The sequence below is a fragment of the Stylophora pistillata genome, chromosome 3, assembly GCF_964205215.1.
Source record: "Stylophora pistillata chromosome 3, jaStyPist1.2, whole genome shotgun sequence".
Lineage (NCBI taxonomy): Eukaryota > Metazoa > Cnidaria > Anthozoa > Scleractinia > Pocilloporidae > Stylophora > Stylophora pistillata.
Genome location: NC_142521.1, coordinates 28,750,900 through 28,822,988, shown reverse-complemented (window position 1 = coordinate 28,822,988; position 72,089 = coordinate 28,750,900). Strand labels below are relative to the sequence as shown.

The 72,089-nt window shown below is 39.6% G+C and overlaps 3 protein-coding genes and 2 pseudogenes across 9 annotated transcripts in view; 2 read left to right on the top strand and 3 right to left on the bottom strand.

The window, feature by feature from the left end:
- The first annotated feature begins 13,208 nt into the window (after positions 1-13,208).
- Positions 13,209-59,700, top strand: LOC148735453 (uncharacterized; annotated as a pseudogene). The gene is made up of 16 exons (XR_015999248.1): positions 13,209-13,409; positions 15,707-15,794; positions 16,395-16,481; positions 16,849-16,921; positions 17,254-17,307; positions 24,409-25,104; positions 25,884-26,069; positions 27,660-27,725; positions 28,258-28,329; positions 31,943-32,196; positions 32,971-33,238; positions 35,534-35,614; positions 36,082-36,357; positions 37,291-37,338; positions 39,826-42,212; positions 57,935-59,700. The product of XR_015999248.1 is annotated as an uncharacterized LOC148735453 (transcript).
- Positions 17,866-19,795, bottom strand: LOC148735456 (uncharacterized). The gene has a single exon (XM_088754971.1). It carries the CDS (start codon positions 19,440-19,442, stop codon positions 18,474-18,476), a length of 969 nt encoding a protein of 322 aa, XP_088611097.1. The 5' UTR covers positions 19,443-19,795; the 3' UTR covers positions 17,866-18,473.
- LOC148735455 (uncharacterized) lies at positions 21,195-22,654 on the bottom strand. The gene has a single exon (XM_088754970.1). The coding sequence runs from the start codon at positions 22,431-22,433 to the stop codon at positions 21,225-21,227; it is 1,209 nt and encodes a 402-aa protein (XP_088611096.1). The 5' UTR covers positions 22,434-22,654; the 3' UTR covers positions 21,195-21,224.
- Positions 49,066-51,017, bottom strand: LOC148735454 (uncharacterized; annotated as a pseudogene).
- Positions 59,701-68,848: 9,148 nt separating the features above from the next.
- LOC111346462 (uncharacterized) overlaps positions 68,849-72,089 on the top strand; it is a 59,843-nt gene continuing 56,602 nt past the window's right edge. For all 6 annotated transcript variants that reach the window (XM_088754960.1, XM_088754958.1, XM_088754959.1 and 3 more), the window contains exons 1-2: positions 68,849-69,072; positions 71,586-71,673. The gene's annotated coding sequence lies outside the window, so the exon portion shown is untranslated. The remainder of the gene's footprint in view (positions 69,073-71,585; positions 71,674-72,089) is intronic.

Sequence of the window (72,089 nt, the reverse complement as noted above, 5' to 3'; positions counted from 1 at the left end):
ACACTTTCACGTGTGTTTCACTTGTTTTTAAATCATGGTGGACAAATTTCAGTGGAAGTCACTGGCAAACGGAAAAACGAAGGCATTGGACTGGAAATTCCTGTCACTTACACCTTTTACCACAAGAAGCCGTCAAAAATAACGAAGTTATATAGAAATAATAGAGAGACATAGAGGATAAGGCGGATCTGTAGATGTGTTCATGATAGTGTCAGTGTGGACATTGATTTCATAATGAGCGGTTAACTGTGAAGTTGCTCTTACTGTTGCAGAATCAAGGAAATTTGATTGTTGTTGGTTTGTTTCGCATATGTCTTTTGTCAGGAGTTGACATTTGTTCTTTATATCGACCGGGTATTTCTATACCTGTAGGCTTCTGGATTGTGTTCGCTCTAACGACGATTTCGTTATATCAAGGTTCGTTACATCGAGGTTCTGTCTCATACATTTTACTATAACTTTAGCTAGTTGAAAAGTATCGTTCTGTAATAAAAAAATAAAAGCATTTATTTACATACGACAAAATTACAGAGTAGCCTTTATCTTTTTGGCTTGATAGATGGAATACGAGGAAAATTTATCAGCTAATAATTTCTATTGTTACCATAGAATAAATTGGATACGTCCGGAAAAGGTGATTAATAATTTGTAATCAGAATAGACCCTATCCTGGGTGAAAATCAGAAAGTATTCAACTTTCGTTGAAATTTGTGATCTGCCTCACAAGGAACGTTTGTTAGTAGAAAAACGTTTTTCAAAATTACTTTGCCTACAAGACACAAGGCATAGCTCTTCTTACAATGAAAAGTATCTGTGGAAAACAAGTTTGATTTTTGGCATCTTCACCAGTAAGTAATGACCAGTGATTGTTGTTTGAAAAGATGATGCTTACCGTTGGTTTGTGATTTATGACAGGATCGGAAAGGGAATATCAAACCTGAAGCAGAATAGTCAACATTGGGTATCATGTGACTCAGACGACGAGCAGGAGTGTGAGTCAGTTTCTGATTGAGATGACGAGGGGAAGTAACTGACTCAGGCGACGAGCGGTAGTCAGGGTCAGTTACTGAATCAGATAAGGAATTGCTGCAGTAAATGGCTTGAGCCCGGGGGTAACATGTGAAGGTGTAGTGTGATCGTCCGGGTGAGTGTAGTCCTGAGAAGGACTGTTGTCGGTGGTAGTGACTGACGTTTCGACAACCTGTGCGGAAGTCATCATCAGAGTCAAGTGAATAGTTGTTGTCAGTAGAATGTTCTTATTTCACTTCGTGTAAAACGATTGGTCAGTTTTGCCGTGATGTCATTGGCTGCAAGACTCAAGCTGCCTAAGTTGGTCGTGATTGGTCTGTTTCGATCCGTCGGTAAAGTTAGGTCGTTCTGTTCAGTTCGCTTGTAATGTCGTGAATGAGTCGTTTGTATGGAGCCGGTAGTTTTTTACACCTGTTTAGAGGAGTCTCTTCTAAGTTAGTAAACCAGCTTTTCAGAGTCAGTCGTTGAAAGTAGTCAGTGCTGTAGGTTAGGCATTGCGGAGAGTCCCAGTCAATATTGTGGTTCGTAAGTCGATGATGTTCAGCAATGTGATTGTTGACATCACCTTTCCTCGTCGCCCGATTGTGTTCAGTCGGTCTTGTTGCGAGGTTTCTGCCAGTCTCTCCAATGTAGGAGGCTTGGCAGTCGGAGCAATTGATCTTATAAATCGCTCCCTGTCTGTTCCTGTAACTGACCAGGATTGGCTCGATAGACCTTAAACTAAGGAAGCTCACCAGTGATTGCGATTGGCTGGTCAGACCACGCCATTCTTAAGAAAGAAATCCGTCAGAACTGTAAGGTCAGAGAAGTTGCTTATTCAGCCCCTTTCTAATGGAAATGAAAAAAACAGGAAAACTATGATATGCAAAACAACCTGCTCATTTTGTGAGGATTGGTGAGACCGTTAGGTTACGATTACTGGTAAGAGCTTATCCAGCATCATTCTAATGGAAATGAAAAAAACAGGAAAACTATATGCAAAACAACCTGCTCATTTTATGAGGATTGGTGAGACCGTTAGGGTACGATTACTGGCAAGAGCCTCAGGGTTATGAACGAAACACGGAAACAAACTATGATGAAAACTGATAAGGGAATAAATTTTAAGGATTATCATGTTTAGTTTTTATCCAAAGCGCCAGTCTACTGCCCTTTCCAATGATATGGGCGACTTAGTTTTAAACGCTCAAAAAGGTTAAAAGAACATGTTAAATATTTCACTGGGCATGAATTGGGACCAGAATGAGAAATTTTGACCGTTAGCCGTAAATCGGCCAATATTTTAATTATCAAGCACTAAATATAAGGTAGAAATTGTAGTAATTCATGTAGGTTCTTCAAAAGAATTGTACTTCTTAAGTTGTGCTTTGTAAACTGATCAGCCAACAACATTTCTTTTCAACTGGTAGCTTTGGAGGCCCTGTGGTGTTGGAAGAGGTCACCATGGCATTCGGGTGTGGTCTTTGTCTTCGCAACCCAAATTAGACTTCTTTTTTTGGGTAGATATCTTAAGGTAAAGTTAGATTTTACAAGTCGAAACTGTTGAACTTAAGCTTTTGTAGTCTTATTTAGTATATGATGACTAGCTGTATCAACCTCATATGATATGTAAGGTCGCACTTGATTAATAAATTTATTTAACTAGATATCATACTCTGGTTTATTTTTCTCCTCATTTACGCTTTAGTGTCGATGAGATGAAAAACATATTTTGTTTTTGTTATGAACTCTGAAACTTTTTGACCATAAATTGAGAACTGAATAGCTTTAACTATATTTAAACAATGAATAAACTTAGAGGAAGAAGAAAATAAAATGTTCTTGTCCAAAATGGATGAGTTATTCTTGAGTCTGAAGCCCGCCGCTGATGAGTGATTAGGGACCTTAAGCAGGCAGGACGGCAACGCCAAGGAAGACTTCGATTAAAAAATGAATTTCTACTCTTAGTTAGAATTTCAAACATGGCTGCAGGAGCTTGCTGTCTCATATGGCGCCACAGCTGAACTTCAGCATGACGTATAAAAGTAGCGTTGAGTTCCAAATGAAAATTAAAATAATTTGCCGTCGCGGTTTCGGTTGGCAGACGACGCAAATTTTGGCGATTTCACGTTGTTGTTTTGCATAGGACGGCTAAGAAATGTACAAAGTTTCAAAATGCACGTGGTGAGCTATTGTTCTGCCAATTAGATCTCTTGTTTTTCCACGTCCTCGTTGCCGTCGCCGTCGTGGTTGCTTAAGGTCCCTATTGGGAAGAGTGAGGGAAAACAGCCATAATGAGATATGAAAACTCGAATCAAAACTTGATCTGGCGTACATATTTATTCAGGCCAAAGAGGAAGTGTCCCTTTAAAGGAAAAGACTCGAACTATTATGAGGAAACGTCAGCGTCGAGTTTAACGTAAGAGTGGCGCTCTTGTTCTTCGTGATCTTAGTCTGGATGACTGCCGAACTCTCTAACCTGATGCAAGATAAAGATCATGTTCGCAAGAAAGCATGCGCAGTAAAGTCCAAATCTCCAGCTCAACTGTCCGCATAGTCGCTGCATACCGTAAACTCAGGTGTAAGAAAAATGAAGCTGTGAAAAAAGACGCGTCCGTCTGCTATTAAGCAACAATAAAGGAAATAGTGCTAGTCTCTGGAATACCCTGAATGAATAATATTAACCTCTCGTGATAGCAAATCTGGTAGCGCACCCGCGTGTATCTCATTTGACGAAGGTTTGTAGAACTGACAAACCTCAACCAATTGCGAATGTCCTTAACAACTACTTTACATCGAAACTAACCAACACGTTAAAAGTAAGTGCAACTCTCTACGTGTGAACCTACGACATCATCTGTCTTCACATTTTGTGAGATAAAAAGAACACTTTTTGTAAGAAAATACCTCGAGTCGCTGAAAACTGAGAGTAATTGGACTGGACAAGATAAATTCTCGACTCATCACACCCTGCCTTTTGTTCAACAGATCACTTTTGTCAACAGTTTTTCCCGTCCATGTGGAAATGAGAAAGGTGGTTCCAATATTGAAGTCTGGCGACCGAAGTAACGCAAGTAATGACAGACCAATTACAAATCTACCAATTTTAGGCAAGATCATCGACAAAACCGTTCACACACAGCTTTATACTTTCCTCAAAGAGAACAAACTCCTTGCTCCCAAACAATTTGGTTCTCGTCCAAACCTTCCATTTGAGATGGCCCTCACTCATCTGACTGAGAACATTCTAGATAACGTGGACAACCGGCTTGTTGGTTTTCCTCGACCTCAGCAAGGCCTTCGATACTGTTCACCACCAGTTTTTGCTCAAGAAACTGAAATCTCTAGATGTGGATAACAATTGTATGGATTGGTTTAAGTCATATCTTTCTGCGCGTGAATAGGTCGTCTCTATTGGCAATTGTCTCTGGTGTCCTAAGCCTAACCCAGTTGGAGTACCCCAAGGTAGCATAGCCTAGCCACTACTGTTCATTGTTTCAGACACTGCATAATCATCCTCTAAGCTGATTACACCCTAATTTATCACTGTGTCAAAACAGCCAAGGACGTCGAGATTTATCCAGGTGACGATTTAAAAACTGTTTTGGCAGTGTAATCTGCTTACCATGAATGTCGCTAAATCATTTTGAGCCAAAATTTGTGTTATCTGAAATTACGCGTCGACGTTTGAAATTGTTTCTATCGCGATCAGTGATTTTCCTCATGATCATACTTGTAAGTTCTAAGTGCGACTTTTTTTCTTGTTGGTTTTTTTTCCTTCTTGCGTGTTTGGAGGTCATTTATTCAAGTCTTTTTCACTCTGTAAAAAACGTTTTAAAAATGCGATCAGAAGGACGGAAGATCCTTATTAATTTGAAAATCAGGCCACCGGTGGTATTACATGGGCAAATTGGATTCTCTCGACTTAGAGTACTATTTGTTCGGTGACTTAAACTGTAATTTGGCCTCTCCTACACCTGATACAAACACCCATCGTTTACTCGAGATTTCGGATTTATATGGACTGGAACAACTGATAAATTAACCAACGCGTGTTACAGGTATCTACACTAATTGATTTGATCTATACACATTATGCAGACGGGTTAGCCTGATCCAGTGTTTCCATGTTGTCATCAGCAATCACAGCCCTCATGGACACTCTTCTATCTCCCACAGAAATTTTCGACATTTTGATCGTGAAAATTTTCGAAATGAAATCTCTCAAGACTGGTCGTTCAATGAATCAGAAGATCCAAATTTAGCATGGTCTGATTGGAAAACAAAATTTTTGCGCGGTGTTAACTCACATGTTCCTCTTCGAACTAGACGTAATAAATTGAACTAAACGCCCCAGATTAATTCAGCCTAGAAGAGAGGTATGCGCTGGCGCGTTGCAGCTAAAAGAAAAGCGATAAAAACAAAGAATCCTCGAGACTGGGGCAATTACAGAAAGCTCCGAAATCAAATCAACAATGAAGAGAAAACCACTAAGGCATCCTATTATCACAGTAGTTTTTTCAATCCGAGAGAAATGCTCGAAGGACTCGGAAAACGATAGACAATCTCATGTCTCGACGTCAGAACAATCAGATAGTAAGGGATGTGAAAGTAAATCACATCTCTACCTGTAACTCTAACGAGATTTCCGACGCCTTTAACGAGCACCATTCAACTATTGGGCCTAGACTAGTTCGTGAAATACCCTTAACTTCGGACGAGGAGTATATTTATGTAAAAAATATTACTGAAAGTTACAACAAATTTTGTTTTCGTCCAAGTACTACCAGTGATGTCTTTACCCATCTAAATAGACTTTCAAAAACTAAAGGTACGGGACTAGATAATATCTCTGCTTGGTTGATTCGTGAGTGTGCTGATTTTATTTCAGGCCCGTTATACGATCTGTTTAATAAATCTCTGATGTCTGGCATAGTTCCTGGCTACTGGAAATGTGTCAGAGTGACTCCGTTGTTTGAAAAGTGCGATTCATCTGATTTAAACAACTACCGAGCTATCTCAGTCATTTCCGTAGTAGCCAAATTAGTGTTCGAGAGGAGTGTGTGCGATCAGTGATACAACTTCTTAAATAGTGAAGAAATCATCTCTAAACAACAATCTGGTTTCCGGTCTCTACACTCAACTGTTACTGCACTTCTAGAAGCCACTGACAGTTGGGCGTTTAATATCGATCCTGACTACGTCAATGCCGTAGCGTTTCTCGACTATAAAAAGGCATTCGACACTGTTGATCATGAAATATTACTATTTAAAATGAATCGGTGTGGAGTGCAAGGTAAAACTCTTGATTGATTTAAATTGTGAAAACAGGTTTTCTGCCTTCACAATTAAACGGACGGACGGGGAAGAACTCGATAAACTTTTTCTTGGAAAAAGCTTTCCCGGGGGCACCCTCTCACTGCGGGATGGTCGGGATCTATTACGGCTGTTGACTATTCTTGAGACAATGAGTAAAAACGACAAAGTTGGCTCTTACATAAATTTATTTTGTAAGCACTAATGAATGAACTGACTTGGTCCTAAATTGGCCTGACCTGGCTTGACCAAAGAAAGCTCTACAAAACAGTTCTAGTTAGGTCTAAGGTAAAAAGGATTAGGTAATGACATGAATTATCTAAAGGATCACATAATCCTTTACAACGACTGGCTAGGCCGGAATTTTACCTTTCACAAGATTAATCACTTTCGAAAAGCTGTAGTGGATAACAACTACATAAAAGGCCACTGATTACAGGCGACAGTTACGCTTTGCTGAGCTTAGCAAGATCTTGCAGTTTCTACGTTGAATTATATATATATATATATTTAGCGCTAGCATGAAAATTCGATAACTTAGAATCCTATCGTCACAAAATCGTATTTGACGAATCGTACACAACGTTACTCAGTTTACGGTTGTCTCTGACCTCACCACTCTTAAATGTGGTGTGACACAATGTGGTGTGACACAATGTGGTGTGACACAAGGAACGATCCTTGGCCGTCTTTTATTTCTAATTTATATTAACGATTTGCCAAACTGTCTTTCGTTCAGTATACCTAGAATGTATGCTGATGACACCCATATTCACGTCACATTTGCATTTAAAGGAGCTATCGCTTATATGCGATATGTGGTTAAATTAAGTTACTTACTTACTTACTTACTTAATTGTGGTGTTCGGATGGCACGAGAAACGGAGATATATTCTTGGATTTCAACACAGAACTTTTAATATTTTCTAACATGTGTCGTCGCCATTACCGGAAGTGATTATACATCGAATCATGAACGGAAGCGAGGCTGAATTAATGTAAACGTAAATCGAATACAGCACATCTCCCCCTTTAAGATAATGAAAGAGAAGCTTACTTAGACATACTTGTTTCTTATCTAGCGTGAAATTCAAAATTAAAACAACGTCAATCAAATGTCCTCAAGTAATCGTCATTTTGTTAAGAAACACATCCTGGGTAGCTATTGTCATTTGTCTCTGCACTAAGTCTCACACACACTAGAATACGCGTTCATAGTTATGACTTTCTGTCTGAGAAACCAGAGAAAATCTGGCCAGAAAGTATAACTTCACTTATGGCACATAATCCTTCAATCTAGATGAGGGCTTAGATTGACGGCCAGATCTGGTGTACAGTTTTGATGTGCCAGTTCCTTCTGCAGTGTTAGCTGTTTGGGGTGAAGGAAGTTTAGGTGATGGAGGTACTGGCACCGGTGTGGGTTTGGCTGGAGATGTAGCTGCAGCTGGGGGTGGGGGTGGTATCTTGTTGATCTGTACTCTATTCCTTCTATATGACCCAGTGTCCGTATGGATCACATAAGAACGAGGTGTGCACTTCTCCACTACTATTCCAGACTGTCCTCTGTCTTGTACCATCACTTCATCTCCCTTCTCTAAGGGAACAAGAGGCCTCGCTGAATGCCTTCTGTCGAAGTGCAGCTTCTGTTTGGTTTTGTGATTGTCTTCAAACTGACGTAGGGCATGATTCTGCACAAGGTTTGGGGACAGCTGAGACGGGGCCACCGGCACTTTGGTTTTGAGCCTCCTTGACATCATTAGCTCAGCTGGAGAATAACCATTAGCCAATGGTGTCGCTCTATACTGTAGCAAAGCAAGATAAGGATCTTGAGAGCCAGCTAGGAGACGTTTAGCTGTTTGCACTGCTCTCTCTGCTTCACCGTTGCCTGAAGCATGACCTGGGCTGCTAGTGACATGTCGAAACCCGTAATCTAAAGTGAACATCTTAAATTCCCTTGATGTATAGTAGCTGGCATTGTCAGATTTTACTTGATCTGGAATTCCGAATCTGGAAAATGCACGTTTCATCCTGTCTATGACCTCTGCTGAGGCAGTTGAACTCAGACTAGCTACCTCTATCCATCTGGAGTAGTAATCAATCATTACTAAATACAGTCTTTTATTGAGTTCATAGACATCAGTGGCTATGTATTGCCATGGTCGTTGTGGGAGCATGGTAGGAACTAGAGGTTCTGGAGGATTTTTCCTGTTAGACTGACACTTGCGACAGTTTTCAATTAACTCCTCTATATTCTTCATCATGCTTGGCCACCACACTGTGTTTCTGGCCAATGCCTTGCACTTGACAATCCCTTGGTGACCGTCGTGGATCTTATCCAGGACTTCCAATTTCATAGACGATGGTATAACGACTCGAGGTCCCATCATCAACAGCCCTTTAACCACTGTCAGCTCTGCTCTATGAGCAAAATAAGGGCTGACTAAACCCTTGACATTATGTTTTTCAGGCCAACCTTCAGCTACATAGTTCATAATTTGCCTGCATGCTTCATCCTCCTGTTGATGGATCATAATATCATCTAATTTGCTATCACTGATAGGCATTCCAGCTATGACTTGATGAGCATATAAGTTCACTTCCTCATGAAATGAATCACCTGATTTGGCTGGTGTTGGAGAACGAGATAGCGTGTCGGCAGTGTACAACAGTTTTCCTGGCACATGAACAGGTGTGAACGAGTATCTCATGAGCCTCATTCTCATTCGTTGAATACGTACGGGTAGTTGATCCAACTCCTTCGTGGATAGCAGTGGTACAAGAGGCTTATGATCAGTCTCAAGTATAATATCCTTTCCCAGAATGTAATCTGTGAATCGTTCACATGCGAAGGTACTAGCTAAGGCCTCCTTCTCAATCTGGGCGTACCTTTTCTCTACATCCAGAAGGCTTTTGGACGCATACGCCACTGGCGCCCACCTGTCACCGTGCTTTTGCAAAAGCACTCCGCCAAGTCCGTATGAAGACGCATCTGCTGACACCTTGGTCTCCAGTGAAGGATCATATATTTGCAACACTGGGCTGCTCGTCAAGCATTGTTTAATCTCTTTAAAAGCCTGTTCCTGTGCTGGACCCCAGCACCATGCACTGTGAGAGCTCAAGAGTTCACGTAGAGGTTGTGTCATAGTAGCAAGGTTGGGTACAAACTTCATGAGCTGGTTCACTGTACCCATCAGACCTCTTACCTCACTCACATTCTCTGGAGCACGCATTTTCAATATAGCCTCAACCTTCTCTGGAGAGCTTTCCACACCATTAACTCCGATCCGATGACCTAGAAAGTCAATCTGGCTTTTGCTGAATTGGCACTTATCCTTATTCAAGGTGACACCTGCTGCTTTCAGCCGTGTTAATGTCTGTACGAGTCTCTCGTCATGTTCCTCCTGGTTCTTTCCGAACACGACAATGTCATCCATGAGACATACCACACCTTGTTGACCACCTAGTATTCGGTAGATCTCACTCTGAAACTTCTCAGGGCCAGATTTGATACCGAAGGGAATTCGCTTGTATCGAAATCGACCAAATGGTGAGATGAACGTGGTCAGTTTCCTTGAATCTTCATCCAAGCAGATTTGGTGGAAGCCCGCATTGGCATCCAGTTTAGAGAAAACCTTAGCACCTCCCATCAGAGCAATTGTATAATCCACTGTGGGGAGCATGATTCTTTCTCTCTTCACTACTTCGTTAAGCTTCGTGAGATCCACACAGATCCTCACTTTGCCATTTCCTTTAGGCACCTCGACCATAGGAGAACACCATTCCGATGGTTCTGTGCACCGTTCTATAACATCTAGCTCGATAAGCTTGTCAAGTTCAGCTTTGGCTAGAGGACGTAGTGGAATAGATATCCTCCTGGGAGTCATCACACTGTATGGCTCTGCGTTTTGCTCGATCTTAATCTTATATTCTCCTTCTAGCTTTCCTAAGCCTTTGAACATTGATCCGAACTCCGCTGACTGGATAGGATCTGACGTAACTTTTCCAATGAACTTAACGACACCTAGATCTGCACAAGCGTCTCTACCTAGCAATAGAGAGCCTTTGGGGAACACATATATATTCTCTGTGATTGTCTGATCACCTTTCTTTAGTTCTGCAGTAAAGAATCCAAGAGTTGAAAGGTTGCTTTGATCTGGGCCACTAAGAGGCCTGTCAGGCTTCTGCAAAATGAAGTGTGAAAACTGTGTATCATACACAGCTTTGGGAATGACTGTCACATCTGCTCCAGTATCAACAGCAAATTTCAGGCTCTGACCTGACACCTGGACTTCCGTAAACCATGCACTCCTGCGTTTCCTGTTGTTGATACTCTCAATAGAGTAACTTTCATCACTGATGCTTCCTAAGAAGTAGTACTCATCTGAGTCAGACTGCACTTCTGCTACCTCTTGTACAGACCCTTTTCCTTTGCTACTCCTGCAGACCTTGCCCCAATGTCCTGGGCGTTTGCACTTGTTACATTTACTGTCTTTTGCAGGGCATCTTTCTCTGGGGTGCACCTCCTTTCCACACCACCGGCATGACCGGCTATTCGATGTCTGGGAGCAATTTGATGCACTTCTTTGCTGCCCGTTACTACGTGGTCCCTTGTCACGAGGGCCGCCTTTCCGCCTATGTTGAACTGCCTGCACTTTAGAAGTCTCTCCTTTTATATCCTGAGCCCACCTTCCAGAACATTCTTCTGCTCTACACTCATTTATCGCTTTTTCTAAAGTCAGTTCACCATCTCTCAACAGCCGTGCTCTGACCTTATCACTATTTATACCCAATACGATCTTATCTCTGACAAAATCGTCCTTTAGTTCACCGTAGGCACACGTAGACACGAGAGTGTTAATTTGTGATAAGAAATTATCGAAACTCTCACCTTCTGATTGCGTATACCTGTGAAACTTGTAACGTTCATAAGTAACGTTTGTTTTCGGCGTGCAGAACCTCTGGAATTTCTCCAGAATTAATTCCGGATCCAGTTTGTCCTCTGCTGGTACATGTTCCTCCCCTTCGGGGTCACCTACAGCTGGAGCCCATGTGAAGCCATTGTAGATTTTCAGCGCCTCCTCACCTGCGAGATTTAGCAGTATAGCACTTCTCCTTTCCTTACTGGCAGTAGATAATCCAATGGCGTTCACATATAATTCGTACTGCTGCTTGAACAACTTGAAATTCTCACTTGCATTTCCCGATAGACAAAGAGCTTTCGGTGGTGGAAGATTCGTAGCCATATTTCCGCGTAATTCCTGATCACTGATCGCTAAATATCCGTTCTGGACACAGTTTATATCTTCTTGTTCACTCCTGACACCATGTGGTGTTCGGATGGCACGAGAAACGGAGATATATTCTTGGATTTCAACACAGAACTTTTAATATTTTCTAACATGTGTCGTCGCCATTACCGGAAGTGATTATACATCGAATCATGAACGGAAGCGAGGCTGAATTAATGTAAACGTAAATCGAATACAGCACATTAATTACTACCAATACTACTTTTTCTGGTTCTGATTTGCATTTGATTCAGTCTAGTCTATCTCGTGACTTTGAAAAGCTAAGCAAGTGGCTTGTGTCTAGCAGAGCTTAGCAGACTTACCTTGAACGCTGCACTGAGCTGAATTTATGTTAATCGGCTCCAGGCAAAGATTAAGTACTCTATCTGATACACTCGAACTCCCATTGATAATGTTTCGATTGAACAAGTTTCCGCTGTAAGATCTCGTGGAATAAATATCGATGAAAATTCAACGTGGCATTCCCACATTGATAAACTGTGTTAAAACATCGCTTCTGCAATTGGAGCCATAAAGCGAGTTAAGCCATTTGTGCTTCAATCCACCCTACTCAATATCTGCAACTCACTAGTTCAATCTCACATTGATTACTGGAGCCTAGTCTGGGGTAATTGTGGGAAAACATTATATAACAAGCTACAAAAACTACAAAACCGTGCTGCACGAGTAAAAAATTCATCAGACTATGACGCAGTTGTCCATTCTTTGTTTCACAAACTCAGCTGGAAAGACTTGAAATCTCAACGTTAAATTCAGAACGCCCTAATGGTTTTCAAGTCTTTACACGGGCTGGTTCCGAAAATCTCTCGTCTAAATTCATAAAGCTAAATTGATCAAGCTATTCACTAAGGGACTTGGTAAACAAACTCGTTGTCCCCTTTCCAAGAACTAATTACATGAAAAATAGTTTTAGTTTCAGCGGCGCAGCCCTTTGGAACAGCTTGCCCTGTAACATTGGAGAGTCATGTTCATTAAATTAGCGCCTTCTCTATAAAAGCTTTAAACACGGTTTTTATGGAAATCAGGTTTTTTCAAGTGGCATATTGTAAGTTAATACAATGTTAGGATTAGGATTTTTAGGTTCTAGGATGTTAGTCATTGTATCAGAAGTTATTGCACCCGATGAATTTTTTTTTACCATTTGTGAATAGATAAATAAATAAATTATAAATGTGAAAAAAAACATCTATCAAAGGAAAAGTTTCCCAATTTTTGCTTTTGAAATATTGGCTCTACGATGTTTAGTAAGTTTTTTTTTCATTCGACTCCCTATCACAATTTTATTAAAATTCAGAAAGTGATCATTGGCTAAGTTTTATTTTGAATGAGAATCGTCAAGGTTTGTCCATTTTTCCTCGGATTTGATCATTACGTTCAAATCACTTAGTGGGTAATTAAACCTTGCCGTCAATTTTACTATCGAGGAGAGGTAACGCTCAGAAAAGGTTACACTCAACTGGGTCGCGTGACTTAGACGAAGATTTTTTTTTTCCCGCCAAGCACCCAAGTCACGCAAACAATGAAACTCTCCCCAGATTCCTCGAGAAAGATCCCAGTGAGTGATGGGAAGAGATGCTTGCTAAGCGTATTTCACAGCACACACGGGGAAGAGCCATGATCGTTGTTGTGTGGGGACTTTTAACGGTTGTAAGGCTTGCTTGGAATTCTGAAGATCGACCAGTGCATCATAAAAGGTGTAAGTGTAACCTTAACTCGAGTTTGGATCAGTTACAGCGACATCAACAATCTTTACTTCCTCGTCGATCGAATACCAAGGTGAGCAATGCTTTAGCTGTTTATCTTACATTTATATGTGTATTAAAAATTAAAATCTCAGTTCTTTAACTAATTTAAGTCCTGTCAGCCGTTGTAAACTCGTCGCTTTTTGATTTGATCGGAGAATTTTCCCCGTGATATCTTGAGACAAATGATGTTCCTTTTGTAACGTGGATGGCGTTTACCTTGCATTCACCTAGAGGTTCATTAAAAGCCTCTACTACTTCACACTTGATAATATTTACGATGAAACCTTCTACCAACCTTAATGTTGTACCACAAAAAAGCATTCTAACCCTTCACGTTACATACCTTTGTACCATTTCTTGTACATGAATGTTGTTTAACCGGAAAATCATCTTTTTTGCAGTAAGAAAATTAAAAAATGCATGTGTTTGCGAATTACTGTTCTCCTGAGTGTATAACGATTACCGTCGTCTTTTAGGCAAAAGTTTATTTTCCTGAGGTTATATTTAAGTCGATGTGGAGAAGTTTCATTTATCAATACAGTATTTAAGTGATTTGTGACATGTTCTTATTCAGCGATTTAAGGAAGGCTTCAGGTGGTGTAAAGTCGATTTACCATCATAATGGTCTTTTCTTTTCACTTATGGTCTCTTTTGCACATTCAGATAGAAAGTTATTAACAATCAAATAGTTAGTTTAATGAAAGATATACATGTATTAATTCAACTGTAGGTATCACTGCCCAACCTTTTCACTGGCAAGGGCGAGTGCCATTTCTAACTAATTCCTCCTTACAATATCAATACATTGCCAAACAGAACAGCTACAGAGCAATGTCTGATCAAACACTGAATTCCTGGAGCTAAGACAGTAAGAAATGTGTGGCAGATTGGAAGGAGAATTTAGATAAAATGTAAAAGTATTGAGCAGAAATTAACCCTTGAAATCCAAAAGGTTATGAACATCTAATTTTTTCTAATAACATCCATGCATTATCCAACAAACAGGTAATAAGAATACTTCAACTTAACGGGTAAAAGTTGTTATCATGATCTAATATCAAATTTTTGTAACTTATTCTCAAGCAAATGTTTAGCAGCAAATGGGGAGAATTAACAATCAGATCTCTGGAGTTACATGTTAAAGGTTAATTACAGGGAATTTAGCAATTGTTGCAAAATTTGGGGTTTTAAGACAAAAAGTGACAACTATAAATCACCAAAAAATTTAAAAAACTCACTGAATGTTTGGGATGTGTATTGTTTCCATAGCTTTTACACTTAGAAACTATTGATGATAATGATCCGGGTGTGGGTGCCTAATTATAATGTGCAATATGTATTTGGTTAAATGATCAAATTGTCTTGATTTTTACCTTTCAAATTTCTGCAGCATTTTTGACTTGCAAGACTGTGACACTTTGGAAAAAGAATTTCTGCTGTAATTTTGAAGCCAGCAAGGCACAGTATTGGGTTTTGCAAAATATACGAATAATTATCATGGGCAAATAGTATTTTATAATAACTTTGTCATCAGTTTTAGTGTCTGAATATTTTATCAAGGTTATCGTAAACATTATCATTGGTATCATCATTTTTAATATATAATTATTATTACCATAATGATGATTATTTATTTATTGTTACTTTTTGTAAATAATAAAGTACACAATCTGCTTTTAAACTTTTTGAAACATCATTCTGGAGGGTCATAATTGAGAGATTCTTTAATTTCTTTCAAAAATTATAGTCTTATTATTGAACTCTGCATTATTAAAGAATTGATGCCAATTAATTTCATGCTGTAATTTTCATTTTTCAAATATCATGCTTTGTTCAAAGAATAACTGCAGGAGATCAAGATCCTGTATACAAATGTTGTGTATTGAGTACATTATAGTATAAATAATTGTACCAAAGTTAATGAAATTACTGTTGGAGTGCGGAATGATGTAAGGTACTTAAGTCAAGTAACATGATTGTACCAGCTCATTAGATAGTTGACCTAGTAAAGACAGAATGTAGTTCTAAAGCAATGAAAGAGCAAATGTTTCCAGTAAACAAATAGACAACAACAAACTTGTACACAACTATTCATTCTTCCAGAAAAGCAATTTTAACAGGAAATGATTGTGTTTACAGTGTATGCCAGACTACATGATCTAAGCCATTAGGCCATCATGAGTCTATCCACTGATTGGCCATAATAAGCCAACCTTGATTGAAACTGACATCTTGAGTAATTATAAGAATTGAAGACAGTCTTGATTGTTTTTACAGTATACTGTATTATTTAAACACGACCCTGCTTTTTGTTCTTCTCTTTAATAGTAACAAAGTTGTCCTCCATATCACAGAGTAGTTTGGTATTGTTTTTGTCAAGAGCAGATTGACAGGATTAAAGAGAAAGTCAAAGCAGGTAAAATGAACAACTTTTGAAATTAGCTTTATATTGTCATTCCAGCTGATCAACCAAACTTGCATTTTTATGACTCCCATAGCAATCAGGTCAAAACATACCAAAGTTTCCAAAGACACAGTGCATAGATCGAAATATAAAATGAGCTCCTTGTGTTCTTGACCTTGATTATAAACTAGCTGCTATATTTGTAAACTCATTTTGTTTGGGGGATCGCATACTACAATTTGACTTTGCTAAGCCTTCTACATGTAGCTGTGATATCTCCCTTGGAGCAAACCAGAAATCTGCAACAGCAAAAGACAGTGTGGAAAGTAAAAGAAATGAGCTAACCTACTCTGTTGTTCAAAATGAACACTCAAAAGTCATTATCTTACGTTTTGAGTTTTCAAATTATAGTTTCACACCAGAGAAAGGTAAATAAGAAGTTGAAGCTTGAAATACATACAATGTACAAGATTGGCCAAACAATATCAGTCATATTTGTTTTACTATAGATAGAATTATTTACAGTGTATGATATGTAGTCAATATGTACGAAGCTCAGCTCTACAATACTCATTTCATGTGCTAGAAAATTAATTTTTTTTTTGTGAACAGAATTAAACAAGCTGACAAGGATCATAACTGTAATTGAGCTCACCTGACTGAAAGTGAACTTAGAGCAAGAAGTATGTTTACACACAGGTCAGTTTGATTTTCTGTCAGGAAATTTAAATAAATTTGAAACTTAACAAGAAATCTCCTTACTATTTTTAATATGATTTTAAACTTTCATTTTACTTTCACTTTCAAAGGATGTCAGATTCCATAAATCTTTGAATATCACTTGGGGATATACAATTTAGACCAATCATGATGTTGGAAATTACGATAATTGATGTTTAAATAAACATAAAGCACAGGTTACTAAATCTGAACCAAGACATTTTTAGTGAAAAATGTTCAAAATGCACAAATTTTGGCAAGCTCCTTTTACATGTTATCATAAGGTTTAACAGGCATGTGAGTGCAGACTGGTCTGTTAATTAATATACATGTAATTTCTTTCCAGCAGATACATGTCATTGTTTAAAGAAGGCAGGTTGATCAGATCCTGATGGTGGAAATGGATTCTGCCAGCATGGGTGAGTTTGCATATGACCATGTTAAGGTGACTACCATAATTATAAGCTCCTACTTTTGGCTATATATAATTATATTTTTTGGGAGTTTGTAATTTGCATTGTCTGGGTTAATTGCTCCAACATTAAGTTTTATCAAATGGAGTAAGAATTGTCTACAACTTGTAACTTTCAGTAATGCACCAATCAAAATTTCTTTTAGAGTGATTTTGTTTTCTCAGACATTATAAGTGAAATAGTTTGAATTTCTAATTAATACCTTAAATAAGCTATGTAGATGATATTATTCTTTTATCAAATAAATTGAATGATTATTTCTTGCTCTTATAATCTAGGGGAAGAAAACAGCAGGCAGTGATTGTTTAAGTGACAGGAAACAACTCACAGAGGTAATATGACTCATTCACCTGCACTATACTCATTAAAATCTCTTTATTTTAGTGACATATGTTTTAACTGGGGTTGCATGAAGTTAATCTGCTGCAAACTGTTGCCCATCTATTGATCATGACAAGAAATAGAATGAAAGTGTTTCTGCTGAGGTCCATCACTGCATGTAAGCACAAGAGGCGGCTCACGTTAGGATCCGCGACGATCTCAAAACGTACTGAAAACCTCGTGACCCTGCAATTGCAAAGGGGGCGCCCCGCAGCATGTCCTCCGCTGACCATCATGCCTTGATTTTAACCTTGCCTAAATTTCATTTAGCCTCATTTGATGTAGGCAAAAGAGAAGAAAACTAGGGGCCTTAATGGGTTTCATAAAAGCAGACAAATGGAAATAGCAAATTGTTAGACAGGGGCGATAGCAAAGTGAAACATATACTGTAGAGTATAGAGTAGAGTAGACATCTCTATTTATACAGGATAGCCCCTTTAGTGTAGTAAACACTGGTATCAACGGGGGTCCTGTTACCCACCCATCCTACCCCAGGGGAGGACATCCATCACACAGTAATCTCGTGCGTGGGAAATTAAACTCATCGGCACTGATGAGCTTGGAGGAAGGTGCCGTAGCACTGTGGCAGTCGCGCTGACTACCCACAGCAGGGAGGTTACCATGGCGACACAACCTCGGTCCACCCCCCTGGCACCTGTCACACTGACAGGTCAGTGGAATTGTTTTTATACTTACCTGCTCTTGGCCCGCCATAGAGGAGGGAGGGTGGGAGCACAAGAGGCGGCTCACTTTAGGATCCGCGACGATCTCAAAACGTACTGAAAACCTCGTGACCCTGCAATTGCAAAGGGGGCGCCCCGCAGCATGTCCTCCGCTGACCATCATGCCTTGATTTTAACCTTGCCTAAATTTCATTTAGCCTCATTTAAACTCATCGGCACTGATGAGCTTGGAGGAAGGTGCCGTAGCACTGTGGCAGTCGCGCTGACTACCCACAGCAGGGAGGTTACCATGGCGACACAACCTCGGTCCACCCCCACAATGGTGCTTGAAACAAGAGGGACCGGGGTTGAGCCATGGTACCTCCAACCCAAGGCTCCACCAAGCACCATTCCCCCTACCTTTGCTTATTCACTGATATGGCACATACCGGTAGTCACGACAACTGCTGTGACAAGCTAGCCAAGACATCTGCCGGTGTCCGTATGTACATCTGATATGCATTACTCGACCATCTACCAAGTGTCTGAATCAGATGGTCTGGAATCCCATTGCGAGCTGCAACCGTGGCTGCCCCAATCCTGAAGCTGTGGCTCGAAAACTTCCCGGGGATACCCGCTGTCTCCATAATGGTGCTCAACCACTTGTTGAGTAGGGTTCGAGACAATGGTTCTCCCGATTGGAGCCTGAACAGAGGGCCAGGTGCGTTTCCCCTACGGGACAAGTACGATAACACTGCCTGTAACGCGCACAAGGGCGGAGATCCCTTGCCAATGTGAAGGGTTGCCCCATTTCTGAAAGGGTCTGTTTTTGAGGCTTTGATGAAGACTTGTAGGCATGTTGGGTCTAGGGATGCGTCTACGGCCAGATCCTTCACCTGTAGGTGCACCGAGGGGGAAAACTTGGATGAGGAGGGAACTGTGAATTCCGAGGCTCTTAGGAAACCGAAGTATGCCAAGGAACAGGCCGCCCAGAACATGCAATGGTCAAAGTTGTGTAGGTCCAACGATTTGACAATCACCATCATGAGCTGGTCTGTGATTGGCAGACGTTCACGTTTGACTACGCCCTGGGATCGCTTGATCCCCCGAAGAACTCGCTGTAGGCGCAGGCAATTTAACAAAGGGTCATTGAAGCCCTGCTCGATCTGAAGGGCACGCACAGCAGACAAATAAACGGTGATTGAAGAGTACTGAATGGATCCGGCCAGGTGGGACACAAACAGACACAAGGTCCACTCTTCAACTGGGCAGGGAGACCCAGAGGGTTGGAGCTTACCCAGTTGCTGGCAGAACTCTATGAACCTTTTTTGACCAGAAGCGTAGGAACGTCGTGTGGATGGAGCTAGGCCTTCTTGGAAGAAATGCATGCACTTGGATTCTAGAGAGCTGACGTCAAGTCGCATATCACCTCTGGGGGGATTGAGGTGGGGGCTGCCAGTGCCGTTGGGGCCAGGCGTCTGAAGTCCTGCCAATGAAAACGGGAAAGGGCGTCAGCAACTGAATTACAGAGTCCGGGGATATGCAGTGCTGAGAAGGAAAACTGGAACTTTGCGGCTGAGTGCAAAAGATGCCGCACTAGGTGCATGATGGCTGGCACCTTTGACGTTCTCGAATTGAGGATGGCGACCACTGCCTCATTGTCGGATCGAAACCTTATGTGCAACCTTGGCCACCTATGGCCCCAGACTGCGGCGGCAATTGCAATGGGAAAGAGCTCTTTATAGGCAATGGACTTATCGACTTGCTGATGTAGCCACGAACCGTTAAACCACGCTGAGCCCCATATGGCCCCGAATCCTATAGCCCCTGATGCGTCAGTCAGAATTTCCAAGTCTGGGGGAGGGGACAACCCCGGGAATAGCCAGAAACCAACACCGTGCCAATGTGACAGGAACTGGTGCCACCACGCGAGGTCGAGTCTAAATTCCTGGCTCAACCAAATAGGGTGATCCTGCCTGCGGAAGCAGTTCAGGAGATCGATCATCCTCCGAATGAAGGCCCGACCTGGCCAGACGACTTTGGCTGCATGGTGAAGGTGACCTATCAGGGATTCCAGCTCTTTCTTGGTGCACCAGCGCTTCGCAGTCCATGCTGCGATTAACTCCCTAAGCGCTGCCAACTTGTCCTGCAAAAGTTCTGCTGATTGTCGAACCGAATCTAGGTGAATGCCGAGAATAGTAAGAGCAGTTGATGGGCCCACACACTTCTTAGGATGCAACGGGAGGCCTAATTGTTGGCAGACTGTGAGGGCTGTAGCTAAGTTATGATGACACACCTGGGAGCCAGGGGGAGCCACTAATATGAAATCATCGAGGTAATGAACCAGGTCTGAGATTTTATAGTTGTGTACAAGGATCCATTGAACCATATTCGCAAGTGAGTTAAAAATATAGGGGGCGGACCGCAAACCAAAGGGGAGTGCTAAGTCAACGTAGTACTGGCCTCTCCACTTAAGTCCCAGCAGGTAACGGTCCTCTGGATGCACAGGGACGTTACGATAGGCTGATTCCACATCAAACTTTGCCATCAGGGCCCCTATCCCGTGTGCGGCTATCATCCTGATAATTTCATCCAGCCGTATGTAGTGCATCGAGAATTCTTCTGGGTCTATGCCATCATTAACACTAAGCCCCTTGGGGGAGGATAAGTCTACTATAAGGCGCCATTTGCCTGTTTGACCCTTTTTTGGAATCACGCTGAAGCTGCTGATATGCAACTTGGGTAACGGGGGGGATAGGAATGGGCCCGCTACTCTCCCTAATCTGACCTCATCAGCTAGGTAGGAATCGATTACTCCTCCGTGTTTATATGCTGTAGGCTTATTTCGTTTTGCCGATTTAAGATTGCCCACAGGAGTAAAGCCGAGTCTGAAGCCAGTACGCAGTCCTTCGAGGACATACCGGACTTGCCCTCTATCTGGATGACCCCTGAGCTCATGTTCGAACCGATCTGGTTTCAGAGGAGACACTGCAGAGACTGGGGGGAGGCTGACTGTGGGTGAAAGACACAAAAATTCAGTAGGGCTAGTCACAGGATAGCCAAAACATATGCTATTTATTCGCCTTCTTCTTGAGTAACAGAGCCTGGTGACAGGAGGTAGGCGAAAGAACAATAACTAATGCTACAAATTAGAACTAACAACAAGAACAATGTCTATGGGCGATTGGGCCCGTCAAGGCCAGTGCTTAGCGTTTCTTGCTTCTCCCATTATCCCTAGAATAGCTTGGGGAGCGTGACCTTCGTCTGGAGGCTGAGCTCTGGCAGTCTGCAGCGCGATGATCTCCATTGCAGGAGCTACACTTGTGAGCGAATTTGCAGGACTTATAAGGAGATGAACACTGGCCACGATTCCAGGATCTGCAAATGATGTCAGAGGAATGCGATCCAGTCGCTTCCCCCTGGGCGATCACACGGCCAGGGTAAGAGTGGTTAGTTGTCCCTGCCGCATGGAAATTAAATAACTGCACGTTCATCGCTGACCAGTCAGTCAGTTTTGTCGCGGCGGCATGCTGCCTAAACGCTAGGTCATAGTTTAGCCACACTTGGCCACCAAATTGGCGGTACGTGCGTAGGATTAAGAGCTTATATGCCGTTAGGTCACGCCACCGATGTGGGAATGACGATGCAATGACCAGCATGAAAATTGTAAACGCTTCGACCCAACTGACGACGTCTTCGATCCGACGGCGAGGCTTTTTGCCGCTCGACGTTAGAACTACTCTTCCATCAAACAACAACTGTGGCTCGGTTTGCGCCTGGAGGAGATTTGGCGTGAGCAGCTCGCTCAGGTCGGTAAATTTGCCCGCCAGAATTTGATTGACGATCTTTGGAGGGATCGGAGAAAACCCCGGGCCAACAACGAAGTGCTGGTCGAACAAACTCGATGAAAGCGAGGGGAGACTAGTGACCGTCATTGGCGTCGCCATTCTAACCGAAGTAGAATTCGTCGTAGGCATAGAGAACGTGCTCAAAAATTCCGGTACAGAACAAGAAACAGACGTACCTGTAGCCGAGATGGGCGAAGTCGTTTCAGAGAATCCCAAGCTAGAACCTGCCGCCAGGAAACTTTCCACGTGGTTGGCCAACGATGGATTCAACACTGACGAGGGTGGAGTTGCCGTAGCGAGCGAATTCCCATTCGTCGTAGTTGCCGTGGTGCTGGATGGTAATGAACAGCCCTGTAATGAATTTACTGCCGCTAAAGCTGCTTGAGAAGCCACCAGCCTAACCATTTCAAGCATATCCGACGGCATGCTTGGCGAGTTTACGAGAGGTGGCGTGTTACATGCCGACGAAGACGGAACTACCGTGGACGCAACAGTCGATGTTGGATGGCCTTCATTGACGCTAAAGCAGGCAGCGGAAAGGCTATTTCTAGTCTGACGCCCTTCCATTACTCCAAACGGGGCGAAAGCGGAGAATACGGTAAATATTTCAGCACAAGAGGCGGCTCACGTTAGGATCCGCGACGATCTCAAAACGTACTGAAAACCTCGTGACCCTGCAATTGCAAAGGGGGCGCCCCGCAGCATGTCCTCCGCTGACCATCATGCCTTGATTTTAACCTTGCCTAAATTTCATTTAGCCTCATTTAACGTCTCCAGCCCCTAACCCTGCAGGAGACGGGACCTCCATTTATTCGTCCCTATCCAAGAAGACTAGAATATCTAACCATTTCTTGATGTTATAGAAAGGTAGCATATTCTTCTCAATTTCTTTTAAGACCCTGAGTATTGGTCCGGCAAGGGCTCAAACCCTCAACCTCCCACACAACAGTCGAGCGCTCTATTATTAAGGGGATATCTGAAAGTAAAAGAATATAAGTGGCTTATATTGGTCTTAGGCACATTTGGGTCGGTATAGCTTTTGGTTTTGCTACAACCCAAAATTCACTTTTACAGAATTTTAGGAACATGATGTTATTTAAGTTGGGAATCCAAATTGATCACAAGATGTGGTGGTCAATAATTGACAAGCCTGCCCTTTCCCTCATCATGAAAATTGTTCTAGGAATAATCAAAAATGGAATGAACCTCCTCTGATAAGCAAAATTTAAGCCATGGAGTATCAATTTGTCTTCTCCTTGAGCTTAAATGTACAGGAATCTTGATCTTATGAATCTTCAAGTAGTTCTGAAATGTACAATATGTACTTCTAATACTATTATCAAAAGTTTTATATGGAATTATGAAAACAATACTAAGAGCGAGGATGATGATAATACTTTATTTGAAGACAAATATATTTGAAAGTGAGAACCCCTGAGGTTATCCCTCAAAAAAGAGTTTCCTAACTAACTAAATTTACTACTAAAATATACTGGTATGAACATTTTGATGGTTCAAAATCAATGCATACGACTTTTATAAAAACATCTCTGCAATAGAAAAAGACAAGACAAAGTGAACTAATATTCATCCAAATGAATAAAGAAAATTTGAGTGGTGTAGCAATAAATTTGAATCATGCTTTGTTACCTGGCTGCTAAGCTGTGACATGCAGCATCTTTCAAATCTGAAACGGTGGTTAATATTTAAATATTAATTAACACCTTGTATCGGTAGAGATAGGAATATGGAGCATATTGATGATAATGACAATGATGAAGTCCTATTTGGAAAAAATAAGACTCATCAGAAATGAGTCTTTAGTCAGTCAAAATCTTGAATAATAAAGACAATTTAAAATCTACCAGAAGAAACAAAAAGAGATAAGAAGGAAGATTAAACAGAATGGAATATGATCACACAAGTATAAAGAGACATTTGTTCATAAACAAGATTTTATATCTTTCAGTTCTTATCAGGGGGAGAGGCTGGAATTTATGTCCCCTTTTCCTTAGTAGCCTTGTCCATTTTGGCGGGAACAGATCTTGAGGTTGATGGGTTTCGTGGTAGTGATCTTGTTAAACAGAAGTTAACCTTTCTGGCTCTTTAATTAAGGTCGATATCTCGAGGTCAGCCTTGGTGGTATATCCATATCGGTAGGCCTGTCGGCAGAAGTTGTCAATTCGATCTAAATCCTTCCGACAAGCTGATCCCCAGACCATACGCAAATAAGGACAAGGTAAGGGAGTCAAATAACTTGTTGAGCTGATCTTGAGAATAGCCATAAAACTTGCAAACCCTCAATATGTACAGTCGACTGTTTGCTTTAATTGTTGGTTTTCCAACCCTTACAGTCGTACATTCAATGCCAGGTGCCAGTTGTCGATTAGGCTCGGAAGTCTTGCTGTATATGAGCATTTCCCATGGTCAGACTTTGAACACCTTTCAGATATGTAACATACTTATAAGCAAACGTGTTAGAAAATAATTTATGTTGATCTTTTTTTTTAATTTGTTTCTAATTTCGTTTGTTCACTTCTAGGAAACCTTTGAACACAGATCAAGTTTGTTACGATGGCAGGACCTGGTAATGACAAGGGAAGCAGCTCAGTGGGTTGCAGTGATGACCCTCCACCTCTGAGTATTACACTGAAAGAGCTGGAAGATTTGCCAAAGAAAATGAAACGTTGGAGCACAGACCATTATCCAGTTGACATTCTGCTGTTGACTGTGGAGGATTGTGAGTTCTTGGCTTGTTATCATTACCTGAGAGATCCCTTTAAAAGCTATGAGAAATCCATTGGATGTGTGTACCTTGGAAAGATGGGTGAAGATGAAGATGAGACATTGAAAGTTGCCCTAGTGAAGTGTTCTAAAGAATCCTCAGATCTTGGAGGTTCTCAAACTGCTGCTAGGAATGCCGTCACACTCCTGAGACCCAAGGCTACCTTTTTGGTTGGTTTCTGCTACAGTCCCAGTCCTGGAAAAGCCCATTTGGGAGACGTGGTGATATCCCCAAAGCTTACGACAGATTGTCACAAAACCCCAGTGAGTAGAGATATTGGTAACCTTGTCAGAAGTGCGGCTGATGGATGGAAGGCACCATTAGAAAACCCAAAAGCGCGTAAAGTCAAAGTACATTGCGATGGAGAGATTTTGAGTTGCTCTGATCTTATTGGTGCTAGACAGCAGTGTCAGTCACATCCTGGGGCAATTGCAGTTGAAATGGAAGGAAAAGGTGAGAATCACTATCAAGGTTTCTATGGCCTGGCCTCTGCGGTCTTTGTAAACATTGCGCCTTTATGTTAGGGAGTCGCTCATACAAAGCTTACAAAGGTGATTACTTGAAATGCGCCGTGTATTCCAGCCCTGCGTTTGTCATGTTTAGTGTGCGGTAGTGTTGTCAGGGTCACTCGGGCAAAGCAGACCATCCCTATTGTATGAAAGGGTCAGTGAACGCTATCTAAATTCTTTTTCATTTTTGCTTGCTTTGAGCCCTATCAAGTAAATTTAGTTGGATCGCATCATTGATGGTTTCATAATGATCGCATAGGTTACTTTTGTTTAAGTGATCTCAGTAACAATAGTAGGTCTGTAAAGATGATTCTTTCCAAACATGCAGGTCTACTGAAAATTGTGAATCGTCCCTACAGGTATTCAGCAGTAATTTGTATCACAGTTTACCCTTCAAATTTATATTCCTAAGCCTTTCCTCCGAGCTACGGCAGGTTTGTGGTTGCTAGACTCACGAATTTCGCTTGAGGAAACTCCTCGCTAAATTCGAAATCCTGATACACTGATATACCACTTCTTACCAAAAAGTCACCCTGCCCTTTCATTACACTCTTCATGAGGACTCGTTCTCCTTTTATACCCTAACAAATCAAGAGAAAACAACATTTTCAAGAAAAACGAAGCTTGTTTGGTATACTTTTATTATGGGGAACTCCTTGTTGCATGACTGCCTTAATACGTTCCGATTCTAATAACTTTTTGTTTTACATTTGTCTACCTCAGGCCTGTTTGCAGCAGCTCATGACATGAAGATGGAGTGGCTTGTCGTTAAAGGTGTTCGTGAGTTTATACATGGCAGTGGATCTAAAAACGATTCATGGAAGAATTTTGCTTGTGTTATGGCAGCTTCTGTTGTATCCAACCTGTTGGGTAACCCTTTTGTGTTTGAAGACTGGCCTCACTATGGAGGTACGTGTACGTGCATATAACGGCATATACTTGCTTGTTTTCTTTCAGTATCATCATCTTCTAATGAGAACGTTATTTCTAACAGTTGAATTAATAATATATCTCTTCAAGTGTTTTCTACATAGTTTTAGATGAATAATACAAGAGAAAATGGAAAAAAGCATGTGCTACATTTATTTTCGCATTTCTGTGAAAAATTTAAAGTCTGAGATATGTACAAATTCAATTTGGTAGTTTTAATTCTAATTTGAAAGTCATGGATGACGCTCTAAAATTCCAAATTACAGGGGGTTAACCAGAAATTACTCACTTTCTGCATCCTCTTTGTATTTAACCTATTGACGTCCAGTGCGCCCGTATGCGCCGATGGGGACCCACACCCTTTCTACGCCTTGTGACGTCATCACTTTGAACCGTGGAGTACAAATCTGAGCACGTACTTGAACAGGTTGAAAATATCTTACAAACGATACCAGAATGAGCGCAATTGAGTGAAGGAGATTGGAGAAATAGCCAAAAAACCATGTAACTTTGACCTGAAAATCTGGCGGAAACTCTTGTTCCATTACCCACCTACCTTTCTGAGCATGTGGTTTGAAAATAATGAGTAGTTTCTGAAAAATCTCTACACCAAAATGAAGCCTACTAAGTTTCCAGCAAGTGAGGAGAAACTTCAGGCGAGGAGAGGGGAAAAAAAGGGCAGGAGAAAGAGAGAAAAGTAAAAGTCGTGGTTAGCTCTTGTACGCTCATTGGCAAACACAAAGAAATCTGGGAAAGAGAGGTGATCAATACCAAAAACTATCTTATAACATTGAACCAGAGATAGAAACTCTCTCCGCTTTTCTATTGTTTGTCATTTTAGTAAGCTACAACTGTGTTCGTAACTCATTTCGCCACGTTTCTGCCTTAAAGCTAGTCGCGAAGCCCTCTTGGTAGTTTTAATAGCCCATTTCCGAATTACCCTTGGCCTCATTTTCAAAACAAGTCTTGGTGCTCATCCTTTCATATGATTATAAGTTTTCATTCACATACAAATTAAACTCATTTTCACAAGAATGGTTGAGCACCAGGCCTCGTTTTGATATTGAGGCCAAGGGTAATTCGGAAATGGGCTATTCAATTTGTCCAGTCATGGATGACGTTCTAAAATTCTAGATCAGAGGGGGTGGATAAGATATTACTCACTTTCTGGATCATCGTCGTATTTAATTAGTCTTAAATCCTTTATCTTTCGTTTCAGTTTGTAGGTATTAAAAATCGTTGATTAAACAAGCTTATCAACAACCCCCCTTCCCCTGCCCTCCTATTTATTGTTTTCGTGTCCAGACTCTTGTGCGCAGTAAGATGAACCCAAATTTTCTTTTTTACCTTTGAATTTACCTTTTTACCTTTTACCTACTGATCGGTTTGAATTTTCAATTATCCGAATCTATCAATTTCCTTTCCATCTCATATTCCGCGAGCGGGCTCACATGAGATTATCATTTTCTCTCAGCACTTCTGTGGACTCCTGCTTGTTACCTATTTCAATAAGTTAGTGAAGTGTATTTTAATTTTCATCAGAGTTTGACTTTCTTTTCCCTTTTGCAGACATTTCAGCAGAAGAGAGTTGTAAAAGTGACGGTCCTTCAGAGAATAAACCCAGAAGGCTTGCAGGTATTATAATTAACTAGTGAAGAAACTTCGTATTAAGCTTTCGTTTCGATAACTTATACTGTTATAAAGCTGGCTGCGCCCGTGGGCAAGATGAAGGGAATCCTATGTTTTACCCGAGCAGGCAAGGTGGGTCCTTCTTGCCCACTCGAGACTGCCCACTTTGATCCCGTGCAAGAGAAAAGGTGCATGGAGTGGACATACAAAGCTCGTAAATTGTGGACAATGTCGGCGACGAAGTTGCAAAAAGCAACAGAAGATAATAGAAACAAAGAAAAGATTAAACGAGCCTTTTCGGTTCACAATGCTACAAACACAGTGGGTTTTCTATCCCGGTTCTCGAAATAAACAAGTCATCTTGATTCTTATTGGATGAAAACTTTGATGAGATTTAAATCTTGTCTCTTATTCCTTCCTAATAAATTTCAATTATCCGAGTCATTCAATTTGCTCTTCTCTCTTCTCTTGACCGGGCTCACGTGAGATTTACATTTTTCTCTAGCTCTCATGTTTTTTTTTCGTTTTTCTGTTAAAGACACTTCGGAGAATAATGAAGCTTCCACTGTTGTTCCACCAGCAGAGGATAATAAGATGCTACCTGCTGAAGGTATAAGTTTCGTAATATAGATATTTCTTCATTATTTGATATTCTTGTCTCTATCCTTGGGACTGACAGGTCTGCTTTATTAGAAGTCTCTCAAATGTTTATCTCTGTTAAGGCCGTACTGTCAGCATTTCGAACAGAAGCCCTCTGCACTTGGTCCATACAATTCACGCCTCAGGGTGTCAAATTCTTTCAGCTCAGGCTCGAGAAAGCTTGGTTATTTAGCTCTAATTTTAAAAAAAGAACAGTTTAATGGCTTGAAATTCCCTATGATTCAAAGTCTTGACGTTTTGCATGCTTTTCAAGGGATTCAAAATTCTCCTTAGGCGCCCAAACAGCTCTTGCTACGTATGTTACCCTCCTTAATGATTTCTAAAAACTGTATTGACAGTTTGAAATGATCAGTCACAAGGACTGCCATCTTGATCTTTCGGAAAACTCCTAATCTGACACTGATGAAGTATTGACAGTTTTGGCCGTGGTGGAACTGGTAATAAAGAAATCCAACGGAGTAATTCAAGCTGTTGGGCGTGCCCCGCCTCCTCCCTCTACCCAGCCCCCCCTTTAAGAATTGAATACGAAAGCGATCTTCACAGTGACTTTTTCAGGCTTATTTTGACTACTTACGTTTAAGAATTGTTTCATGCTTAGCGTGCGTCTATCGAGTTATGGATGCACGCGGAGAGTTTGGAGAGCACGACAGAAGCACAAGAGTTGCTCGAGGCGTAGCCGAGAGCAACTCTAGCTTCTTGAGTGCTCTCCAAACTTCCCAAGTGCATCCATAACTCGATAGACGCACAGCTAAAAGAATGAAACAATTCTTTTATAACATACGAAAACAATTTGGGAGCTGAATGACGTTTTTGTAATGTTTTTTGAAATGAAAGTTGCCCGAAAATGTTGGCGTCTCCGATTGTTTTGTTGATTTTGTAATTAAATGGTTTTCGGTAGAATTAACAAATGTAACCCAGAAAAAACGTCATCAACAGAGACGTTTACCTTTAAAAGTCGCCTTAGACCAATTTATAGTCTTCCTAGTTCTTGCTGAATGTCTTTCAGCTAAAATTTTCTCCAGCTCCTGTTCCGATAAATTCGGGAAACGGCCTGTTGTGTTTCGTTTTCGTAGTGCTTGTTGGCTTGATTACTTGCGGGAAGGTCGAAAGCCAGAGAAAAGTTTGGTTGGTCTTCGATTTACTATTATTGCTTTCCGAAACTTTAACTTAAGGAACTCACACGACGGAAATTTTGCAGCTATTTTGAAACTGCACACGTCATTTTATTGAGCACGGCCGTGCGTACATAAAGATTTTGTTCATGTTGACGCAATAGGAATTAGATAGGACTAGCGCTCGCGCTATGTTATAAGTGTTGTTCATCGATGGTATCTACAAGGCACGGGTCCAGTCCCTCCGTAGCCTGGAAGTTTTCTTCGGCTTCCTGAAATTGATTTGAGCTGCTATGAAATTTTCATTCAACAAAACGCCTTAGTTCATCTCGTAATGGTGTTTTTCTTGTTTTTGATTCTTTTTGTACTTTCTAGTGTTTTTACAGATTTGTTTTTGCACTTTGTTACAATAACGTTGCCCTAAAAAGCAAACAAAAAAGCAACAGGTAACAAAACAGAAAAACAAAAATGGGAGAGCGAAATAGGAACTTCAAGGCAATTTTGTTATACGTAAGAACAATGTCCAAAATCGCTGTGTTCACGTCACTTACCGCTAAGTGTAATAATCCGAAATATTGACAAAGCTTCCACAAAAACAACGTTTAGGCCAAATAAGAGTATTCGATTTCTTCGAAAAAAATCATTCTTAACATGTTTGTATTGTTTCAGGGGACGAATTTTTCCCAACCGGTACACACTAGAAAACTGCAAAAATTTGATATGTCGAGAGCAAAGGAATTTTTCAGGATGCCAAAGCTGGGAAACTTCTTCAGCTACCGAACTGACCAAAACAGCCAAAGTAGAATAAGAAGGAGCTTACCTGTAGAGAATAGAGCCTGGGGACCATTTCCTCTTCCATTTAGTGCGTGCTTCTCAGAGAGATACCTTTCACTTCAATAAAGAATAAGAAACATCTCTGCACCTTCTACTCAGAAAACACTCTTGGTAAAAGAGAACCTACATTTAGATGTCGTCAAAAAAGAATGAAATTCGCCTAAAAAAAACACAAAACAAAACTGCGCCCCTTCCATTTTGTGAACGCTTTTAAGAGCAATGTAGCCAAAATGGAACATTTTCGAAATATCGTGTCAACGGCCAACCAATTGATCCGGCTCATATTCTCGAGTTAGGTGGGTCTTACGGTGTAACAAACCACTGCAGACTTCGTTTGGCTGAATATCGATTTATTTTCGAGAAAATCGATAATAACTGAATTCCACCAATATACCGCTTCAGAAGCTTAAAATGTTTTAGTCGAATTTCAGAGCGTCGCTCCACGAATTGAAATCACTTGGACCAATGAAAAGTACCAAATCTTGAAAACAACATCAAAACATATGTTGATAGCAATTTGAGCAATTGTTGATTGTTTTGCATACACAATCTAATTGAAATTATCCGAACTCATGAAGGCTTCATCTAACGTGATTAAAAATAGGTCAAAAGTAGCCCGTTATTTAACTGTGCTAAACAAAATAATCGACTGAAAATCTGGCTTTTGGAAGGCGAAGTGTAGGTCCTTGAAAAGAGTCTTCAATCTCCGAAGGAGTATCGATATAACTCGGAAGAATAGTCAATAGCTTCTGATAACGATTGTTTACAAAGCGTATCTCGGGGTTTCAATATTCCCATTTCGTTGAAAATGAGGCTGTAATTAATTCAAGGAAGAGATCTTTGTTTAAATATGTCTTCAAACCAACCCCAAACCAAATGTAAGCGGAATGTGGCTAGTTCAGGAACATGTTTCTCATAGAGGATCGATCTAAATATGCGAAGTAAACAAATTCCTTAAACAAGAGTTTTGTGAAAAGACGGGTAATTCAATTTATGCCATTTTCGAGGACTGGCCCTGTCAAAAATGGGCTTTTGAAGCGATTTTCGCTCGGAAAAATCATTTATTTCAAAAAACCATAGTGGTTTTATTTATTTTAGACTAAGGCAGATTCATGGGAAAATTTTGAAAGAAATCGATGTTTTGAACCGAAATGCATTTTACCGCTTTGAGAGAGACTGCCTCTCAATGATGTTTAGATCAAGGGAGATGAGCTGAAATGAACACTTGAGCTGTGTTCAAACGCTAGTCGTGTATAACAAAATTTGGTTTCTATGAATTTCTGATCTGGACGAGTTACGGAGAGTTATCTAGTTATTTTAAGTAATATTTGCCATTTTGACCCCATTTTACGTGAAAACCAAGCTGAAGTACTTTAAATTAGGATGTGAAAGTTTTTCGTTTTCTTCTTAAATAAAAGGCTCAGTTGGCTGTTAAGAATTCCTTTTTACTTCCTTTTCTATAAAGTTCCTCTATATATCAAAGAAACTTATTATTAAGAACTCGTAGAAACCTACAGAAAAAGTATTTATAATGTGGTATTCTTCTGTTTTGGTCCTCCTTAAATCACGGGCATGATGGCATTTATCCTCTGTTTATTTATCCGTTTGTCCACTTAGGTTCTGTTGAGTTTATTGCTCAGCTTCAGCAGATGCAACTCGATGCAAGCAACGTCAATGAGAAGACAGACCTAAAAGCTGAGATGAAGAAAACTGCTGCAGACAAGGGCTTTAGAATTGTTGACAACGGAGGATCAGGAAATTGCATGTTCTATGCTTTGTCAGATCAACTGGAAATTGACATGAGAATAAAAATCAAGCATGACGAATTAAGACAAAGACTGGTCCAGTACCTCAGAAAATACCCGAAACTAGTAAGTTGATGTCTTACACTCTATGTTAACCACTGTTACTTTAGGAGCGCCATAAAGGTTGGATCCACATGAGGGCCAACTGGTGAACACATCACTACTTCTCCTGTAGGGGATAATGAGGATCATTAATACTCTGACATTAGCGTTTAATATAAACCACACCGTGCGCTCATTGGTAAGTGAGTAGCAAGTACCATTCACTGCCTTCTGGTATATACGTAGATAATGTTCTACCTCAGTGTCGGTGAAAGTGGTGGATAATTACTTTGCCTCTTTGCCTCGGTAAATACCCACGCCTATTCACGTTTACTTAGGAGAATAATTGTTTAATATTTCTGGATTGCTCGTAAAAAACGCGCTGTGTAGTTCAAGTGTGTTAGCAGAGACCATGTCCGGCTCACGGATGAATTCAGACTTCCTTGTGAAGATTAAAGGGCTTTGCCTTGTTGAGAAAGCGGCCAACCCAAGGTTTTGAAAAAGTACCACGCACTTGAATCTCCCTCAGACGGGACAATCCTAATTGGATAACTTTAACTCTGGATAAGGTGGACACAAGACATTCGATGTTTCAGGAGGGAAAATTTAGGAGTTGAGACTGCTGCATCCAATGTAGATCCTTGCGTTCATTACTCTGATTGGTTATTATGCTTTTTTACTGTTTAGTATCTCTTTGTTATTTACTCATTCGATGACTCCTTCCAACGTACTCTGCCTGGTCCAGTGTACCATTAACTTTGCACTAAAGTTTCGTTCTCTATTTTGCTCTTCTCACAGCCGGATGAAACAAATCTGTTTGACTTCGTCCATGGACATCAATCATGGGCTGATTACTTAACGTACATGGAGCAAGATGGCGCTTGGGGTGACCATGTTATTCTATGTGCCGCAGCAAACTGCTACAAAACTTGCATTCGTGTGGTCAGCAGTCTTTCCGCAGCTCCCGAAGTTATCGTACAGCCACAATGTCCTGTTGACAAAAGCAGGACACTTGTGTTGGGACACATCCATGAAGTACACTATGTTAGCCTTCATTCTACACAAGGTACAACTTTACATTACACTTAGAAAATAAAGTGCTAGTTCTACCTTGTCAGATAGCATTGCGCCTGCGTAGATCATTGCTTTGCGTTTCCTGCAACCACGCGGACGTCTTAAAGACAATCTGAGCGAAAATTTCCAAAATCATGTCTAAAACCTCAAAGAAGAGTTCTCTTATTCCTCTGGAACCTAAAGTGACGATAACCGATGGCCCTGGCTGGCCTATTGACGAAGAAAGTCATATTGTGTGTGCGCAGAGAGCGCTTTTTACCGTTTAAATCAGCGAATTATGTAGATCCGAAGGTATAATCTTTTCAGTTCTTCCCGTAACAGGTCGTGACACTACAAGGACTTACCGTGATACTATTAATGGAAGACAGCAAAAAGCAATAAACATCTCACAATCATTTCAGAATTGTGCGCGATTTCAAACAGAAGTTCGCCTTGTAGAAATATCTTAGTAGGTGTGATAGGTGCATCATAAAACTTACGGAGAAAACTCTTTTTTAAGAAAATTAACTGTTTTTTAGCGTATAGAGCGATGTGTTTTTCGTGTATCTCTAAGCAATCCGATTGGCGCAATTTTTGGGGTACCTGAGAGCAATCTGATTGGCGCATTTTCTATTTTGGTGTATCACAAATCAATTAGATTTTAGTATGTTGTGTGTTACACCAATTAGAGCTTTCTTGGTAATTTGTGGTTTGACAGGTCTTCAAATTTCAGCGAATCAATGCGTGACTCAGGGAGGGCGGTTCGCGAATTAAGGAAACGTATTGGTCGTGTTGGGAAAGCGGTGGAGTTGTCATCTTTGTACGACTATGGTCATCCTTCGTTCTGGAAGAGACTGAGTGAAACATGAGAAAAAGTTTAAATCAAATATTGCTTTAGATGTTGATAAAAAGATAAATTTAATATGGAAAAAGTGTGAGCAAATGGTTTTAGCCAGTCACGATTTTGGTGGAGGGATTAGGGAAAAAGGTTTTACGAAAGTGGGGTATCTGCAGAATAATTAGATCTGTGCTATACAGTCGCACCTTGATTATTCGGACCTCGATTATCCGAACTGCTTCTCTGATCCCGTTGTTTCTATTGTTGATAAATCTCATTCAAGATCCATACTAACTCTTTGCATCTGTAATAAAGCTCTCTGTCGTCTTAGTTTGTAGGTATTACAAATCGTTGACTAAACAAGCTCATCAACTACCCTCCTCTACCTGCTCTTCTATTTTTTTCTTTTCGTGTCCGGTCTCTTGTGCACAGTAAGATGACCCAAATTAGGAAATTCCTCACCGGCACTGACCGTTTTAAAAGTTTGATGAGAGTTAAATCTTACCTTCAATTCTACAAAACCAGTACTAAATGAAATCTTTCGTTTATCAAATTTCCGTTTTCAAAATTCATTCAATTTTGACGCTGCGGTTCAAATCTTTCTCTGCCTGCACGACCCAAATTCCCCTATTTTCCATTCGTTTGTCTAGTTTCGCCTCACAGTCGCTCAGTTAACATTTGCATTTGATCTCGATGATCTTTGTTTACAAGTATTACTCCCGCTTACTTGTGATATTAAACCTTTGAAGTATTTTGCCTCGGAACGATATATCACAGAAGGTATTTTATGGACCGCAAGTTTTTTTGACGGATTGAAATTAAAGATATCTGGCAGTGACTTTCACAAGTCTTCTTTAATTTGTCAGAAAAGTATAATGCTTTCGTCTGCTTTAGTAATCTATTGATGGTTCCAATTGCCAATGTTTCCATGAGATAATTGAATTAATGAATCGAATTTGGACAGTCAGGCAATGAACTTTTACTGTTCCACGGTGGTGCGTATCATTTTAAGTTTGTGCTTTAATTAAATATTTTTAAGTTCACTTGATGAATAAGTTTAAACTGTAACAAGCCTGGTTATCGTTATGCGCGGCTCAGCACTTCAAGCCTGACTGACATTCGATGCCAAAACTCAACCTCGTTCTCAGGCTATGTTTACCACATTGCTTTACGCCAATTAAAAACTGCTACATATCGCCAATTAAAATTGTGGCCTCATTTTCCCCTGAAGTACATGCAAAGTGGAATGGTGACCGCAAAACAAATTTGTACGGTTACATGTACGATTCTCTATCAACCTGGGGGCCATTGCAAAAATAAAGATAATTTCAAGAAGAAGAAAATTTACTGAAATCTACCCTTTGGCATAATTTTATCTTAAACCCTTTTGGATATCGTAAGGTATCTCTTTTTGTTCATACACAAGAGTAAAAAGGGTAAATTTAGAAAATGAAATGTCCTTTTTTTCAGGAAAAAGAAAGAGGAGAATGTCATCTGGCTACAGTAACCAAGATCCTAAAAAACCTAAAGTTACATCTGTGGACATGGCAGGTTATTGTCAGACATATTTTTCAGGAATGGGTGCAAAAGAATGAGCTACTCCTGCTCATTTGAGAAGCCTTGTGGATATTTTCCCAGTATTTTTAACTATAGTTTTGCTAAAGAGACAAGGGTGCCTTTAAAATTTTGCTAAACATTTTTAGTCTACTTTCATTGGACAAAAAGAGTTTTAACATCATTTTGTTGCATGGATCCGAAATTTGTCAATGTGAACTTGATATAAAAATGGAAGAACCGTGATGTCACTCACAAAAGAGGCTTGGGTTGAGTCTTCAGTTTATGAAGTCAGTGTGCATAAGATCTATTCTTTATCATCTTTGATTGCTTTGGTTTTAAGAGCTGATTAGCACAACTGAATGAAATAGGAATTAATGTTCATTTGCCGTGTGTGATTGGGTAATCTTGTTTGCGAAACCCGGTATTGACAAGTCGAACTCTAAACGTTATTTCTTTTTTAGTAAAACAAGGCTCACCAACAGTTGATGAATTAGAAGAATTAGGCAACGAAATTGGTGAAAAGTGGATTCAACACGGGCGTCACCTGGGGTTCAAGGAGCCAGAACTACAGGATATAGAACAAAGATACAGGCAGCTGTGTGAGAGAGGATATCACATGTTAATGGACTGGAAACAGAAGTATGGTTCTGCAGCAACTTACCAAACTTTGAATGTGGCATTACAGCATGATTTCGTGCGGCGTAAAGACTTGGCAGAAAAAATTTGTTATAGAAATGGTAAGTATTTTTTTTATCAATATTAGTTTGACTTGGTATAGTTGTGATCAAGACAGAAATAATTGTCACATTGTATAAGCTTTTGTTGACTGTGTAAGTCCTGACAATTCTACAGGTGATTTATTTACAGGATAATAGTCTGCCTCAGTCTTATGTAGTTTCACTGTACGTAGATTGAATTATCTACATTTGTTTAGCTTTTGTTTGTCTGTTTGATTGTTTTGTTTTGTTTTGTTTTTAAATACTTAACTCGGTGCTAGTGACCCGCCATCGTTGCTTAAAAATTGGTTATTTTCCATGGGTTTTGTTTTATTTTTATTTATAATTATTCATAAACTTAACATGGAAAAAGAGTGAGCAAGTAGTTTTAGCGAGTCATGATTTTAGTGGAGGGATTATGGAAAAAGGTTTTACGAAAGTGGGGTATCTGTAGAATAATTAGATCTCTGCTATACAGTCACACCTTGATTATTCGGACCTCGATCATACATCTGGACTGCCTCTCTGATCCCATTGTTTCTATTGTTAATAAATCACATTCAAGATGCATACTAACTCTTTGCACCTGTAATAAAGCTCCCTGTCGTCTTAGTTTGTAGGTATTACAAATCGTTGACTAAACACGCTCACTAACTACCCCCCTCCCCCTGCCCTCCGATTTTTTCTTTTCGTGTCCAGTCTTGTGCGCAGTAAAATAACCCAAAATACGAGATTCCTCCCAAGTACTGACCGATTTAGAAGTTTGATGAGATTTAAATCTTAGCTTATATATTTTAATTATCCAAGTCCATCAGTTTCTCTTCTCTCTTATATTCCATGAGCCGGCTCACATGTGAGTTTCATTTCCTCTCAGCACTTATTTCAACTCCTGCCTGTTACCCATTTCATAAATTCAATTTTCATCACAATTTGACGTTGTTTTCCCTTTTGCAGACAATGCAGTGGGAGAGGAGAGTTGTAAAAGTGATGATCCTTCAGAAAGTAAGCGTAGAAAGCTAGCAGGTGCTATAATTACCAAGTAAAGGAAGTTCATACTAAGCTCATGTTTTTTTTTAACTAAATTATTATACATAAGACTTACTATGAAAACTCTGATTAGTGGAGGGCATATGGTCAATAAACAATAGCGTGTGAAGTTGACATGATAACCCAATATCTACTGCAGATATTGGGTTATCAGGTCGAGTTCGAAGTCAGCCTAGTTCCTAAGCGCCTCGTCCCTGACGAACAGAAACCCGCTACACTTGGTCTATACTTTGGGTGTCCAATTCTTTCAGCTCAGGCTCAAGAAAGCTTGGTTAATTAGCTCTAATTTTAAAATAGAATACTTTAATGTCTTGAAATTGCCTATGATTCAATGTGTTCTAAACGTTTTGCATGCTTTTCAAGAGCTAGGAAATTCTCCCAAAGCACCCAAACAGCTCTTGCTACGTATGTTACCCTCCTTAATGATTTCTAAAAACTGTATTGACAGTTTGAAATGATCAGTCACAAGGACTGCCATCTTGATCTTTCGGAAAACTCCCAATGTGGTACTGAAGTGGTATTGACAGTGTTGGCTGTGGTGGGACTGGTAAGAAAGAAATCCTACAGAGTGATTCAAGTTGTTGGCCGTGCCCCGCCCTTCCCCCCTCTACCTCCACCCCCCCCCCTTACTAAATGAACCTACACAATAATTTCTAAAAGACACTAAATATATATAAAATCATACCTGCGAACTGGGGATTAAGAACTGAACATGAGAGCGATCTTCTCAGTGATTTTTTTCAGGCTTATTTTCACTACTGCCTAAGTATTGTTCATCGACGGTATCTGGGAGGCACAGGTTCGAATCCTTCTGTAGCCTGGAGTTTTTCTTCGGCTTCCTGAAATTTATTTTATTACAATTTGCTATGAAAATTTTCATTTAAAAAAAAAAAAAAAAACGCCTCAGTTCATCTCCTAATGGTATTTTTCTTGTTTTTGATCCTTTTTTTTTAAATATTTTTACAGATTTATTTAGATGTCCACCGTGTATGTATTTATGCACCTATTACAATAACGTTGCCGTAAATAGCAAACAAAAAAAATCAACAGATAAAAAAACAGAAAAACAAAAAAGGGAGAGCGAAATAGGAACTTCTTAGCAATTGCTCTCAAAATTAACAGAAAGGTTCTTTGAAACCTGTCGATAGTATCAGTTGTCAATTTAGAAATTTCCTGCGATTCCAATAAATTATGTTGGTGTTATACGTAACAGAAGTGTCCAAAATCGCTGTGTTCAGTCAGAAATATTGACATAGCTCTCACAAAAACATCGTATTAGCCAATTAAGAGTATTCTATTTCTTCTGAAAAAGTCATTCTTAAGATATTTGTATTGTTTCAGAGGATGAATTTTTCCCGGCCGATACACACTAGAAAACTTCAAAATTTGGATATGTCGAGAACAAATGATTTTTCAGTAGGACAAAATTAAGAAACTTCTTCAGCTACCTAACTGCCCAAAGCAGCCAAAGTAGAAGGACCTTACGTGTAGAGAAGAGAGCCCACTCCCTCTTCCATTTAGTGTACGCTGTTCAGAGAAATATCTTTTTCATTTCATTGAAGAATAAGAAACATCCTTGCGCCTCCTACTTAGATACAATCTCGGTAAAATTAGAACGTACGTTTAGATGTCATCAAAAACGCCCCTTTCCATTCCGTGAACACGTAAGAGAGATGTACACCTTATTTAATTGATAAACACTTAAAACACGCGGATATTTTACGAGTTGCAAGGTGTGGTTGGGAAGGCAACAACAACAATGGAGAAAACTCACTCGGTAGAGAAAACTTGGCAGCGGAAATGGAGACTCGTTACAAACTTTTCCCGTGACTAAACCACAAGGTGTTAGATGCGCTTAACATTCGTTGTTCTAAAAGGCGAGTCTAAAAAAACCGCAAAAATTAACTATATCCATCGTTCATTGACGCCATTTTGTTTCTTCTCCTGTATTTTTGCCCTGTTTTACAGTGGAATGCCGTGGCCTATTTTTGGCGTCTTGATGCCCAGTATGAAAAATTGGTGTAATAGTAGAGTAATACAGCAATTTAGAAGAAGAAGAAGAAGAAAACTTTATTTAAAGAGAGTAAAACACATTGATTACTGGTCACCCAGTAGTTTTCATAATGGCCCTCCTACAATTAAAAGTAATAAAACGTATCGATTAATTAACTCTCAGAATAATCTACCAACTAAATTTATATAATGAACAACTAAAAAAACGATATTAATTAACTACTATTAAAACTAGAAGGTTTCACAAATTACTGCCACGAAAGTAAACGCGGAGAGTTGATGAGCTCGCAATGTCTCGGCTTGGCCAACAAGAAAGCGATTTCAGATACCTCAATTTTAAAAAAGCATTTGGTATTATGATAAAAGAGTTAAAATGCACTGTAACTGTAAGTTCGTTTGGTTAACGTGTACTTTTTGTCATACTTTTAGAGTCGTCAATTGTTAAGAAGTGCCAAGAGCAGCTCAAGTCTTATTATGACACCTTCAGTAAAGTTAAAACGGTACCGTGGGACGACAGCAGGTCTGTTGATATTGAGAAGATCTACACACCTTTGTATTGGGTCCGAGATCAAAGGACGCCCAGCAGAGTCAGGCAAGAGAAACTTGGGGACTACACCAACATGTTCGAGGGAAATAAACATCATCGCAAACCAACACGAATGCTTGTTTATGGTCGGCCAGGAATTGGCAAGAGTACGTTTTGTAAAAAGGCTGCGTACGACTGGTCGAAAGCCTTTAAAAAAATCCTAACGAACTTCCACATTTTGCTTTTGATTAAGTTGCGAGATGTATGTGACAAGGAAGACATCCGTGATGTATTGCGTGCGTCGAAACTTCTGGCCAAAGATTGCCCGATCTCACTTGAAAGTCTCTATGACTACATAATTAAGAATCAAGATAAAGTGGTTCTGATTTTGGATGGTTATGATGAGTACAGCTGTGCAAAAGAACACTCACCAATCCTTGAAATTTGGAAGGGCGAGCTACTGAGGGATTGCCACGTTATTGTCACCACGCGACAAATTAAATGTGACGAGTTAAGAGGTCCCAGTCACGTTCAGTTTGAAATTCACGGTTTCAAAAGCCGGGAACAAATCGAAACCTTTGCGAGAAAGTTTTTGACAGACGGGCAAGATCTTATAGACTTTATGTCCAACCTGCGAGAGAAAGATCTCCTTGACATGGCAGAAATACCTCTCCTCTTACTGATGCTCTGTCTTGTCTGGAATGAGAAACATCATGAAGGACTGCCAACATCACGGGCCGACATTTACAACAGTTTTATTCAAACCATGCTGAATCACAGGACGGCCAAAAGAAGTGCCAAGACAGAACCAGTAGCGGAGACGTCTTTAAATGACCTTAAAACGGACCTCAGTAGCATCGGAAAGTTTGCGTTTGAATCCTTGTTAGAAGAAGTTCTTTTCATTAGATGTAGCAAACTCACAACCGAGATTTCCAGTTCACTTCAAAAATTGCTTGAAGTAGGACTTTTTCAAGTTGTCAACATTGCCAGTCTGGATCCCGAAAAAGGCATCTTCTTCATTCACAAGTCCGTACAGGAGTTCCTTGCTGCTTGGCACATGAAAGAGGAGATGTTGTCAATGAAAGATGAAAGTTCGAGAAGTCTATCCAAAGTTGACTCATTTAAAAAGTGTCTCACGATGTTGGAAGTCCTCAGATTTGCCTGCGAGCTGTCAATAGAAGCTGCTTGCGCAGTTTTCTATCATCTTGTATTTGTTGGAAGAAAGGAATCTTTGTCGGAGTTTGAATTCAGTGAGCCGCTTCAGTCGACTAAAGACCTACCTGAGAATCAACAGCAGTATCTAAAGCTCATTTCACACAGTTATTTTTGTTGCTCGGCCGAGAAACGGCGAGATCTCTTCTCCACGCTTCTCTCTCTCACTGGTGGTATCTTGCTTCTTGATTCAAACCAGCTGAACATTGTTGCAAATGAAGACTTGCTGAAACGTGCCGTGATGCCCCAGTTTATCTTTTTCTCTGACGAAGAAAGGAATTCAGAGAAAAGCCATGGAGACTTGATTACTGTAGCGGAACACATAAACGCTATTGTTTTGAGCTGTTCGGGCGAAATGAAAGTCGCTAAGTGTTTAAAAAAATGGCCACGTCGTCCTTTGAAGGAGTTATTCTTCAAGAAAGAAAGAAAATTTGTCCTTCGTGTTTGTAAAATACGTAAAGAAGATCGTGGCATTTTTCCGACTGAAATGTTACGAGAGCTCATTTCATCAACAGCAGAGTCTACTCAGGGGAAGTGCCTCGGTGATCCGTTGAATGAACATGACAACCAAACAGCTTCGTCTTCGACTGAGAACACTGGTAGCATTACTGATCGGACACCACACAGCCTTTCCTGTGTGAGGGACATTATTGTTAATAACATAGAAAGGCAAGAGATGGAGACGCTTGCCGAGTTATTACCAATTTGCATATCTCTGGGGGAGGTAGGTGTTATGGGTAAACGCTTTGAAACCTATGATGCTCTGTTGACAAAGACCCTGGTGTCTGGTATCATCTTCACCAACAGACTTCATTATTTAGTACTTACTTATATCAATTTGACAACCAAACCTGCCGCAGCCATCGCCAGATCTCTGCACCAGGCTCCTAGCCTGTGCTTGCTCGACTTGTCAGGTAACCCTCTTGGTGATGGGGTAAGTGTTCTCATTCGACATCTCAGCTGTGTTCCTCACCTGGTGTTTCTGTGGCTTTATCATGTTAAAATGACAAAGGGACAAGCGAATGATTTGAGTGCAGCTGTACGTCGGAGAAACATCCACTTTTTATCAAGTTACCACGTAAGTTTTATGATCTTATTTTGGATTTGTAGCCATTGTTCATGTATATTCTGTTCAATTTACTGTGGCTTTGTTTTAAGAATCTTTACACCCTTGGTTCGCGGAACAAGTGATATTTCGTTTACTTTTCTAGAACAAGACTAAAGTTTTTTCTTCTGAAAAGTCACCGTCAGTCGGTTCAAAAAGTTTTTTCAAATGTAATTTCAAATTGCGTTGAATTCTTTTGTGCGACACGTGTAGATACCACGGTGTTCACTTCAATTTTCATTTCGCTGTTTACATCACTGTCGCTTGTTTTTTTTGCTTCTGGGTGTATTCTGGAAAAACTGGCGACTGTGGACCACCTTGCATAAGTTTCTCGGCGTTTTTAAATCCCTTTGGCATTAAGTCCGTCAAAAATAAAATGAGATTCTTTTTCTATTTATACAGAACTGGAATGACTGTTCACGATGAACGTGAAAAGGTTTTTTAAAATTAGTTCGCTTATTTTTTGCGGAATACTCCTTATTCGTCATTTAGTGAAAAGACTATTATATTACTAATGTGGAAAGTTGAGCTGGAATCGGGAGACCAAACCGTGTGTAGAAATTTTATTCCTGCTTGAATTGTCAATTACGGCGGAACTTTACAACTAGGCGTTCATTAAATTTTGAAAGGATGCCAAAATGAAAGAAGAAATCCAAAGCGACGGAAATGTTGTACCTTCCCGGTGATTTTAATGAATTAAAGTAAAAAATTGTAGATTCTGAATTACTGGAAAGGCTTCTAGAAATAAAAAATTACATTCACTCTTTGTCGCTATCATTTATTCTGTCACTGAAATTGGAAACAAGTCAATTAAAAGTAATGACGAAAACCTATTGTAAAGAAGGTTTTTTACGTCTGGAGGAAGTCTGAGGTCTGTTTTCTGATCGTCTTGAACAAAATTGTTTTGGAAATTTACTTTGTAAACGCGGAAACTGGATACACTCCACTCCTAATTTTCATGCCTTTAACTTTGATACAGCTGTGTATTTTATAAGCGCCCAACAAATAAAGAAACAAAGAAGCAAAAACCAAAAAAAAACCAAAAAAAAAAAAAAATACAAAAAAAAACCAAGGTGATTGCATTACCACGGCGTACTCGTGAATGTGAGGACAACAGATTGTTTTTAGATATCAGTGACAAAAAGTGGTTGTTAATTTCTGTCGGAGATTTGTGTGCTATACATGTCTGTAAATTACGGAAATCTGCCAAGTTTTTAAGTTAGAATCATTTGCCTATTTCCTAACTTTCTTTTGTAATTGGTTTTGATTTCCGAAAGAACAATACGAGAAGTTGATAACAATCGCGTCTAAATTACCATAGGTAAAGTATTTGTCTGTGTTATTCAAATTACGGGTTAAAAAATTTAAAACTATGTCGTGCTGTGAAGCTAACGATTCTTTTCGAAGGAAGAAAGCGAGAGTTCGGAGGAAATGTGGAGTGTTTTTTGATGTCTTCAAAAAATTAAATTTTTAACTCCCTAGTTCCTTTTGTAGAGCTCCTCGAAAAAGGACTTGAGAGCTTTGTTGATGGAACGCCTGTTTAAGTACTGAACAGAAAGGTCGGAGTAAATCGGTAGTTTTCTTTTGATTTAATAACTCAAAGGACTATAGTGTTTATTTGGGGTTTGACAGTGCTGACTTCTTTTCGATTGGAAAGTAGGACTGGAAAGTCACCACAAATGTTCTTTCGTCCAGAGCGCCTTTCACGAGGATCGTGCACGAATACGTTTCTATAACCGCAGTTCAGATATATGAATTTCGTATATTCATTGTGTTTGATTTATCATCTTACGGGTTTATGTCAATTAATTTGATGGGCAGCTCCCAGTTAGCTTGTTAGCTCAATTGGTAGAGCGCTGCACTAGTATCGTTGAGGTCAGTGGTTCGAATCCCGTACAGGCCTGAATTTTTTCATGTCTGATTTTCACTAATGCTTAAGGTGGCTCGTACCGGTTTTCATCTTTTTGATGGTTTGTAACTTTGAAAGAATACAAGAGAAAGACTGACCAAGGCCAGTTGAACACTTTTACGGGGTTGAATTATTTAATAATTGGTTATCCAAAAATGGGTGTCATTTTGTCACTAGCAGTTTCCATAGCAACGCTTTCATAGGCGTATTCAGACGCATTTTTTACCTTGTGACTTAAATAATTCGAAAACTAACCCCGGTGACCCCGTAATTTTTTTCAGGGATTGCTTTTGGCACTTGAAAAGGAAAATGCGCAAAGATTTTTGAAAAATTCTGCGGAGCGGAATTTCAGAAAACCTAGAAAAAAGGCAATTTTCACACATCGCAAATTTCCTTCCGTAGAATTTTCAAACTTTTTTTCTGATGATTCCTATCGACGTTATTATCATATTGGAACAATAAAAAGAAGGGTTCACCGGACTTGTTTTCATACAACAGCTTTCGTGAGTTAAGCAATTTCCACGCGCGTTCTCGCGCATTTAAAAATCTGGATTCTATAAGATGAGCATTTGCTCATGATCTGCTAAAGCTACCGCTGACAATTGCGTGTGCTCGCGCGAGCACCTACGATCTGTTGTTTACAGACGTTTACTGCTAAGAAAATCATTAAACAGCCGTCAATGACAGCCTCCCGAGCTCATCTTAAAAATCCTACACATGACTTCTGGCTACATCATATTTTTTTCCTTGAAGTTTAAAAGTCTTCCTCCACTTCAGGTAGATTATTCTTCACTTGAGTTCTTTCTTCGCCGTCGCAAGATTTCATATCGGTTGAATATTTCTTTTAAATGTGAAGTGAAGCAACCTTTACCTCTCCAAAAATCGTCTTCTTTATCTTAGGGAAGGTACGTTTTTTATTGGGGGGGGGGGTGGGCCGGGGTATTTTAGAAATTTTTTGCCAAAAAAGTCGTGGCCCTCCCACTTTCCAGATTGGATTAATGCATGACCCTTCATAAATGCCTGAACAAAAAGGATCTGACCCTCCCCCCACATCCTCCAAGACAAAAACAACCGGAAGTGAAAATAACTGACCAGAAGTGTTGCTCGCATAACCTGTCTGCGCACAAAGCAGTTAATTACGTGGCGTTGCACGGTGAAAACTTGAAAATGGGCAAGGATGTGCGAGGAATATAAAGAGGGAAATGCGCTTGTGGAGAATGCTAGGATTTCATGAGGTCAGATGGAGCAACTTTTGGTTATTGTGGCTGTTTGCCGACTCGCCATTCTAAAAAGGATGCCCGCTTCTCCTCTGACTCTGTTGGTAGCTCATCGGGTGCGGGAACAAGTGAAAGTACAAGTCCAGAGAAGTGGAAAGATGAAGATCTGGGTTGGTTCCCGAACCCAAAGGGCGAATATACTGAGTTCTCAAATAGCATTTTGTGAGAAAGGTGAGCTTTATATTGACTATATAGGCGAATGCCGTGTAAAGAGAGAAGAGGCAAACTATGTAAATTTTGCGAGAAGGATGAAACTACCAGCGCTCCACTTCCAACTCGACGATCATATCCCGACTATGGCAAGCTACCAAACTTCCATTATCTCTCTTGGAGTGCAACTCCCACCGATGGCCGTGAGCCGGATGACTTCCAGCCTCGAGCTCAGATTAAGCGATTGTTTGAGGAATGTGAACTAGTCAGTGGGGACAGTGAGGCTATTAGAAGGTTTTCAGATATATACATTGTCCCCGAAAAGCTTGTAACGGAGTATGTTGAGCACCTTGCCCAGATAAAAATGCGCAAGGAGAAGAAGAAAGAGGAGACTGAAACTGGAGCGAATGGAACGGCTGAACCGGGAGTACAATGACATTGACTGGGTCTCCGATAAGCTGTCGTCGTTGAGGGTGGACGAACTATCCTTGTACTTTTCCCATCACTAGATCACCTTCAACATGAAGAAAGCTGAAAAAGTCGCAATGATAAAAGCGCTCATTAGTAGCTTGCTGTACAATTTAATGGGGCGTCAACAACCTCAGAAGCCCCCACTCAGAAATGTACAGCAATAATTGACCTCGTCGCTTTCCGAGGTGGAAACTGACTCGCAAAGTGATGTAGTAGATCGAGTTGTCGGTTCAAGCCCGAGTAGCTCAAGTAACGAATCGTCACCGGACACTAATTTTATACCAGAGCCCTGCGCGGAAACATTACCGACGTCAATATATGGACGAAAGCGGACACGGGTCGAGAGAGACATTTACGTTAGTTGGGACAAGATAGTTTTTTGACATGATATTTCGACATCTGTTTAAAATGATGTAGATTGATTTAGACTGGTAGCTTTGCTTGTATATATAAGTTTTAGGTTTCTTTACACTTCGCGTGTTTGGTAGCAAATAATTAAAAGTCAACTAACCGACATGGAGTAGTTTTTTCCTCGCCAAAAAAAAAAAAAATATATGACCCTCCCCTGGCTGCGTATCAAACAGGTTTGACCCTCCCCAATTTGTAAAATATTTACTAATGACCCTCCCCTCCGAAGCCCCGGCCCACCCCCCCCCCAATAAAAAACGTACCTTCCCTTAGTTTCTATCTCCTACATTCACAGTTGCCGCTCAACGCATCAAATACAAGAACCTTAGGTAAACTTCTCACTTAAGTAGAAAAAAATCCTGGCGCCGCCATCTTTGTTTTAAATTTTCGTCATTTAATCTCGCGCTTCTTTCGCATATGATATTTCGTTTGCTTTTTTAAAACAAGACAAAAGTTTTTCTCATAAAACTCACCGCCAGTCCGTTAAAAAAATTACCAGTAGACTCAGAAAACTCAACCGAAAAGACTGTTCACGATGAACATCAAAAAGGTTTTTGAAAATTAGCTTATTTTTTGCGGAATACTCCTTATTCGTCATTTAGTTAAGGACTATTATATAATGTGGAAAGTTTAGGTGGAATCGAAAGATCAAAACGTGTATAGAAATTTTAATCCTACTTGAATTGTCAAACACAGCAGAACTGTACAAGTAGACATTTATTAAATTTTGAAAGGATGCCAAAATACGAGAGGAAATCCAAAGCGAAGGAAATTTTGTACCTTTCCGGTTATTTTAATGAATTCAAGTAAAAGATTTTACATTCTGAATCACTGAAAGGGCTTCCTGAAATAAAAACATTTACATTCATTCTTTGTCGCTACCATTTATTCTGTTACTGAACTTGGAAGCCATTCAATTCAAATTTAAGACGAGAACCCATTCTAAAACGGTCGTTTACGTCTGAAGAAGGCTGAAGTCAGTTTTCTGATCGTCTTGAGCAAAATTATTTCGGAGATATGCTGTAGAAAAGTGGAACTAGATACACTCTGCTCTGATAACTTTGAGACAGCTGTTCCTCATAAAAACAACAAAGGCAAAGTAAATGCGTTACAACACTGACCGTACTCGTGAGTCTAAGGACCTGCACAGCTAGGAAAGTTTAAAAAAAGATATGGCCAACGGCTTATTAAAGAAGTAATCGGGGGGGGGGGGACGGCCTTCTCGGCCTATTTTGAGCTTTTCGATTTTTCGGAGAAAAGGGGCGCGATAGAACTTTATGCTATAATTTTCGAAAAAGGTTCATTAAAAGGGTCTTTAAGAAAAAAATAAAGTAGATTACGAAATTTTGCAACAGGTGGAGGATTCTTGATATTTATGGTCAGTGGCTTTAAAAAGAAAACAAAATCTCTTTTTCCCAAATAAAAACAAAGGCAAAAAAACGAAGACAAAACAAAACAAAGATTTATTCGGACAGGCTCTAATATTTTCGATCTGTAAATCTGAGTCAACAAAGTCTAGCTGTCGTCTTCTGAATCTTGAGCCTCTTAAGCATAGGATCGCAGAGTATATGATGGCGAAAGACACTTTAGTTCTTATCCAAGAAATTGCGTTTGAGTAACTTTCTCCCTTCTTATTTGCGATCAGCTCCGCAAGTCTGCTGTGATATGTAACACACTCATTTGCCATTCCATCTGTTACCGTGAAGCTTAGGGGGAGAGAGCGTCCTGTTCGATCTCCACTGCTCTTTCTACATATTGCCTCTTCTCGTTCTCATGCTTGTTGTAGATCTGCTCTGCGGTCAAATCTCTGTAGGAGTCTGCTCTAGGGTGACACACCCGAACTTCAAAGAATGCAGATCTCTGTCTCTCCCAAATGCCTCGAGTATGAATATCCAAACGGGCATCAGGGGCTTTGTTAGCGTCATGATTTTAATGTCTCCGCAGTGACCTTCTGAAGGACCGGCTCTACTTCCACATCATTCCAGGCCATCCTTAGCATCTCTGCTTCCAAGTCGCGGAGTTCATTATGGCGATGGACGATGAACATACTATTGCGTGATCCACGCTAAATTGAACGCCGCATGAGCAGATCTTGGGCGTCTCCGTTATTTCCCAGTTATACTGTGACTTGATTGAATCTCTAAATTCCTTCTTATTCAACAATTTTATTTATAATCACAATTTAACTTCTAGATTAAGACTACGTGCAATATAGCGAAGCTAATCGAGGCAGGTTATTCAGATTGTAATTCAGCTCTTTGAGGGGAATCACAATCACCCAATTTGATAATCCCTTCTCTGCAGCTAACTCAGCAGCTCGCTTAGCTTTTTCGGCAAGGAGTTCTTGACCTGCTCCAGCCTTTCACTTAGACAGTCGCCTTTTTGTCTTCGTGGTTCGTGTGTTTTGTGTGTTCCGGCCTGTGCTAATAATGATATTAATAATAATGATAATAATGATGATAATTTTTTGATAATAATAATTTCTTAATTAATAGCAGTAAAATTAATACCTATTTACGTGATAGTTAAGTATATTAGAAGAAAACAAGATAGAAGAAAACAAGATAATGGCTCAGCTTTCAAAAAATGTGACAAAAATACTAGGCTAAAAGAACTGCTTTATAAAAAGTCTAAAAATATCGTATTAGGTATAAAATAAAGTCGACTTCAAAAACTGCTAGAATACTTCTTGGCTCAATAGTCCTGGCTTTGGCTAGAGTTTTTCAGAAATAACTTCTCAATGCCTTAGGAAAAATTAGCATGTCCTTTTTTAATATCCAAGTCAATGTCCGACAACTCCAAGTGAACTCTCCTAGAAACTCACGAGCTTCTTAAGAAAAGTAATGCTGATCTCAGCAACGCAAAGGACACCCTTGGCTTGATCCATGATATGGTAGTCGCATAGCTTTCGCCTTTCTTTGTAGCAACTAGCTCAGGAAGTCTACCATGGTATCTTTCACATTCCCCCGCCGTTCCACCTGTCGTGCTAAAATCTAATGGCGTGAATGTAGCTTGCTCTAGTTCTAACACACGGTTAGCGTATTGGCGCTTCTTCTCTGTTTCGCGCTGCGTGAACATGTGGTCTGGATCTATATCTCTAAAGGAGTCTGCATTTGGGTGGCACACTCTCACAATAAAAGAGGCCGACCTGTCTCTCCCAGAATCCACTAGCAACTATATCCAGTCGTGTATCAGGGGCGGTATTGGCTCCTCTATTGAACTCTTCTCCTGTGATGTCTTACAAAACTGGTTGGATTTCAACACCTTTGCACACCATGCGTAGCAGTTCCTCCTCCAAATCCCTTAGTTCATCATGGTGTTGTATGATGAATCCGTCCCGTTTGCATATCATAGCATGATCCACATTGAAGATGTCCCCGCAAACAGAGACAGAGGGCGTATCAGGAACTTCCCAGTCGTACTTGAATTTCACAGCCTCTTGAAACTCACTTTTCTTTAAATCAAAATTCGTATCTTTAATTGGCAAAACAGTAAGCCAACTGGAAGCACCTTTCTGAGTGGCAGAATCCACAGCTCTCACAGTTTTTCCAGAAATCGAGCTTTTCACCTCATCAAGTTTTTCTTTCAGATACTGATTCTTCATTTGGCGCATCTCCCGTCGCACAGCGTGTATTTCATTTTCGTCTGGTGGCTCATGCGCCTGAGATTCTATTTTTTGAGCCAATGAACCAGAGATATTAGCTGATGCTGCATACTCTGTGACTGCAGCTTGACTCGGATTTATTAGGCCCATGCCTTCTATTCTCACTGGCAGCGCCAGCAGCTCGCGTTCAGCTTGTGTACATTTGTGACCTGTAATGGACGGTATCAGGGCATCAGCTATTACACACTCCAGAGGTGCGAGTAGATCTTCTATGTCAGGCAGAGTTCTCAGAAAGTACGTCTAGCGGTGTTTTAATCCTAAAGTGAACGTTGCGTAGCAAGCCTGGGGCTGCGACAGGGCAAACGCAGCCAATTTTGCCACTTGCCTCACCCAATCCTCGACTTTATTGTTGACATACTGCTCAAGATAGGACCTGGAGCCCAGCGCTGCACCTAGGTGCTTCCGTCCTTCTGTAGTAATGTTAACTGCTGTTTCTTCAAAGATGCTCCTAGCGGTCTCCTCCGTATCAGCTTTCGTAACAAGCCAGCACTTTACAGCATTGGATAGTATCCAAAGTTCGGTCCGGCCATTGTCAGCTCATCTCACCACACTCTGATGTTCTGTAGCGATCACACCCTGTCGCATCATCTGCAAACCAACATTGTTTGGCTTGACTAACTGCCTGTAAACGAGAGATGAGCGGGCTGTCGACTGAGGGCATAAATACTTATTGCTGAGGGATCGCCTTGTGTAGTACCCTCTGAGGAAATGAGCTCTTTACCACCCATTGCAAAAAGTCGTGCTGGTGCTCGGTAGGTATTGATTGCAAATGTAGCCAGCGCTGGAAAAAGAACCCTGATGTTTTGAAGGGCGGCGGCTCGATTTGGTGTGTTGAAGGCATTTGACGCATCCACTAGCAGAACTGCACCGGTTTCCTTTTGCTGAAATAAGCTGTTCATTACGTGCACTGCTACCTCGCTCCCAGATTTGTGTCCAGCGCAGACCTGAAGCGAGCCACTCGACTCTAGTATATCTTGTTTTGTCACCTTTGTCACGCACTTTCCAATAATTCTTCTGATTACGCCCACTCCTTTTGGTCGGGCTTCACCGTTACCGTTGTCCAGTGGGAGGCGACTCGCTAAAATTGGCTCGATAGTCGGGGAATCAATGTATTCTGTGCACAATCGGTGGGTCAGAGTTGCAAGAGTGTCGCGCAAATTTGAGCCAGACCTCTTGAATGACTTGCTAGCAACGATCCTTTGAAAGCTATTCGCGTCTACATCCGAGGGACCTCCAGTGCCTTAGTTCTTAATGCTGCTTCTCTAATCATTGTGCCGTTGATCTCATTATAAGCTGACTCGTGCACCTCCTCAACTGGATCAAAAAGGAGTGATCCTAGCTTTGCTAGTTGGACCGTTTTGGTCCTTGTCATCCAGTTGCTTCATGACGTCTTCAGTTAGGGGTAATACACCTCCACAGCCATCGTCAGTTATCTATCGTAAGGTCGAGTTTATTTGGCCTTCATGGCGAGTTTCGCAAACATTTTTGCTTTATACGGAGGATCTCTTTTCTGATAGGATCTTACCAGGCGATTCTGGATCGTTCGCCCTTCTCGTAACACCTCAGCTATTTTACCATCTCTCCACAGTGTTAACCTCTTCGCTAAGTATTCTTGATGATCCCTTGCCTTTGACTTTTGACTTCGTTTTTTCAGCCCTGGCGCCAGGAGAACAGAGGCCACTTTTAAAGCTACATGTTGACTGTCCGCCCTATTGTTCCAGTCATTTATGTGCTTTGTAAGTTGATTAGTAAATTATCTGCCAATTTTCCCGTACGGAAACCAAGAGAGATGTTTTTGCGCCAAGAGGTTATCTCATTATACGCTTTGATGATTTCTGAAGATTCGACTGTTATCACTTTTTCATCCGATTGACCAAACAATCGATTGCGGCGTACCCACAATTGAGAATCCCGGCAAGGACCCTGACACCTCGGCGAGTGGGGTTCTCATCAATCGTTTCGTCACACTCTATGTCTAGTTGTACCCCGGAGACTTGAGGTGGAGATGTATGCAAATTCAAGCTTGATTCGGAGGAAAATTAGCATTTTGGCTTTCTTGCTTTTCAGTATTTTGACAATAATAATGATAATAATTATGATGTTAAATATAATAATATTAATTATAATTGTGATGATAATAATAGCTTTAAAAGCATTTATATTTACACGATAAAGTAACATTGAAACATGTTAAAGTCGGCTGATCTACACGAAACTATCCCATCACCAATCATTTGTCATAACTTGTACGTTATCACGATGGTATGACACTGTATTTCTCCATGAAGTTTCCTTCGGTCGCTCCAAAGAAGACGAGAAATGGACATTTTCGATATTTCAGCAGATTTCTGCGCATTCTGAAGTAAAAACAACAACAACAACAACAAAACCAGGAAAACCTCAATTGAACGTTAGTAAAAACTGAGAATCTGAGAGCATAAATCGCAACTTGTCAGCAGTAGTACTCCATGTAAAATCCAGTTGCAAAAAAAAAGCAGCGGATTCGGGCAGTTGTCATTACCTAGTGACAGGAATTGAGGTATTTCGAATCATCTGAAAGCTGTGAGAAAACTGTTAGAAAATTTGCACAAGATGTGATGAGGAGAGACTTAACACCGCCACAGTACAATCGAGTCAGTCAATGTTTCCTTCTATGTCTTGATAAAGAAAATGTTATGACAAAGTGCGAAATAAAGATTGAATGAAATCATAATGTCGTAACTCCACCTTTCAAACTACTCATTATCCACACGCAAATCGCAACTCGTCACTTGAACGAAACTCCCCATGATTAATATGTAATCTGGATTGCCTCAGGTCCTTCAGGAAAAAAAAAACAGCGATTTCATCACGATTATTTTCCATAATTTTCTCCCGGATATCTCTTACAAGCTTAAGAAAGATGAATGTAACGCAATTTCCCGGTGACTTACTCGAGAAGAAATCAAAAGTCTTTAATTTCCCCCCTGAAGAAGAAAAAGGAGATCGTTCGGACCAATAACGTTAGTCTGTGGAGATTATCAAGCTAATAACTGAGAAGATTGTGCCTTGATGAAAACTTTCTTTTTTATTCTTGAGTTCTTTAAAAATAACTCGCCGAAAAAAAAAGGAAAGAGTTTTGTTGAAGGAATGCCTACTTTAGTGTTGTCGTTGTTCTTTCGTCTCAAAGCGCTTCACAAAAGCTTTTGCCTTTTTCCAGTCTAACACAATAAGTTTCTCCTCGTATTGTTTAGGATTGGAAAAGAAATAGGGACTATAAGCAAAGCACGACGGCAACGGCACCGAGATCGAGGAAAAAACAGAAAAGCTAATGAGCAGAACAATAGCTCGGCACGTGAATTTTATAACAGTACATTTCGTAGTCATCCTCTACAAAAAAAACAGTGTTAAATCACCAGAATTTGCATGGTCTGAGTAAGCAAACCCCTCGATGACAAATTCCTGAAGTTACCATTTGGAACTTAACACCGACACCGTAAGGAAAGACAGTAAACGCATATTTCGCAATATTTTAACTTAAATATAAATTCATTTTTTAATCGACGTCTTTCTCGGTGTTGCTGTCTTGACTGCTGAAGGACAATAATGGCCGAGGACTGTCTTGAAAAATAGTAGAGAAAAAGAAGTACTCTCTAGGCTGGCCAGATACATCTAGAACACGAGGAAAAGTTACACTTAACAATTTCAATTTTCCCTATTATACTGGTTATTATCCTTAAAAACTACTTTTGTAGTTTCCTTATTTTGAAAATGAGTGCCATGCAGAACTGAAAGGACTGTTCAGTATAAATATCAGACGTTCCATTCAGTTTGCTTATTTCTTGAGAATGCTCCTTATTCGTCAGTCAGTAAAAGACTACCCCGTAATGTGGAAATTTGAGCTGAATACAATTTCTTAAGGATACCAAAATGATCGAGGGAATCCAAAGCATAGCAAATAATGCGGCTTTCCGATGATTTAATGAGTTCAAGGAAAATATTTTACATTCTGAATTACTGACAAGGGTTCCAGACATTAAAGCATTTTATTGTCACCAATCTCTATCGCTACCATTTAATCGGCTAAACTTGGAAGCAAGTCATTTTTGAGTAAGTTTTTGGACAAAAAAACTATATCTTATTGTATAGATCGGTGTATTTTGGTATAGTGTAATCTGATCAGCGTGATTTGGTATATCTCTAAGGAATCTGATAGGCGCATCTTTTTTAGTGGTGTATCTCAAAGCAATGTGATTGGCGCAATTTTTTGGTTTATCACAAACCAATCAGATGGTAGTATTTTTCGATGTCGCACCAATCAGAGCGTTCTTGCTAATTTGTGGTTTGACAGGTCTTCAAATTTCAGCGAATCAACGCGTGACTCGGAGAGAGCGGTTCGCGAATTGTGGAAACGTAGTAGTCGTGTTGGGAAAGCGGCGGAGTTAAGATCAGTGTACGACTATGGTAATTCTTCGTTGCAATGGAGACTGAGTGGAACATGAGAAAAATTTTGAATTAAATATTGCTTGATATGTTGATTTGAGCAACTTCAGAATACTTGGCCGCTATTGACTGTTATGAATGGATTTCTCCCGCGGTCCCGATGTGGCAAAATAATATTAAAAGAGAGAGGATATTTAAACAGGTGGTGCCGCATTGAAGCTTTCCTGAAGTCGAAGAATGATAAAATGATATGGCCGTTAAACTAGTGCATCCGCAGTCCCGTTCTCACGAAGTCGAAGAATGATATTACGAGAGCGCCGTTAAACGAGTGCTTCCGTAATTCCGCGCTTTTGAAGTCGAAGAATACTGATTAAAGAAATGTGAGGTTTACCAAATGTTGACGCAGTCGGTCCGTACTGAGAAAAACTGCGCCTTCTGTCTTGAGTACCGCCCCTGGCCGTAGGCCTCGGGCGGTAACCAAGACCTCGGACACAGTTTTTCCCAGTACAGACCTCCGGCTGGTCAATAACATATATTTAAGTTCGCTCGAAAGATAAGTTTAAACTGTAACAAGCTTGGTTATCAGCCCAGCATTTTCAGCCTAACACTCGATGCCAAAACTCATCCTCGTTCCCAGGCTATGTCCATCACGTTGCTTTACGCTAATTAAAAACTGCTACGTAACGCCTATTGTGCATTTTTCTCCATAGGAAAAAACAAACGGAATTACTGACTTTGGCCCTTTACGGCCAGAATAATAATTACGGTTTTGTCTCTGACGTAGAGGCGGCAGTAAGCATTATTATAACCTACGAGCAGGTCGTTGTTTGGTCTCGTCACGTAACGTTGGAGAGAGAGGGATGCATGACGAGTTTAAATTAGGGCTGTGGAGGGGACTGCGGGAAGCGTCGTGTCAATGCAGTTTATTTTTGCCAACAATTATTCAGACACCAGCATCAGTTACTTCGTGTCCCATTTCAACCCGCATATCTGAAAAAAATAACTCCTGCAGGCGTAGCATGCCTGTGTTTTAGCTAATATGGGAACTCATTTTAAATAAGTTTGGTTACCTTTAAGGAAGGCTGAAGTCTGTTTATGGGTGTCTCGCGCAGTATTATTTTCTGTATTTACAGTGGAAACGCGGAAACTGGCTACACTACATTCCTGATTTCATGCCTTTAACTTTGATATGTCTGTTCCTTTATAATAAGGGCCAGAAAAAAAGGAAAAAATAAATTTTAAATCAAATTTAATGCGTCACCACACCGTGCACGTAAATGTGAGGACGGCCAATTGTTTTTAGATATTTATGACAGAAAGTAAAATCTCTTTTTCCCAAATAAAAACAAAGGCAAAAAAACGAAGACAAAACAAAACAAAGATTTATTCGGACAGGCTCTAATATTTTCGATCTGTAAATCTGAGTCAACAAAGTCTAGCTGTCGTCTTCTGAATCTTGAGCCTCTTAAGCATAGGATCGCAGAGTATATGATGGCGAAAGACACTTTAGTTCTTATCCAAGAAATTGCGTTTGAGTAACTTTCTCCCTTCTTATTTGCGATCAGCTCCGCAAGTCTGCTGTGATATGTAACACACTCATTTGCCATTCCATCTGTTACCGTGAAGCTTAGGGGGAGAGAGCGTCCTGTTCGATCTCCACTGCTCTTTCTACATATTGCCTCTTCTCGTTCTCATGCTTGTTGTAGATCTGCTCTGCGGTCAAATCTCTGTAGGAGTCTGCTCTAGGGTGACACACCCGAACTTCAAAGAATGCAGATCTCTGTCTCTCCCAAATGCCTCGAGTATGAATATCCAAACGGGCATCAGGGGCTTTGTTAGCGTCATGATTTTAATGTCTCCGCAGTGACCTTCTGAAGGACCGGCTCTACTTCCACATCATTCCAGGCCATCCTTAGCATCTCTGCTTCCAAGTCGTTTATGGGTGTCTCGCGCAGTATTATTAGAAAGTATTATTAGACAGAAAGTAAAAGTCAGTGTTTGGAAGAGATCAAGGAGCTACTATCTACTCGTGTCTAGAAATTGTGGAAATCTGCCGCTGGTTTTCAAGTTTTTTTTATTTGTTTATTGAGCCTATTATTTTTTCTGCGGAAAGTGGTCTCGATTTCCGTGAGAGAAACAGTAAATGAGGGAGGAAACAATTACTTGTACTTACCACGAGCAGGATATCTATCTTTACGGCAAGTTTCGATACTGTTTGGTTGTTTCACTTTCTTTACCGCTTTTATATGAACTGTTAAACAGTCATACTGTGAAGCCGCTGAAGCTTCTTTCTGGTGGGGAAATAGTAAAATTTAAAGGAAATGTGGGTTTGTTGTTTCTTAGTGACCTGAGAAAAACTCTTGATACCCGAGTACTCCCTCAAAAAGGGCTCCTCGAAAAGTGTTTGGAAGTTTTGTGGAAGGAAGGTCAGCATAAATCTGATGTTTTCCTTTGATTGGTTAACTCCGGGGTTTAGTGTTCAGTTTAGGTTTCTGAAGGGGCCGTAGATATTTTTCACGTCAAAAAGCCCTTTTACACAGATACTCCTTTTCCCCCACCTAATTTGAACTTTCTACAGGGACATTGTCGATTAAAAAAAAGAAATGAAGAGGGGTTTACTGGAATAGTAGTAGAGATTGAATGCCACAGGTGTAAGACAGCTTTTGGTTCAAATTTCATCAGTAAAGATTCTCTGATGTAAATGATGTGGGATTTCTTTAATCAAACTATTTTAATCCGACTCTATCCAGTCAACTTCTTATGAGTCAGTGTCTTAACATTTTTTCTAAGAACTTACTAAGCAGACTGCCGAGCTGACGAGCCGCTGAGCTACAAATTAAAAACGTTGCATTACACAGAACGCGCACAAATATGTCCTCTTTTGCAGTTCTCTTATTTTAAAAACGGGTGTTAGCTGGAACGAGCCACTAAGTAAAGTCAGTAAATATTCAGAACCATTATAGAGGAGACCTCAGCAGTTCCTCGTTAGTACATGACATTCTGAACCTTTGCCTTAAAAGTTACCTTGTACTCTCTTCCTGGGCCCGTGAGATATGTGTACCAACACGACACTAGGAAAAGCGGTCACTTAGTTATTTTTTTCGTTCATGTCAGATGTAATGTATATTTCTTGAACACTTTTGCTTATTTCTTTCTAATCAGTATAGGCGTTACCATGCATGTAAATCGGAGGATAATTAAATTTTGTTAAGCCTTGTGATGTTATCTAACAACTAACTTTCCTCACTCAAACGTTGTTTTAGAATGACTCGTTCAAAAATGGTCTTTGCCAAATGTTTCTACCAATAAATCGTAATAGGGTTAAACAAGTTTGAGTTCTGGTGAATGATGTGTGACAAGATGATGCTGAGTGTTGGTTTGTGATTTATGACAGGATAAGAAAGGGAATGTCAAACCTGAAGAGGAATGGCCAGGAGATGGATTCTGGAGAGCAGAACGGAAGTACTGGCTGGGATCAGAAGAAGAGCCAGATTCTGGGTCAGCTACTGACTCAGATGACGAGTAGGAGCCCGGGTCATGACTGGAAACATACACGTAACTGACCAAGACTGGCTCGGTGGACCACCTGAAAATAAGGAAACTTACCATTGGCCAAAACTGTCTGGCTAGAGAGGTTCATTCATCAAAAGCATATCCACCGAACTCTACCGTCAGAGAAGACAATTGATTAATGGTTCTACGAGTTTGATCGGTGTAAAGTTACGTTTAGACATCTTAGTTTTGGATAACTAGTTGTTGTTGTTGTTGTTTTTATATTAGATTTAAGGTTTATCATGAAATAAGTGACGAAAACACACTGGCTTGAAATCAGAGGATTTTGATTTATTTTGATTCTGGCTACTGTTGGATGCCCGTCAGTGTTTGTTGTAAAATTGTTTTACAGCTGGACAAAACGCGGTCCTTGTTGAGTTTTGAGCTCTAAAGTTTGCATGTGGTTGAGTTAGAAAGATTCCTTTTATGATTTTGTATTCTGTGATCGGGTATGTAATGAAAGTTTGATCCTTTTCCTTATTGGCTGCGTCCAGATATCTTCAATTTCGTCTGAAACAGACAAGAGATCTTCACAGCAGTCATTCGGTGTTAGTATCTAAAAAGCCAAGAAAATGTGAAGATGTTTAAGACTTAGAATGAGCCTCAATCCTTAATGTATACATGACATTCAACTTACTTTTAACGAATTTAGTACGTAAGTAATAAACGTAGACCGCTGGTTTTCTGACAGGAAACTGCTTGTAAATATTATATGGTGGGTGCTGATGTGAAGTAAGAAACGCGTTTGAGTTTCAGTCATGATTGCTTTAAATGATTCCGTGCAATTAACTTGAGTGAAAGAATGGAGACTGTTGAACAAATATTTCCACAACTCTGAAATGTAAGAAAATTTGTCGACTACTTCCAATTCATGTAGTAATGAGAGGTGAAGAGCCCATTTTTTTCTCAGTATCGTTTTGGCTGCACGTTCAAAACTGCTGAGTGAATATCATTTGAGTATTGAAGGTAAAGCACTATTTAATGTTTCTTATTTAAGGAACTAGGATCATTCTCTTTCAAGCAGATATAGGAATATACAAGGAAGAATATTAACCTTATTTAGTAATTAAATGTACATTTACCAGGTATATTGAGTTATCAAGGCATAAAAAGTGCTTTTGTACATGTTGTACTAAGCTTCTTACAAAGTCTGTACCAAATCAGACACAGTTGAAACTCAGGTAGCTCTATGGTTTTAAGAGAGGCCACTACACCATGTGGCGTGGATGGTGTTCTTGACTTCCCAATAATGTTCTATTGTTGTTATTCTTCTGCGAAGGAAGACAGTGCAGTTTTGGTTTCATTAGTGACTATTGTGGAACATCTGTGTTGTTCCTTTGATTTAGTAAAGTTTGATTTTATCTCGCCACCTCAGGTAAGGAGGACTAATCGGTGCGAGTTGTCACGAATTATGGATGATTTGAATTCAGAATTTATTTTGTTGTTTGTATTTCTACTTTAGCTTTAGTTTGTGCAGGTAACATGTGATACATTTTATTTCGTTGTTATTAAAACTTTTACCACTGATTGAAAACTGATAGGTTCGAACATATTTACTTAATGTAATATCATAGGAAACAATTCCAATAAAGTAGCCTTTTATACTAACTGGACGACTTGATGTTGTAGTTGTAGCCTGCAGTAGTGAATGTTTTTACGAGTGAGCAGAAACAGTCATAAGAACTTGGTCAAGTTTTGAATACAGTGGATATAATTTCTAACTTAATTTAACGCCCTGGTAGACTTTTGAGTCAACTGGTTTTGTGCACTTGCTTCAACGTGTAATTTTAGTCAGACTTCTCAAGACTTGTCTGATTTTACATCATCGCTCAACTGTTGCAGTCAAACGGCCTGTTCCGAGCATTGCGTTACATTTGAAACCTTTCTACTACTTATTCGGTTCTGTATTGTTTTGCAGATCGCACGTTATCATACCTCTGTGAAAGATCTTAGTGTTTTAACCCCTGTGGGACCTTTTTAACGGTGCTGGTATAAAAGTCAAAGCCTTGTAACGTTAAAGCAGAAGGGCAGACAACCAGCATTGTATTAATTTTGTCGTGCTTTTGTTTTGTTTTGTTATTCGTTTGTATATTTGTGCTAGAAACACTCCTTGTGTAGTTAACACTCTATTTGTCTTCTGTGAACTTAAAACAACTTACCGTGTACTACCCTGGGGTCCAGCTCTGCTCTGACGGAAAGTGTTTATCACCAGCTTAGAAAGTTGACACTTACCAGGCTGACAATCTTTAGCCATCGTTATTATTTCTCACTTAACCAGCGAATCATGTTTAGCAACGTAAGATCCCGCATATTAAGTATGTACCTTCGGGATGTTGACTCTTTTCAAAATGACTTTCTGCCTTAGGTTTCTTACATTTCCTGTTTAGTTCTGATAAATTAATGAATTCAAGTAAAAGACTGCGTTCTGAATTATTGAAAACGGCTTCCATTCATTTAAACATTATACATTCACTCTTTCATTCACTCGCAACCACTCATTCTGTTGAAGCTGGAAGAAAGTTAATTTTAAGTAACGATGAGAACCCCCTTTTAAAGAAGCTGGTTTACGTAGCTCAAGTCTGCTTTGTGATCGTCCCGAGCGAAATTATTTCATTAGGTTACAATGGAAACACAGAAACTGGATAAACTCCGTTCTCCTTTTTTTTCCTTTAACTTTGATACAGCTGTTCCTTCATAAGCGCCAGAAAAAGATCAAAATGAATGCGTTACACCACCGTACTGATAAATGTGAGGACGCCAGCTTGTTTTCTGACATCTATGACAGAAAGTTGATGTCAGTTTTTGTATGAGATCTGTTTGCCATAAACGTCTAAATAAGTGTCTGTATAAAATTATATTCAGGACCTTAGTTAGTTCAAGTTATTCTATTTACGACTTTTAAGAGTTTGAAGCCATGTCATACTGTGAAACTAGGGCTCTTTTTCGATGGAGAAAAGAGAAAATTTCGGAGAAAACGTGGGGTGGTTTTAGTTACCTTAATAACACTTGTAATACCTGAGTATTTTCTTCCAAAAATGCTCCCCGAAAAGGTCACTTTTAAAAGGAACGTGTGTAAACTGTTGGAAAAATAAACGTCAAACTAATTTTCTTTGAATTGATGAATTCAAAACTCCTCAGTGACCGCTTTTCAGATCCTAAAATAGAGCTTTAAAACCACTGTAAAAGTTCTTTCGTCCCAAGGCACTTCAAGTTCATACAGTTTTTCCGTTTCACCTGCTCAACTGGGAAAGTTTCTCTTGGAAACTTTTTAAAAAGATGTGGCCAAGGGCTTATTAAAAAAATTAGTTGAGAGGGACACAAGAAAGAATGCCGAGAGATACAGGTCGAAGTCAGTTTGAAATTCGGAATTTTCCGGTTAAATGGTATGCGATTTCCTCCATCAAACTGTTTTTTATCACTAACTATCCAGACAGCTTCATTTTAGGCAGCGTGTTAAAAGAAATGGTAATGGTCGTGGTTTACAGATCAAGTTCGTTGGACCTGAACAGTACGCCGAGACGCTATCTCTATAAACTCATGACAGCTGAGTTGACGAAGGGTTGAAATAATAATACATTGTATCATCATTCTTGTTCTTGAAACACTAACAAATATGTTAAACTTTTTTTGTTTCCTTTTTTTGAAAAAAAGTGGTGACTCCAGAGGAGTCACCAGCTGAATAATGTAATAATAATAATAATAGTAATAATAGTAATAATGATATTAATTAAAATAGGCCTTTATTCACCATGAACCAAAAATATTTACAAAGATTATCAAAAATGCTTAAAACTCAAAAAATTGCATTAACACGTCTGATAAAAATCCAAGAAAAGCTGATGGGTACACGATTCGTTGAATAATGATGATAACAATAATAGTAATAATGATGACTTTGAAAGAAACAAGTTAAAAGAAAGCAATATCTCGCATTCCTAAATAAAAAGAAAAACAAACAAAAAGACAAAACAACAACAAACATATGAAACATATGTATGAACTGCGGTTATGAGACGTATATGTGAACGATCCTTCGCAGTAAAGCACTATTTGAGCAATAGTGAAAATCAGACCTGAAAAAAAAAAAATTTCAGGCCTGTACGGGATTCGAACCACTGACCTCTGCGATACTAGTGCAGCGCTCTACCAATTGAGCTAACAAGCCAACTGGGAGCAGGTCATCAAATTAATTCGACATAAACCCGTAGATGATAAATCAAACAACAACAAACATATGAAACATATGTATGAACTGCGGTTATGAGACGTATATGTGAACGATCCTTCGCAGTAAAGCACTATTTGAGCAATAGTGAAAATCAGACCTGAAAAAAATTTCAGGCCTGTACGGGATTCGAACCACTGACCTCTGCGATACTAGTGCAGCGCTCTACCAATTGAGCTTTTTTCAGGTCTGATTTTCACTATTGCTCAAATAGTGCTTTACTGCGAAGGATCATTCTCATATACGTCTCATAACCGCAGTTCACACATATGTTTCATATGTTTGTTGTTGTTTGATTTATCATCCACGGGTTTATATCGAATTAATTTGATGGCCTGCTCCCAGTTGGCTTGTTAGCTCAATTGGTAGAGCGCTGCACTAGTATCGCAGAGGTCAGTGGTTCGAATCCCGTACAGGCCTGAAATTTTTTTTTTTTTTTCAGGTCTGATTTTCACTATTGCTCAAATAGTGCTTTACTGCGATGGATCATTCTCATATACGTCTCATAACCGCAGTTCACACATATGTTTCATATGTTTGTTGTTGTTTGATTTATCATCCACGGGTTTATATCGAATTAATTTGATGGCCTGCTCCCAGTTGGCTTGTTAGCTCAATTGGTAGAGCGCTGCACTAGTATCGCAGAGGTCAGTGGTTCGAATCCCGTACAGGCCTGAAATTTTTTTTTTTTCAGGTCTGATTTTCACTATTGCTCAAATAGTGCTTTACTGCGATGGATCATTCTCATATACATATTTTGTTTTTGTTATGAACTCTGAAACTTTTTGACCATAAAGTGAGAACTGAATAACTTTAACTATATTAAAACAATGAATAAACTTAGAGGAAGAAGAAAATAAAATGTTCTTGTCCAAAATGAATGAGTTATTCTTGAGTCTGAAGCCCGCCGCTGATGAGTGATTAGGGACCTTAAGCAGTCAGGACGGCAACGCCAAGGAAGACTTCGATTAAAAAATGAATTTCTACTCTTAGTTAGAATTTCAAACATGGCTGCTCTAGCTTGCTGTCTCATATGGCGCCACAGGTGAACTTCAGCATGACGTATAAAAGTAGCGTTGAGTTCCAAATGAAAATTAAAATATTTTTCCCTCGCGGTTTCGGTTCGCAGACGACGCAAATTTTGACGATTTCACTTTGTTGTTTTGCATAGGACGGCTAAGAAGTGTACAAAGTTTCAAAACGCACGTGGTGAGCTATTGTTCTGCCAATTAGATCTCTTGTTTTTCCACGTCCTCGTTGCCGTCGCCGTCGTGGTTGCTTAAGGTCCCTATTGGGAAGAGTGAGGGAAAACAGCCATAATGAGATATGAAAACTCGAATCAAAACTTGATCTGTCGTACATATGTATTCAGGCCAAAGAGGAATTGTTTCTTTAAAGGAAAAGACTTGAACTATTATCAGGAAACGTCCGCGTCGAGTTTAACGTAAGAGTGGCGCTCTTGTTCTTCGTGATCTTAGTCTGGATGACTGCCGAACTCTCTAACCTGATGCAAGATAAAGATCATGTTCGCAAGAAAGCATGCGCAGTAAAGTCTAAATCTCCAGCTCAACTGTCCGCATACTCGCCGCATACCGTAAACTCAGGTGTAAGAAAATTGAAGCTGTGAAAAAAGACGCGTCCGTCTGCTATTAAGCAACAATAAAGGAAATAGTGCTAGTCTCTGGAAAACCCTGAATGAATAATATAAACCTCTCGTAATAGCAAATCTGGTAGCCCACCCGCGTGTATCTCATTTGACGAAGGTTTGTAGAACTGACAAACCTCAACCAATTGCGAATGTCCTTAACAACTACTTTACATCGAAACTAACCAACGCGTTAAAAATAAGTGCAACTCTCTACGTGTGAAACTACGCCATCATCTGTCTTCACATTTTCTGAGATAAAAAGAACACTTTTTGTAAGAAAATACCTCGAGTCGCTGAAAACTGAGAGTAATTGGACTGGACAAGATAAATTCTCGACTCATCACACCCTGCCTTTTGTTCAACAGATCACTTTTGTCAACAGTTTTTCCCGTCCATGTGGAAATGGGAAAGGTGGTTCCAATATTGAAGTCTGGCGACCGAAGTAACGCAAGTAATCATAGACCAATTACAAATCTACCAATTTTAGGCAAGATCATCGAGAAAACCGTTCACACACAGCTTTATATTTTCCTCAAAGAGAACAAACTCCTTGCTCCCAAACAATTTGGTTCTCGTTCAAACCTTCCATTTGAGATGGCCCTCACTCATCTGACTGAGAACATTCTAGATAACATGGAGTTCGTGTTCCTCGACCTCAGCGAGGCCTTCGATACTGTTCCCCACCAGTTTTTCCTCAAGAAACTGAAATCTCTAGATCTGGATAACAAGTACATGGATTGGTTTAAGTCATATCTTTCTGCGCGTGAATAGGTCGTCTCCATTGGCAATTGTCTCTGGTGTCCTAAGCCTATCTCAGTTGGAGTACCCCAAGGTAGCATAGCTTGACCACTACTGTTCATTGTTTCAGACACTGCATCATCATCCTCTATGCTTATTACACCCTAATTTATCACTCTGTCAAAACAGCCAAGGACGTCGAGATTTATCTAGGTGACGACTTAAAAACTGTTTTCGCAGTGTAATCTGCTTACCATGAATCTCGCTAAATCATTTTGAACCAAAATTTGTGTTATCTGAAATTACGCGTCGACGTTTAAAATTGATTCCATCGCGATCAGTAATTTTCCTCTTGATCATACTTGCATGTTCTAAGTGCGACTTTTTTCTTGTTGGTTTTTTTCCTTCTTGCGTGTTTGGAGGTCATTTATTTAAGTCTTTTTCACTCTATAAGAAAAGTTTTAAAAATGCGATCAGAAGGAAGGAAGATCCTTATTAATTTGAAAACCACGCCACCGATGGTATTACATGGGAAAATTGGATTCTCTCGACTTAGAGTACTATTTGTTAGGTGACTTAAACTGTAATTTGGCCTCTCCAACACCTAATACAAACACTCATCGTTTACTCGAGATTTCGGATTTATATGGGCTTGAACAACTGATAAATTAACCAACGCGTGTTACAGGCATCTACACTAATTGATTTGATCTATACAAATTATGCAGACGGGTTAGCCTGATCCAGTGTTTCCCATGTTGCCATCAGCAATCATAGCCCTCATGGACACTCTTCTATCTCTTACAGAAATTTTCGACAGTTTGATCGTGAAAATTTTCAAAATGAAATCTCTCAAGACTGGTCGCTCAATGAATCAGAAGATCCAAATTTAGCATGGTCTGATTGGAAAACAAAATTATTGCGCGGTGTTAACTCACATGTTCCTCTTCGAACTAGACGTAATAAATTGAACTAAACGCCCAGATTAATTCAGCCTTGAAGAGAGGTATGCGCTGGCGCGATGCAGCTAAAAGAAAAGCGATAAAAACAAAGAATCCCCAAGACTGGGGCAATTACAGAAAGCTCCGAAATCAAATCAACAATGACGAGAAAACCACTAAGGCATCCTATTATCACAATGGTTTTTTCAATCCGAGAGAAATGCTCAAAGGACACGGAAAACGATAAAAAAGCTCATGTCTCGACGTCAGAACAATCAGATAGTAAGGGATGTGAAAGTAAATCACATCTCTATCTGTAACTCTAACGAGATTTCCGACGCCTTTAACGAACACCATTCAACTATTGGGCCCAGACTAGTTCGTGAAATACCCTTAACTTCGGACGAGGAGTATATTTATGTAAAAAATATTACTGAAAGTTACAACAAATCTTATTTTCGTCCAACTACTACCAGTGATGTCTTTACCCATCTAAATAGACTTTCAAAAACTAAAGGTACGGTTGATTCGTGAGTGTGCTAATTTTATTTCAGGCCCGTTATACGATCTGTTTAATAAATCTCTGATGTCTGGCATAGTTCCTGGCTACTGGAAATGTGTCAGAGTGACTCCGTTGTTTGAAAAGTGCGATTCATCTGATTTAAACAACTACCGAGCTATCTCAGTCATTTCCGTAGTAGCCAAATTAGTGTTCGAGAGGAGTGTGTGCGATCAGTGATACAACTTCTTAAATAGTGAAGAAATCATCTCTAAACAACAATCTGGTTTCCGGTCTCTACACTCAACTGTTACTGCACTTCTAGAAGCCACTGACAGTTGGGCGTTTAATATCGATCCTGACTACGTCAATGCCGTAGCGTTTCTCGACTATAAAAAAGGATTCGACACTGTTGATGATGAGATATTACTATTTAAAATGAATCGGTGTGGAATGCAAGGTAAAACTCTTGATTGATTTAAATTGTGAAAACAGGTTTTCTGCCTTCACAATTAAACGGACGGACGGGGAAGAACTCGATGAACTTTATCTAGGAAAAAGCTTTCCCGGGGGCACCCTCTCACTGCGGGATGGTCGGGATCTATTAAGGCTGTTGATTATTCGTGAGACAATGAGTAAAAACGACAAAGTTGGCTCTAATATAGATTTATTTTGTGAGCACTAATGAATGCACTGACTTGTTCCTAAATTGGCCTGACCTGGCTTGACCAAAGAAAGCTCTACAAAACAGTTCTAGTTAGGTCTAAGGTAAAAAGGATTAGGTAATGATATGAATTATCTAAAGGATCACATAATCCACTACAACGACTGGCTAGGCTGTAATTTTACCTTTCACAAGATTAATCACTTTCGAAAAGCTCTACTGGATAACAGCTACATAAAAGGCCACTGATTACAGGCGACGGTTACAGTTTAACACTAATTACAGTTTTGATCTGTTTGTGGCTGACTGAATGGAAACTGGTAGCATTTACGCTTTGCTGAGCTTAGCAAGATCTTGCAGTTTCTACGTTGAATTATATATATATATATATATATATATATATATATATTTAGCGCTAGCTAAAACTCGATAACTTAGAATCCTATCGTCACAAAATCGTATTTGACGAATCGTACACAACGTTACTCAGTTTACGGTTGTCTCGGACCTCACCACTCTTAAATGTGGTGTGACACAATGTGGTGTGACACAATGTGGTGTGACACAATGTGGTGTGACACAAGGAACGATCCTTGGCCGTCTTTTATTTCTAATTTATATTAACGATTTGACTAACTGTCTTTCGTTCAGCATACCTAGAATGTATAATGATGACACCCACATTCACATCACATTTGCATTTAAACGAGCTATCGCTCATATGCGATATGTGGTTAAACTAAGTTATTTACTTACTTACTTACTTACTTACTACCGATACTACTTTTTCTGGTTCTGATTTGCATTTGATTCAGTCTAGTCTATCTCGTGACTTTGAAAAGCAAAGCATGTGACTTGTGTCTAGCAGAGCTTAGCAGACTTACCTTGAACGCTACACTGAGCTGAATTTATGTTAATCGGCTCCAGGCAAAGATTAAGTTCTCTATCTGATACACTCGAACTCCCATTGATAATGTTTCGATTGAACAAGTTTCCGCTGTAAGATCTCGTGGAATAGATATCGATGAAAATTCAACGTGGCATTTCCACATTGATAAACTGTGTAAAAATATCGCTTCTGCAATTGGAGCCATAAAGCGAGTTAAGTCATTTGTGCCTCAATCCACCCTACTCAATATCTGCAACTCACTTGTTCAATCTCACGTTGATTACTGCAGCCTAGTCTGGGGTAATTGTGGGAAAACATTATATATCAAGCTACAAAAACTACAAAACCGTGCTGCACGAGTAAAAACTTCATCAGACTATGACGCAGTTGTCCATTCTTTGTTTCACAAACTCAGCTGGAAAGACTTGAAATCTCAACGTTAAATTCAGAACGCCTTAATGGTTTTCAAGTCTTTACATGGGCTGGTTCCGAAAATCTCTCGTCTAAATTCATAAAGTTAAATTGATCAAGCTATTCTCTGAGGGACTTGGTAAACAAACTCGTTGTCCCCTTTCCAAGAACTAATTACATGAAAAATAGTTTTAGTTTCAGCGGCGCAGCCCGTTGGAACAGCTTGCCCTGTAACATTAGAGAGTCATGTTCATTAAATTAGCGCCTTCTCTATAAAAGCTTTAAACACGGTATTCATGGAAATCAGGTTTTTTGAATAAATAAATAAATAAAAAAATTATAAATGTGAAAGAAAACATCTATCGAAGGAAAAGTTTCCCAATTTTTGCTTTTGAAGTATTGGCTCTACGATGCCTAGTAAGTTTTTTTTTCATTCGACTCCCTATCACAATTTTATTAAAATTCAGAAAGTGATCATTGGCTAAGTTTTATTTTGAATGAGAATCGTCAAGGTTTGTCCATTTTTCCTCGGATTTTATCATTACGTTCAAATCACTTAGTGGGTAATTAAACCTTGCCGTCAATTTTACTATCGAGGAGAGGTAACGCTCAGAAAAGGTTACACTCAACTGGGTCGCGTGACTTGGACGAAGATTTTTTTTTCCCGCCAAGAACCCGTCACGCAAACATTGAAACTCTCCCCAGATTCCTCGAGAAAGATCCCAATGAGTGATGGGAAGGAGATGCTTCCTAAGCATATTTCACAGCACACATGGGGAAGAGCTATGAACGTTGTTGTGTGGGAACTTTTAACGGTTGTAAGGCTTGCTTGGAATTCTGAAGATCGACCAGTGCATCATAAAAGGTGTAAGTGTAACCTTAACTCGAGTTTGGATCAGTTACAGCGACATCAACAATCTTTACTTCCTCATCGATCGACCGGGACAAATTATGTAAATACCAAGGTGAGCAATGCTTTAGCTGTTTATCTTACATTTATGTGTATTAAAAATTAAAATCTCAGTTCTTTAACTAATTTAAGTCCTGTCAGCCGTTGTAGACTCGTCGCTTTTTGACTTGATCGGAGAATTTTCCCCGTGATATCTTGAGACAAATGATGTTCCTTTTGTAACGGGGGATGGCGTTTACCTTGCATTCACCTAGAGGTTAATTAAAAGCCTCTACTACTTCACACTTGATAATATTTACGATGAAAACTTCTACCAACCTTAATGTTGTACCAGAAAAAAGCATTCCCACCCTTCACGTTACATACCTTTGTATCATTTCTTGTACATGAATGTTGTTTAACCGGAAAATCATCTTTTTTGCAATAAGAAAATTAAAAACAGCAAGTGTTTGCGAATTACTGTTCTCCTGAGTGTATAACGATTACCGTCGTCTTTTAGGCAAAAGTTTATTTTCCTGAGGTTATATTTAAGTCGATGTGGAGAAGATTCATTTATCAATACAGTATTTAAGTGATTTGAGACATGTTCTTATTCAGCGATTTAAGGAAGGCTTCAGGTGGTGTAAAGTCGATTTACCATCATAATGGTCTTCTTTTCACTTATGGTCTCTTTTGCACATTTAGATAGAAAGTTATTAACAATCAAATAGTTAGTTTCATGAAAGATATACATGTATTAATTCAACTGTAGTTATCACTGTCCAACCTTTTCACTGGCAAGGGCGAGTGCCATTTCTAACTAATTCCTCCTTACAATATCAATACATTGCCAAACAGAACAGCTACGGAGCAATGTCTGATCAAACACTGAATTCCTGGAGCTAAGACATTAAGAAATGTGTGGCAGATTGGAAGGAGAATTTAGATAAAACGTAAAAGTATTAAGCAGAAATTAACCCTTGAAATCCAAAAGGTTATGAACATCTAATTTTTTTCTAATAACACCCATGCATTATCCAACAAACAGGTAATAAGAATACTTGAACTTAACAGGTAGAAGTTGTTATCATGATCTGATATCAAATTTTTGCAACTTATTCTCAAGCAAATGTTTAGCAGCAAATGGGGAGAATTAACAATCAGATCTCTGGAGTTACAACAACAACAACAACATTGACTTTATTTTTTAAAATGAAAGAAATAAAGGCTTTTGTAGCCCGCAGTTAGCAAAGCTATTCTAGGCGGGCTACCTAAACAGACACTGTATAGGCTCTCTCACACACACACACACACACACACACGCACGCACACACACACGCAACAATGAAATAAATAAATAAATGAGCAAATAAAAATAAATAATAAATAATAGTAGTGATAATCATGTTAAAGGTTTTAACTGAGCCCGTCACACAAGTTACATGTTAAAGGTTAATTACAGGGAATTTAGCAATTGTTGCAAAATTTGGGGTTTTAAGACAAAAAGTGACAACTATAAATCACCAAAAAATTAAAAAAACTCACTGAATGTTTGGGATGTGTATTGTTTCCATAGCTTTTACACTAAGAAACTATGGATGATAATGATCCGGGTGTGGGTGCCTAATTATAATGTGCAATATGTATTTGGTTAAATGATCAAAATGTCTTGATTTTTACCTTTCAAATTTCTGCAGCATTTTTGACTTGCAAGACTGTGACACTTTGGTATAAGAATTTCTGCTGTAATTTTGAAGCCAGCAAGGCACAGTATTGGATTTTGCAAAATATACAAATAATTATCATGGGCAAATAGTATTTTATAATAACTTTGTCATCAGTTTTAGTGTCTGAATATTTTATTAAGGTTATCGCAAACATTATCATTGGTATCGTCATTTTTAATATTATTATTATTACCATAATGATGATTATTTATTTATTGTTACTTTTTTTAAATAATAAAGTACACAATCTGCTTTTAAACTTTTTGAAACATCATTCTGGAGGGTCATAATTGAGAGATTCTTTAATTTCTTTCAAAAATTATAGTCTTATTATTGAACTCTGCATTATTAAAGAATTGATGCCAATTAATTTCATGCTGTAAGTTTCATTTTTCAAATATCATGCTTTGTTCAAAGAATAACTGTAGGAGATCAAGATCCTGTATACAAATGTTGTGTATTGAGTACATTATAGTATAAATAATTGTACCAAAGTTAATGAAATTACTGTTGGAGTGCGGAATGATGTAAGGTACTTAAGTCAAGTAACATGATTGTACCATGAAATGAAAGAGCAAATGTTTCCAGTAAACAAATAGACAACAACAAACTTGTACACAACTATTCATTCTTCCAGAAAAGCAATTTTAACAGGAAATAATTGTGTTTACAGTGTATGCCAGACTACATGATCTAAGCCATTAGGCCATCATGAATCTATCCACTGACTGGCCATAATAAGCCAACCTTGATTGAAACTGACATCTTGAGTGATTATAAGAATTGAAGACAGTCTTGATTGTTTTTACAGTATACTGTATTATTTAAACATGACCCTGCTTTTTGTTCTTCTCTTTAATAGTAACAAAGTTGTCCTCCATATCACAGAGTAGTTTGGTATTGTTTTTGTCAAGAGCAGATTGACAGGATTGAAGAGAAAGTCAAAGCAGGTAAAATGAACAACTTTTGAAATTAGCTTTATATTGTCATTCCAGCTGATCAACCAAACTTGCATTTCCATGACTCCCATAGCAATCAGGTCAAAACATACCAAAGTTTCCAAACACACAGTGCATAGATCGAAATATAAAATGAGCTCCTCGTGTTCTTGACCTTGATTATAAACTAGCTGCTATATTTGTAAACTCATTTTGTTTGGGCGATCGCATACTACAATTTGACTTTGCTAAGCCTTCTACATGTAGCTGTGATATCTCCCTTTGAGCAAACCAGAAATCTGCAACAGCAAAAGACAGTGTGGAAAGTAAAAGAAATGAGCTAACCTACTCTGTTGTTCAAAATGAACATTCAAAAGTCATTATCTTAAGTTTTGAGTTTTCAGATTATGGTTTCACACCAGAGAAAG

What these genes read in the sequence shown, in the direction of transcription:
- LOC148735456 (XM_088754971.1), bottom strand. Translation starts at nt 19,442, where the DNA reads ATGCGACTTGACGTCAGCTCTCTAGAATCCAAGTGCATGCATTTCTTC.
- LOC148735455 (XM_088754970.1), bottom strand. Translation starts at nt 22,433, where the DNA reads ATGGAAGGGCGTCAGACTAGAAATAGCCTTTCCGCTGCCTGCTTTAGC.